Source organism: Rhinatrema bivittatum, chromosome 2 (genome assembly GCF_901001135.1).
Source record: "Rhinatrema bivittatum chromosome 2, aRhiBiv1.1, whole genome shotgun sequence".
In the NCBI taxonomy this organism is placed as follows: Eukaryota; Metazoa; Chordata; class Amphibia; order Gymnophiona; family Rhinatrematidae; genus Rhinatrema; species Rhinatrema bivittatum.
In genome coordinates, this window is record NC_042616.1 from 185,801,121 (window position 1) to 185,873,209 (window position 72,089).

A 72,089-nucleotide genomic window follows, 5' to 3' on the forward strand; every position below is an offset into this window, starting at 1 on the left:
GTCCAAGGGTCCACTACTACGCCAGTAAGAGTTTGGGTAAGAAATGGGGGAGAAGGTGAGTGTGAATAAAACTAGTGATTTGATTGTCCAGGAATCAGTGCTTTTACATTCTCAAATCAATAAGTGACTTTCGAATATTGCACCTGTTGGTCGCAGGCAGCTGCGACCTATGCTGCTCACCTCGTTTCTCTACACAGCTCCAGGTATGGGCAGAATGGTGGCCTCCGCTTCCACATGCTGGCCCTCATTGAGTGCCCGGGTCGGTGTGGGTGCTCCCGGCAGCCATCTTTCATCCGCCATCCTTTTAACTATGTCATGGCAGGAACCTCGGGGTCGTCCCACTCACAATACATAAACCCAGCTGACCATCTGAGCTATGAGTTAGCAAGGAATTGTGTCCTGCTAGTTCCGCTACCTTGGGACTTCCTTACTGACTACTGGGTGACCCAGGTACCCGCTCCTCGGGGGCCTTGCCACACTCAGGGCTATCCGCTCCTAGGAAAGCCATCTCTCTCTCTTCTCATTCCAGTGAGTTCCTGCATAATTCTCATCTACTCCTGCTGATCCTGCTCCAGTAATCCTCAGGGCTTTGCTATCTCTGCCTTGACCTTCTCGGTGTGAGTACTATACCTTTGTGGCACGGATTCTTGGGTTACCTGCTTGTGGACCACTACCGGATCCATCGTGTCTTGTGCATTCTACCAGCAGCTTCCGGCCTACCCTGCACTGCGGACCACTAGCGGGACAGCCAGCACAAGCCAGCCTAGATAAGGTATTCACCGGGACTCTCCATGCTGCGGAGTTCTACGGATTGATCAGCTGATTCCAGCCTCATTTGCTTGTTCTACAAGATTGTTGCTGTACAATAAAGGTATCTCTCTCTGTTGCATTTCTGCTGAAGGCCTTGCCTGTCGGGGTAAGAGCCCACAGGGCTCCTCCCTGTGGGTGGAGTCTTACTCGCCTTGACCCAAGGGTCCACTAGTTAGTTCAAGTCACACCGAACATAACAGATTGCCAATTCCATGGACCCGGCTCAGCTCTCAGCCTTGCAGGCCATTCTTGGCCTGGTCCAAAGGATCACTGAGCAACACTTTGACTACAGCCTTCAACCAGCTGAATTCCATACTGATGGACACTTCTAATTCCAGCATGACTGCATCACCCCCGGTGGTCACTGAGCGTACTACAGTTCCTCAACCAGCCCCCACACATTTCACTGGAGACTCCCTGTTGTGTAGGGGCTTCCTCAATCAATGCTGTATGCATTTTTCTTTGCAACCAGCTTATTTTCCTACAGCTACTACCAAGACTACCTAATTTTATCCCTGGTAGATGGGAAAGCCCTGGCATGGGCATCTCCCCTTAGGGAGCGCAATGACACTATATTAAATAACTTGCCTGGGTTTCTGGCTCTCTTTAAGTCAGTTTTTGATGACCCCACTCGCCAGTCAATTGCCGGTTCAGTGCTCCTGGATCTACTACAGGGAACCAGACAACTCCCGGACTATGTAATTGAATTTAAGACTCTGTCTTCTGAACTCCTATGGGACTCATGTTGCCTAAGAGCTATTTTTCTATGAGGACTTAATTCCCACATTAAGGATGAACTTGCTGCCCGGGAGTTACCAGATACTCTGAGCTCATTGATGGACGTGACGGGGTGAATTGACCACCATATACGCGAACGCTCAACTGAGGTAAAACCTCCGAAGAAACATGTATCCAGTGGCGTCCATTCCCGGAATTTACCGCCCACTCGTCCAGACTATACCTAGCCCAGAAGAAGAAGATGAACCTATGCAATTAGGCAGCAGCTATCTAACCACAAAAGAGAGGCACTTTCGCAAGAAGATGGGCCTGTGCATGTATTGCGGGAAGTCCAGCCATGCAGTTCAAACCTGCCCTATCTGTCCGGGAAACATGCAGACCTAGGATCCGCTGGAGGACTCTTCCTAGGTCTAACTGCTCCATCTCCTCCACTGACACTTCCTGTTTCCATCATCTCTGGGCCTCTCGAATTCGCCACCCAAGCCCTGATTGATTCAGGTGCTGGTGAGAACTTCATTCTCAAGAGGTTAGTTGAACATTTACGACTGCCAACTGAGCCAGTGCCCACTCCACTCCTTCTTAAATCCATTCATGGCGAATCCTTGCCCGGAGAGGTTACGACCACCACTCAGCCTGTCTGCCTCTGCATGGGATCCCTACATACTGAAACCATCACCTTCCTGGTTCTCGAAAAAGCTATCCACCCTTTCTGCTAGGTATACCCTGGTTATAAGAACACTCTCCTCAATTTAATTGGTCTACTATGGAGCTTTCTCAATGGGGTCCCGACTGCCATAACAGATGTTTAAAAAAAATAACACCACTGCCATATATGGCCACTACATCCACTCCTCCTGGCCTACCACCACAGTACGCTTTCTTTCAAGACGTATTTTCTAAGCAGGCTGCTGACGTACTTCCACCACACAGATCCTAAGAATGTGCAATCAATTTAAAGCCTAATTCTGAACCATCTAGTCGAAATGGAGGCTATGTCAGCTTACTTCCAGGAGAACTTGCAAAAGGGATTTATTAGACCCTCCAAAGCTCTGGCAGGAGCCAGATTCTTTTTCGTTGGCAAGAAGGATGGATCCCTTCACCCTTGCATTGACTACAGAGGCCTGAATGAGATCACCATCAAGGACCGGTATCCCTTACCGTTAATTTCAGAATTATTTGATCGGCTTCAGAGTGCGAAGAGTTTCACAAAACTGGATCTAAAAGGCGCCTACAATCTTGTTTGGATCCGCCATGGAGATGAGTGGAAAACGGCCTTTAATACTTGTGATGGCCACTTTGAATGTTTGGTAATGCCTTTTGGCCTCTGTAATGCCTCAGCCGTATTTCAAAATATGATGAACGACATTCTACGGGACCTTCTGTATCAATGTGTGGTCGTTTATCTTGATGACATCCTCATTTTTTCCCATGAAGTGCAAACCCACCATGCAGATGTCGTTACTGTTTTACAGCGACTCCGGGATAACCATTTGTATGCCAAGCCTGAGAAGTGTGCCTTTCACCAAGAGTCTGTTCCATTCCTTGGGTACATTGTGTCAAGTAAAGGATTTCAGATGGACCCCCAGAAAATGAGACGCATACAAGACTGGTATCAAGGCCCTATGCCACTTTCTTGGCTTCACTAATTGCTATTGTTCTTTTATCAAGGACTACTCTACCTTGACAGCTCCTCTCACTGCCATGAAAAGGAGAGGAGCTAACCCCTCTGAATGGTCTCCAGAGGCCATTTCCGCATTCCAACTACTAAAGAAGGCTTTCCTTCAGAAACCATGCTTACGCCACCCTGATCTTCACAAGCTGTTCATTGTTGAGGTAGATGCCTCAGATGTCGGCGTAGGGGCTGTACTTAGTCAGCACAGCGATTTAATCATTCTACACCCCTGCTCCTTCTTCTCAAGTCGCTTCACACCAGTGGAGAGGAACTACTGCATCGGCAATAAGGAACTGCTTGCTATCAAGCTAGCATTTGAAGAGTGGCACCCTTGGTTAGAAAGAGCCCAACACCAGATAACAGTGTTCAATGACCACAAGCATTTGGAATATCTTAGGCATGCTCAAAGGCTCAATCATCGCCAAGCTAGATGGTCTCTGTTTTTCAATAGATTCCACTTCTTGCTCAAATATCGCCCTGCTGAGAAAAATGTTCAGGCAGATGCCCTCTCCCGGTCCTTCACTCCAGATGATGTCCCTGTTGAGCCATGTCACATCATTGACCCTGAGAATCACCATCTTCCCTGTTCCTGCAGGGAAGATGGTGGTTCCCCTGTCTAAGGAGGAAGCTTTTGAATTGGGCTCATAACTCAAAGTTAGCAGGCCACCTTGGACAAGCCTATACCCTTGTTACCCTACGGCGATACTATTGGTGGCCGTCTATGAGGAAAGACGTGCAAACGCACATAGAGTCCTTCACCTCCTACACCAGGCAAAAACCTCATGCTGGTCATCCTTGGGGCCTGCTCCAACCTTTGCTCATTCCTGATGAGCCATGGACACATATTGCAACAGATTTTGTAGTCAACCTGCCCCTATCTAATGGTAACAATACAATATGGGTTCCTGTGGACCAGTTCTTGAAGATGGCGCACTTTTTTGCTCTTCCGGGACTGCCATCTGCCCCAGAGTTAGCCAAGCTCTTCGTTCGACACATATTTCGTTTACATGGGAAGCCAAAACATATAGTATCAGACAGAGGAGTCCAGTTCACCAAGTTCTGGAGGGCACTGTGTCGAAAATTTGATATCTCTCTGGATTTGATGTCTGCATCCCACCCTCAATCCAATGGGCAAACAGAGAGAATGAACAGGACTCTTAAGCAATTCATTCACGCCTATGTCAACTTGAGGCAAAATGATTGGACAGAGTTACTACTCTGGGCTCAATTCGCCTTAAATTCACATCCGGCATCCGCCACAGGATCCTCACCATTTCAGATTGTGTATGGTCGTCAACCACTTCCACCACTCCCATTACCACTGACTGGTACATCTGCAGCTACACAAGCTACGGCTGACAAAATTCATCAACACTGGCTCCATCCCAAGGAGCTTCTTCATAAAGCTGGACAATGAGCAAAGAAATTCTATGATCTCCATCATCAAGCAGCTCCCCAATTTAAGCCAGGAGATAAGGTATGGCTCAGTACCAGATATATTTGACTCAAGCTACCCTCAGTTTATTTCGCTCCATGATACATCGGACCCTTCACCATCCTCCGACGTTTGGGACCTTTGACTTACAGCTTGAGGTTACCACCCTGAATGAAAATACATAATACCTTCCACGTTTCACTTTTGAAACCACTTATCCTATCCAAGTTTTCTCAGAAGACTCCTGATCCACAGCCCCTCAATGCTGAAGATGACATCACCTACAAGGTAGATGATATCCTGAATGTGCATAAAAAAGGAAAACACTGGGAGTACCTCATCTCCTGGGAAGGGTATGGACCAGAGGAGAACAGCTGGGAGCCTGTGCCAACATACTGGACAAAGAGATGCTACATCGCTTCCACCTTGCTCATCCCAGGAAGCCGAAACCCCCTGGGAGGGGCCCTAAGAAGGGGGATACTGTTGCGCCCGTCGATCGCAGGCGGCTGCGACCTATGCTGCTCACCTTCTTTCTCTACACATCTCCAAGTCTGGGCAGAATGGTGGCCTCTGCTTCCACACGCCAACCCTCATGGCATGCCTGGGTCAGCGTGGATGCTCCTGGCAGCCATCTTTCATCTGGGGTTACTTAGGTATGCGTGCACCTGCCATCCTTTTAACTACATCATGGCAGGACCCTCGGGGGCATCCCCACAGCATGACATCATCTGCTCACGATACTTAAACCCAGCTGACCATCTGAGCTATGAGTTAGCAAGGAATCTTGTCCTACTAGTTCCGCTACCTTGGGACTTCCTCAATGACTACTGGGAGACCCAGATACCCGCTACTCGGGGGCCTTGCCACACTCAGGGCTATCCGCTCCTCAGAGAGCCATCTCTCTTTCTTCTCATTTCAGTGAGTTCCTGCATCGTTCTCATCTACTCCTGCTGATCCTGTTCCAGTCATCCTCGGGACTTTGCTACCTCTTCCTCGACCTTCTCATTGTGAGTACTATACCTTTGTGGCACGGATTCTCAGGTTACCCTGCTTGCAGACCACTACCGGATCCATCATGTCTTGTGCATTCTACCAGCGGCTTCCGGCCTACCCCGTGCTGCGGACCACTACTGGGACAGCCAGCACAAGCCAGCCTAGATAAGGTATTCACTGGGACTCTCCACGTTGCAGAGTTCTGCGGGACTGATCAGCTGTTTCCAGCCTTGTTTGCTTGCTCTACAAGGTTGTTGCTGTACAATAAAGTTATCTCTCTCTGTTGCATCTCTGCTGAAGGCCTTGCCTATTGGGGGTAAGAGCCCACAGGGCTCCTCCCTGTGGGTGGAATCTTACTTGCCTCGACCCAAGGGTCCACTATTTAGTTCAAGTCACACCAAACATAACATTGAAAACTCACAATTCTAACATTAGCAAACAAATACTATTAGTTGATCACAGAATAAAGTCTATTTTCCTTGAACACAATTTATTAACTCTAGCAAAGAAATACTATTTTTTACTAGCTCACAGAATGAATCCAGTTGGTTTTCCCTGAACAAACTATTAAAACTAGCAAACATGTACCAACTTTTACCAGCTCTCAGAATTGTTTTCCCTGTACACAATTAACACTAGTAAACAAATTATAGCCTTAGACAATATACACAGCTGTTAATAGTTTAACCCATTAATACATTTTTTTCCCAAGATTTAAGATTCTTCTGCTTATGAGATTACTGCTTGGTAAATGTTGGCATGAGCTCTCAGCATTTTGCTTCAAACCCAAGGCAAACAAGTCACAAGATTTTGCTCTCAAATTTAAACCTAGGAATGAATGTCAGCTTTCAATTTGAGTTTAAGTTAATACTGAAATCAAAGGAATGGGTGGGGGGAGGAGCAAGGTTATGGAAATAGAGCTTGGTTCCATTCACATGTATATCTCTTTTTATTATAGCCAAAAATATATTTAGCATACTATAGCATTATTTTTTCATTGTCTTCTATCTAATCAATTTTTAATATTTTTTTCCAACTATTTCTAGAATACTTGAAATATATTTTCATATAGATAATAAGAAACACAATCATTGCTCACATTCCTATTAAGCCTCATTTTGGGCTTTTTTTTTTTTTCACAGATATGGCCTTCTACAGCTATTGCTGTCACTCATTAAAGCCCAAGTGTATAGCCTACTGTAACACTTGGTAAACAAAGCACTTTGGGTCAGATGTCATGTTACCAGTGAGGAAAACAGACAACGGAAAAAAGCAATGATGTGTGCTAAATAGAACATGTCTTTTTTTTTTTTTTTAATTGAGCATTTTTCTATATGTGAAAGAAAGCAGTTGTAAGATTTCTCTCCTCCCTTGATTTTTTTTTTTCATCTATCTAGGGGAGCAATCAAAAAAGAATATATAGGAAGAGGGTCTTTGCACTTTTATTTTTTTCAAAGAGGTCTTTTGGTTTTAGTTATCCGATAGTACATTCCCCAGAAGAATGCATTCAACAAATCACAGAAAATGTCTGCACTCTGCTATGTATCAAAGTCCCTTAATATGACAAGAAAGTTCTTCAAGGTCAGAATGGCAGTTTTTCAACCTCTTATATCTCTTACAGCAGACAATAAATTTATTCTGGTGTTGGAATCTATGAATATTTGAGATGGTTTATGAGAGAAACACTTTCACTTAGGATATTCCATGTGTCACTGAAATGTAACACAAACCATCGCCACAGCTATACCTGATGTGGACATTGTACAGTCTATTATTTTTCATGGTTTCTTCTTTCTTGATATTCCTCTCTAGGTCATTTCTCTTTAATGTCTTCTTTTGCATATAAGTTACTGATGATTTAGCTTTCCACTATTAACAGATTGATTAAAATGCTCAGTTTTTTTTTTTTTTTATTAAGTTCATAACCTGGGCTTCCTTAGTTTTTAATGACTAATGCTTCATTTTAGAAATGTTTATATTTTTTACATTCTTTGCAATGGCACAAAATAATTTTATTGTGAAACAAGTACCACCTGCATTTTAATAACTTTATAAACCTTTAGAATAAATTGTTGAATCTCTAAATTAATATGATTTAATCATATGCATTTATTTTTAAAAGCGGTGTTTATTATATTTAAATATACTATGTACTTTATTCCCCAAAGAGGTAATTAATAAATAAATAAATAAATAAATATATATATATATATATATATATATATATATATATATATATATATAACTAGCGGTGGCCCGCCACGCGTTGCAGTGGCAGAGTCAGGTCCTTTTCCCCCCTTCCCCTTCCCCTTGCTCATATACCTCAGTCACACATCGTCCTCCCCCTTGGGTACTCCCCCCCCCTTTCCTCCCCTGTCCCCACTCCAACTCTCACCCCTCACACTCACCTCTCCCCTCTGTGTCTCTCCCCTGACACTCACCACCCCCTTCATTCTCCCTCCCCTCACTGTCACCTCTCCCCGCCTACTCCCTACCCTTTCAGCAGTGACAGCACACCCTCTCTGAATCTCCTTCCCTGACTCAGATCCCCTCCCTCTCGCAATGCCCTTCCAGCTGATCCCCGCCCCGTCCCTCTCCCTCTTGTGCGGTTCTGTGCGGCCCGCTCCAGAAGACGCGAGGTCAGCGAGGATCCCTCCCTGTCGTGCACGTGAGCCGTACCAGATCGCCGCCACCGCTCCTCCAGGTGTCGAAGTTCGGCCGGCCGACACCACCACACCCGATATTGCCACCGCTCCGCCGCTGCTGCTCCTCCCAGCACAATGTTGGTCTCACTGTGCGCGACGTGCACCGCTGCTGCCCCTCCCAGCACCATGTTGGTCCCACTGTGCCCGATGTGCCCTCCCGCCCGTGCATGCGCAGTACAGCAGCTTCATTTCCCAAGGTAGATAGCGTGTATTGCATGTCTGTCCAACAGATGTCGCTGTTTTACCCACACACATGTAAAAACATGTTTTTCTCTGTAACCATGTGACATCTATGTAATCTAGATAGAGAAGAACCTTGCCGAAAGTGAAAGCAAGGTTGTGTCCAAATTTGAAAGCAATTGGTGCAGTAGTTTCTGAGATTATTGATTATGTCCAAACTACTTTACATTTTTATTTATATAGATTATATAGTTTTATAACAATAAATCTGTTAATTCATGAACAAAATAATTATTATTGAATGCCATGAGGTCTCAGGTAAAAGTAGAAATGTCAGGAAAAATTGTAGGAACCCTGTATCACTCATTTTGTTTTAAATTGTATTTTATTGTGAAGACTGACACAATACAAATAAACAAGAATAACACAGTAAGAATTCACAGTCTCCAGGTTTTTCCAATTTTTTTACCCCAACTGATTCCCTTATTCCCATCCATCCCTCCACCCCCTCCCCCCCTTGATCCATTAAACCAGATGGATTATGTTAAATGTTAAACGTTAAATGTTAAATGTCACCAATCAGGGCTAACTTGTGAACTGAAAGCAGCATGTGTCCATAGAAGGGAAACCAGATATCCTTAAACAGACGCTTCTTCTTGTTGGTGAACTTGTGATACATAGAGCCATACTCCAATTGAAGCAGTTCCATAAGCAAAGTATCCACATCACCCGGGTTAGTGGGAGAGTCTCAGTCCATTGAGTTAGAATGCATTTCTTGGCTATCAAACACGCTTTAGAAAGAAAGCCCAGGTTATCATGGTTCAGACTTTGTTCCCCTATATCATTATATAAATACAAAACGAACAGGACCACTTAATTTCTGTTATCATAATACTTGATATGTATTTACAAATGTCCTCCCAAAAGTCCTGTATTACCTGACTATCCCACAAACAATGAAGTAGTGAGGCCTGAGGGATATCACATTTAAGGCATGAGCCCAATGTTATGACCTGTATTTCATATGCTTTAGCTGGAGAATGTATACTTCTGTGGAAGACCCTCAGCTGCAATTCCCTTAGATTCACATTATTTGTTATTTTAGGGATGGCAAGATAGCAGTGTTTGAGCTATTGAGTTCTTCCTGACAATCGCTTGACCACTTCGGTACCAATCTAGAATATATAGAATAGGGAGTGACAGATATGTGAAATTTAAACAAGGTCGATAATTATCCCAATTTAGCCTCAAAGCAAGCAAATAACCCTCTAAATTCTGAATTCTCAAGCTTCCCGGTTATCCCCCATAATAAATCCCTACAAGTCGCCTGCAGATATCCATACAATAAAAAATGTTGAGGTTTTAGACCCAATCTTTCTTGACATACCAGGAATGGACATAGCTCACCTGTTAACGGGTCTAATACATCTATCAGCCTCCAGTTTGGTGATACCCAAAAACTATGGTGTTTGGATAAAATTAATAAAGATTCCTCTGAAGGCTCCCTTAAAGGATAGTGTGGCAAGAGATGAGCGGTCAAATGTAACATGTGTCGGGTTAGTCGCCATATACATCTGATCACCCGTGTCAGTGAATAATTCATAGATTTATGATGCAGGTCCTGTGCATTCCATGTAGTACATAACTTGGGTCAAAAGGGTCACACATATTTACTATGAGGTTCCCATCTGTATACTCCTAGGTATTATAGCACCAATCTCCTAAAAACCGGAGATTGGATGCCCAAGAATACATTTGAAAATCTGTTATCCCATATCCCCCTTGAGACTTCGGGGCACATAAAGTTGCATAAGAAATGCGTGCTCTTTTCCCCCTCCAAAGAAAGCCACTAATAACTTTGTTGACCCTTCGGCGGTCTCACGCCCGGAGCAAACAGGGTAGCATAAAAAGAATATAAAGAAGCTTTGGGGCTATCACCATCTTAATGACGGCTATTTGGCCAGATAAGGACAATGAAAGGGCTTTGTAACCTGTTAATTTTTTCTGGATTGTGTCTATTGTTGGAGGTATATTCAAAGAGAACCATTGAGATAGGGATTTGTGGAACCACACTCCCAAATTTTGTTACAAACAGTGTCCCATTTTACCGGAAAATCCATCCAATCAGCATGAAGGCCACCCAGCAAATCCAGAGCCTCTGTTTTATCTAAATTTAACTTAAAACCAGACACCTTCTGATAGGAGGAGAAAACTCCTATAGCTGCTGGCAGTGACTGCCAGGCATTAGTCAGTAGCATTAGAATATCAACCGTGAATATTAGGGTTTTATAATGTTGTTTCCCCACATATATGCCAGTCACCTTAGATGACATCCGCAATTTGTGCACCAAGGGCTCCAGTATCAGAATGAACAGGAGCGGGGATAGGGGACAGTCCTGCCGAGTCCCCCGGGCCAATTCAAATTCGTCAGATAGCATACTGCTAACCAAAATTTGTGCCGTCGGATTAGTATACAGAAGGGTAATATAGTCATAAATCTTACCTTCAAAACACATTCTTTGTAACACCTGTCTGAGAAAAGGCTATACCACCCTGTCAAAGGCTTTTTCTGCGTTGCATGTAACTAAAAGTTGTTGTGGCAAGGATAACATGTAAGTGGTTTCCAAGGCCGTCAACACTTTGTGAATATTAATCGTGGCTCTTCGGCCTTGTACGAAGACTACTTGGTCTGCAGATACTAAGAATGGCATTAAGGGCTGGATTTTAATACCTTTGCGCAGGCGTACATTTGTGCGCGCAACCCGGCGCGCACAAATGTATGCCCGATTTTATAACATGCGCGCGCAGCCACGCGCATGTTATAAAATCCGGGGTCAGTGCGCGCAAGGGGGTGCACAATATTTATTTATTTTATTTAACACTTTTCTATACCGACCTTCATGGTAATAACCATATCAGATCGGTTTACATTGAACAGGGTAAAAAACTGAAACAGAAATAAACATATGAACGGAGGCGGCAAAGTTACATTCAGCAAGGAGGGTGAACTTGGAGGCTTAATCAGCTGGAAAGAGAGGCCTAGGATGGCAGAAAACTAGTAATATAATACAATAGGGTAAGTGGGCTAGTGCTTAATGAAATTAGAGGTACAAGGTTCCATCGCTCATGAAGGGAATTAGGTCATCTAGTGTGCACCTTGCGTGTGCTGAGCCCTTGGGGAGCCCTGCTGGCTTTCCCCGTTCACTCCAAGGCCACTCCGAAATCAGAGCGGCCTTGGAGGGAACTTTCCTACTGCCCCCCCCACACACACCTTCCCCGCCCCCCCCCCCCCCAGCCCCACTTAAACCCCCCTAACCTTTATTTTATAAGTTGCGCCTGTTATTGTTTGTAAGGATTTGGGTGGACCCCTGGACTCTGTGGCTGCTGACCACGCCCATGGGGGGAAGTCCCGTGAGGAGCCACAGGTCAGACTCAGCTTTAGGACACACACACAGTTAGATCTTTTATTAAACAGTAATGAGGAGCCACCAGAGGTGGCAGTAGTGAGCATGAATGTAGCCCGGCTGGGCTTGTAGTCCCTCAGGCTCTGGAACAGCGATCCCACAATGGCTGTGACAGCGGCCTCTCAGTATGGAGCACAGGAGCTGAAGTAAAGGCAGGCCCTCGAGGAGCGAGTACCTGGTTCCAGGGAACAGCTCTGAGAGAAGTAGAAGGTAACTCACTGATGGCATAGGCAGCGGTGTCTTCCAGGCAGAAGAGAAGTCCAGGTAGCGAGTCCAGGAACATGGGCACTCGAGGAGCGAGTACCGGTTACAGACAGCGACCTGAAAGATGCCCCCGAGGAGCAGGTACCCCAAATAGAGTAGTCCAATAGTGGAGGCAGAGTAGCTAGGTACCTAGAGCGAATCCCATCCATTAGGAAACCTTTGCTAACTCGACAGCTAGCAATCACATAGGCTATTTGTATCTGGAATGTGTGACGTCATCACAGGGGGATGCCCCTGAGGTTCGCGTCAAAGAGGGTACTTGAAGCAGGGCCACGCGGCACGTGTGCCCTAAGGCAATTGGACAGCATGGCGGGAGGCAGTGCCCAAGCTGGACCAGAGAAGCTGGCGAGGAAGGCAGGCAGATGCCGCAGCAGCCAAACGTCCATCATCCACAGGAGGAGTCGCCAGAGAGGTAAGGAGAGCAGAGTGGAGACATTGGGCAGTGACAGTCATAACAGCACCTGCCTCTGGGCAGGCGTAGGTTGTGCATGCTGGCTGAGTGCCAGCGCACGATCCCCCGGCCTAGCGGCCGTATGGAGGCCCCTGGCCACACACCCTTCCCACGCCCCAGACTGCCCCCACCCTTCCCCTTTTTTCAAGTACCGGGACATAGGTACTTCCTGTGGCTTTATGCTCATCGCTGGGCCTTTTGAAAATAGGCCCTACGCATGTAGGGCTTTTAAAAGCTGCCCCTAAGTGTTTTAAGCGATTGGCCAAGATTTTGGTATAAAGTTTTATATCTAAGTTCAATAAAGATATAGGACGATAGGAAAAAGATTGTGTGGGGTCTCTTCCCGATTTGGGTAAGACCACTATAGTGGCAGCTCTCATAGTAGGGGGCATGCACCCCTTCCCAGACATAGAACCAAAAAGTGGGCACAATATGGATGCTAAGTCTGACCCAAGTGATTTATAAAATAGGGCAGTAAGGCCATCCAGACCTGGTGCTTTATTATCTATTAGTGACTGGATTGCCTCGACAACTTCCTCTGCCCTGATTTCCTTATTGAAAGACTCTTTCATATCTGAAATGAGATGTGGCAGGGGTATGTCAACTAGAAAAGTCTCCATCTCCTGCTCCTCGATGTGGTCCACGGAGTTTAAGGCTTGGTAATATTCCAAAACTATTTGAGCAATATCTTTAGTGGCTGTCTTAATCTGTTCCTGCTTATTCTTTAAATTTGAAATGAATTTAGAGGATTCCTGAGCCTTTAAAAGGGTAGCTAACAATTTACCTGCCTTATTTCCATACTGGAATAAGTTAAATTGGCGGTGTCTGAGAAAGCGGGAGGCCCTCTCATGTAAGAGGGTATTGAGTGCCACCTGCTCTAATTTGTATTGAGACTTATCAGCTGGCACTCCGTGGAGATTAATTTTCCGTTTTAGGATTGCCATACTTTTTTCCAGCGCAAGAATGTCAGCATCCATAGTTTTTTTCTTATGATATCCCCTCTTAATACTGTTTTCACTGTTTCCCAGAGGAGAAAAGGCTGATCCGCATGTTGTGCATTGAAGGACATAAAGTCTTGCCATTTTTTACGCAGAAATGCAGAAAAATTTGGATCCTTGCTCAAGTAATTAGGTAACCTCCATTGAACCGTCCCTGAGGGCTCCCCGTATCCCAACTTCCCCATCACAGGACAATGATCTGATTTTGCCAATCCTTGAATGGAGGCTGCTTGAAATCTACTGAAGATGATCTCAGAAATCAACAAATAATCAATACGTGAACAAGCGAGGTGTGCTCTCGCCATGTGAATAAACTTTTCCCCTGGATGGATAGTTCGCCATAAATCCAAAAGTTTAAGGTGGGAACATAAAAAAATAGGGCCTTTGTTTTTGCTGGGCTGATGGCCCCCTCTCTGGGGTTGCCTGTCCAACACTGGATCAACTGCAAAATTCAAGTCGCCCCGCAATATGATTGGGTAATTTCCCAGGCAGGAAAGCTGTGCTACCAAATCAACAAAAAATACATGATCATAAAAATTTGGAGCATAGACAGATGCTAAAATAACCAAGGTTCCCATCAAATTCCCCATTACCAGTACATAACATCATTGTGCATCTCTCACAATCTGATGTGATCTGGAAAACTATGGTTTTGTGGAGTAAAATCGCTATCCCATGGCTTTTTGAAGTCCCTTGGGCATGAAATATCTGAGACATCCCTCACTTTTTTAATTTTTGAGCTTCACCCTCCAACATGTGCGTTTCTTGCAAGAAGCATACCTGTGCATGGAGTTTATTCAAACGGGTTAGCACTTTTTTCCCTTTTTACAGGCATCCCCAGGCTAGCTACATTCCAGGTTACAATATCAAGCACCATTTGAGGGGCGTGGTATATTTGTCACCAGGGAAATCTTGAAAACACACATGAGACTATCTTCCCCTACTAAGGCCCACCATCTTTGAGGATAATGAGTATGCAATATCCGGCTTAATATATATATGTAGCTATACTGGGATCCATGGATACTGGAGGTTTGCAATAACAAATACTGTAGGTTTTCCCTCCCTAACCCTTCCACCCCCCCCGGCCCAGTTCCCCCATTTAAATGCTGAATGAACAAAAAACAATGTACACTGTTATGGAGAATACATTCAGGTATAATCCCTCTCCCTCTCTCCCTACCCCATTTCGAATATGGCCCTGATCCCAGGACATGGATCACAGCAGTGGTCAGCTTGTGTGCCTGCTTTCCACCCGCCTCAATGTAGGGAAATGTTAGATCAAGAATCCTCTACTGGAACAAACACAGTGCACATGAATAAACATGGAACTCAAACTTGGTAAGAGAACCCGGAGGTCCAAAGAGCATATGTCTAGCCTTTTCAAGATTGTAGACTCTCAGCCTTGTATTGCAACTGATTTGCCAGCGCTAGTGTACGATTAACAGAGAAAAAGGAAAACTTCATCTCAGCTAAAGTCCCCCTGTGCGTCACTGTCTGCAAATGCCAAAAAATCTCTTGCTGCCACAGCTGAGTCGAAAAGATGCATAGTGCCTCGGTGTTGTACTCTCAGTTTCGCCGGGTACATCAAGGCGAACCTTACTCCCCGTTTAACCAGCTCAGAACATATCGGGGTAAACTCTTTGTGCTGAAACGATACCCACATGGAGAAGTCTTGAAATATCAAAATTTTCTTATTGTCGAATAGAAAATCTTTATTTTTCCGAGAGTGTTGCAGCATGAGCATTTTATGCGCGTAGTTGACAAACCTGGCTATGATCCACTGACCTGTCTGCTTTGAGGCCCATGCGATGCACCTGTTCAAGTAGGCCTCCATTGCACCCCACTAACGTTGGGATGTGCACCACTAACAAGTTTTCCAGTGTGCGTAGATCGTACTCCGCAATGGACTCCGAGAAGCCAATGAAACATACATTATTTCGCCGGTTTCAGTTCTCTAAATCGTCGATCTTATCATCTCTTTCCAGCGCCGCCTTCTCTAGGGCCGCCATCCTCCTCCAAAGTTCCTACGTTGTCTTTGATTAAGGCCACTTGGCCTTCAGCGTGTTCTAGTCTTGAGTCAAGGTCCCCTAAGGCAAACCTTACATCCGCAATTTGTTTGGAGCCTTATATCTAATGCATTGACTATTGACTATGGCTTGCGATATCTTCTTCTCCAAAGATTCTTCAGGAGAGGCCGGCGCAGTATTTAATGCATTCGCCATTTTGGGCTCAGCTCCCCTGGTCTTGTCTTTATCTTTGCGCACGATCTGTGTTGCCATTTGGCCATTAGGCTGGGAAATTGACCCCGAGTAAGCCAGCAGAGTCAAATCACTGTTTCTGCCAAGACTGAGTCGGTTGAGAATCGTGGAGAGGCTTTTTAATGCGAAACAAGGTGGGTGGGCAGCGGAGCTTGAGCAGCGTGCAGCCTATCGAGCCCACCACATCACGTGATCTCTGTATCACTCATTTTATAATGTAATTATGTCACAAATCACATTGCAACTGGTCTTCTATAGCACTACCTCGCAATTTTGTGAGATATCGTTAGTTAGGAAAGCAGTGACAATCACAATGTACCGTTGAATGGCTTTTTTATTTATTTATTTATTTATTTTCTATACCGACTTCCACGACCGGGGTCGCATCAAACCAGTTTACATTTAACAAGTCGTGTGTTGAACAGAGAACTTAAGCAACTAAACAGGTGCAGGAATTGTAGTTACAATAAACAAGGAAGAATACAACTGAGAGAATAGGAAGAAGAAGAAAGTGGGACAATTGATAAAAACACATTTACAAAGGATCTTTACATAATATACAATATAAAGCCAAGTTTGAATGAAGTCGTGGGCTGAGTTAAGTCGAAGATGCATAAGATAATAAAGTGATATCTTAATACTGGAGTTATGGGATGCCGTTAACTAGGGATGACTAAATTAATGGATGATATTAACATGGGTCAGTCTTTAATCTGAAAGGCTTTTTTAAAAAGCCAGGTTTTTAGCCTTTTTCTAAAAGTTAGTAGGCACAGTTCCTGGTGCAGCTCGGATGGAATGGAGTTCCATAAACATGGTCCTGCTGTTGATAGTGCTCTGTCTTCGAGTGATTTGTGTTGGAAGGTTTTTGCATGTGGAACCTGTAATGCTTCTTTGTAACATTCCCTAGTTGGTCTGACAGTGGTGTGTTTTTCGAGGGGAATTTGAAGAATTAATGGTGCGTGATTCTGGATGACTTTGAAAATGGTGGTAATGGATTTGTACATAATTCTGTATTGTATTTTTAGACATCTAACTATAGTAATAGTACCTTAGGACCTTAAATACCATTCAAGATGCACAATACAACATTTGCAGCTCAGCTAACAATTTTTTCAAGATACTTTTGTAATGCCTCTTACTTCCAAGCATTTCCAACATAGCATCCCACTCCATTCTGCATCCAAGGACTGTGTATAGTACTTTTTGCAACCAATTATAGGCTCCTCTTATAGGCCCTGCAGCTAGAACTTCCTGGGGTGCAGGCTGATGACATCACAATCTGTGTCGGTATATAAGGAAGACCTTTGCAACCAGCCAGTGCCTCAGCAATAGGTCTTCATGCATTAGTGGTTGTGCTACATTGCTATTGTCCCAGTCTTGCCTTTCCCTGTTCCTGCTTTGTCCCAGCCATAACTTACCATTATCTTTCCATATTCTACCTTGCTTTTCTGCATCGCCTTGCCTTGCCTTGCCTTGTTATCCTGCCCTGCCTTCCAATCAGCCTTTCCTCAGACTGTTCTTCTATTACTAACCCATACTATCATCTGATCTTGTTTGCTCTCTGTCTGCTTCAATCTTTGCTTGGACACTGACCTTGCTTGTTCTTTGCCTCCCTCAACCTCTACATGGAAATCTGGAAATCAACCTAGCTAATTCTCCACCAGCATTGACCCTTATCTGTTCAACTGTCTAAAACTCCACCAACCCTAACCTCAGCCCACATAGGTCCTGTATGACTCATCGCTCTTTGCATCCCGCCAGAGAAGTCTGGCTGGCTGCACTTAATATGGGTAAATGGGCTTTTGAAAATTGCAACAATAGTATATTACATTTACATTTTCATTTGAAAATTACTCTAAAAATGTATTACCAGTTGAAAAAGTAACCTGGCTCAAAACCCATTCTCACTAGGGAAGCTAAGCTAGTAGACTGGCTACTCAAGAATGTATAAAATAAAACAATAAATATAGTAGTCCAATCTATAAAAATTTACTATGTATGACCATATCCTCAAAACCTGAACCCTTCCCTCAAGCATCCAATCTCATAGATGCTCATACCAAACTATGTGGATGTGACCAGCCTCCTCCTGGGTTTGAACTTTATAGTCAGGCTGGGGTGACATCAATAGAAGAAGGTGGAGTCACTGTCAGAAGTGGCAGGGGTAATGCAGGGGAGACATAAAACTGGGGCCATTTTCAGGTAGAGGAAGGAAGAAATCAATATACCACTCAGCTCCTGCAATGTGATCCTTTTTGCTGACATGCTGCTCTTCCTTGTTTAATACCATATGTCTTCCCTTGCATTACCCAGATTTTCCAGCATATCCTAGTGGTTGACAGGGAAGGCTTCCATCTCCCAGCCAGGCTATTAGTTTAAGGCCACTTCTGACAGTATTTTCATAATACACATACTTTTTGGATTGCAAAAGAAATTTTGGTGATATGTTTGAAAACTTAAAAACATGATGGCAGAAAAAGACCATATGGCCCATCTAATCTGCCCATCTGTCCAATTTATGTAGCCCCTACAATTTCCATCACTTCCCATGCTTTCTTTAATTCAGATACTGTTTTTGTCTCCACTATCTCCAATGGGAGGCTGTTCCATGCACTCCCTTCGCTCTTTCTAAATACATATTTCCTAAGATTACTCCTGAGTCTACCCCCTTTCACCCTCATCTCATAACCCCTTGTTCTTGTAATGCCCCTTACCTCCTCAGCAGCACCCTCTGGTCACAGGCTTCTCCGACATAGCTCCTGGCACTGTGCTGCATCCAGTAACCATAACTAGAAGCATGACTGCAGGTCCTGAGACTTTATATAGGTCCTGCATCTGGGACTTCCTGTGGTGCTGGCTGATGACATCATCACTGCCTGAAGATATAAGGTAGCTAGGTGCACCAAGCCAGCACCTCAGCAACATGTTCTACTGGGATTCCTCTGCCAAGGTTTTATTGTTACTTTTCTCCCTGACTCCTGCTCCTGCTTCTGCTCCAGTCCCTGCCTTCTCCTGACTCCTCACTTGTCCTAATTTCTGTTTGCCCTGCATTTCCTTTATTTTTGGACTGATTTCTTGTTGTTGACCTGGCCTGGCCCTTTACTGTTGCTTCGCCTGCTGTCTGCCTTAACCTCAGCTTGTCTTCTCATCTCTGCCTGAACGCTACCTGCCCTGACCCCTCCTCATCTTCTCATCTCTGCATGAACTCTGCCTCCTGACTCTGCCTATAATCTGCTGTTCTGACCGCAGCCTGTTCCACATCATCCACCACCTGTTGGGGCCTCGTTCATGCTTGCACAAACTAGGCTGCACAATCCAAAAGTGACCCAAGGGTTCACCTCCCTGCAGCATGACAATTATAAAACTTCCTTTATTTTGACAGACGTAAGCCTCCTCTGCATGGAAAACTGAGATATTTAAATGTCTCTATAATATTTCCCCTATCTTGCCTTTCTTCTAGGGTATACAAGTTTAATTTTTTAAGTCTATTCCCATATGCTTTAGAATGAAGACCAAGGATCATATTTGAAACCAACTTCTGGACTGACTCCAACAGAATTGTACAGAGTATTCCAATTTCCCAATGAGGTCTCACCAGGGTCATATACAGGGGCAATATCACCTCCTTTTTCTGCTGACCATTCCTCTCTCTATGCAGTCAAGCATCTTTCTGGCTTTTGCCTTCACTTTATCCACCTGTTTGGCTACCTTAAGATAATCAGATATAATCATTCCAAGATACCACTCTTCTTTTGAGCTTAAAAAAATGTCATCTCTTATCCTGTATCTCTTCCATGGGGTTTTTGTAGCCTACATTTATTACTCTGCATATTTTTAGCATTAAATCTTCGCTGCCAGTCTCTAGACCATGTTCTGAAGGTCCTGGCCAGATATGCTGTCCTCCAATGCACAAAACACAGGATGCACTTCAGCAATTTGTTCCTCTCACTGTGGGTTTTCTTTTGGTTCAATGCAAATAATTATTGGACTTCTGCATTTACAAGGAACTATTAGCAGTTTAGGACTCAACTCACAAAGCACCAGACCTGGTTTCTTTAAAAAGAAACAAAGTAGTAGTTCAGCATTAGAGATGTGTAGGAGAAAAAAGTGTTTTGTTTCAGAATACATTTCCTGGGGATTCCAATTCTTTCTTTAGTTTCAAAGAAATAATACTTTTTTGTTTAATTTGTGTTTTTCTTTACCATTAAAGTCAATGAGGGAAGCATTACAGCCTATATTGGGCCCCATAATTGGGATTTTCTAATCAATATTCTTAGAACTTTTGGGAATAAATCATAGGAAGGTGGAAAGAACTCCTAGGAAGGTACTAGAAAGAATATGACAAGAGGCATCATAAGTTGCCTGAATAGGCTAAGCTTCATAAAGGGGAACAGGGGTATCAACATTAGCAGGGGTTTTCCAAGTCACCAAGAGAGAAACAAAGAAGCGGCAATTGTGGAAATTACAACCCAATACAAAAGAGGACACCAGCAACATTGACAAGAACCCTTGATGGCATCATGAGTGACAAACTGGAACCAGAATCCTATGGCATCATGGGGAGGGAACAAAGTAGATAAGGTAGCAGAAAAAACCCCAAGGCAGGCACTGATAGAAGAGCCAAGCAGTACAAAGAGTGTCTTCAAGACACCAAAACAACAAAGAAGCAATTCAGCCCTCTACTGGCAAGAACAACTCAAGGTGTAAGGTTTGGGGTACGACAGCAAGGCAGAGTGGAAAAGAGAAATTCAAGGGTAAAGTCTGGAATAAGAAGCAAGGCTGAAGGGCACAAAGATCCTAAGGTATAGCACTGAGGGATATAGCAGTAAGGCAGAATAGCATGGGAGATTCCAGTCATTCATTCTGCTGAAGCAGATTATCAGTTGTCAGATTCAGTACAAGATTGTTGCATCGGAGGTGGTCCTTTGGGCCAAGGTAGGGTTGACGCAACCCGTAGGTGAGGACTCCACTGTTGGCAGGTGGAGTGGGCTGATAAGCAGAGGCCACTGGAGATTTACTTATATCAGCCCTCTTTCCATGCGGGTTGAGCCTTTGTGTGCTGGGGCCAGCAGGATTTAGGTGGGCCTCGAGGTTGAATAGCAAGAGAGGTTGGTTCAGTCCAGAGACAGCAGGCAATAGATGGCGTAGTCCTACTCTGGACTGGATAAGGTACTGGAACTCGGGCGCCAATGGAACAGAGGCTGACTGAGGGTCCTCGAGCAAAGGTAGGCCGAAGCCCAATAAGTCCACATCCAGGGAGTAGGCTTGGAGAGGCATCAAATAATAGGCTTGGATCAGAGCTGGCGGCAATGCGGAGGTCATGGCAAGCGATGCTGGGATCTGATCATGGAGAAGTCAATAGTGTTAGTCAATCGAAGCAATGGTCTGATCACGGATAAGTCAATAACATTAGTCAATTGAAGCAATGGTCAGGGTCTGGAGATAGGCTATAGCGTTGTCAGGCGAAGCGAAGTCGAAATCCGTGGAGTCAATCCAAAGCATAGGCATGGCAGGAATGAAGAGAACAGGAACCAGGAATGATGAGGGTCAAGAATGAGGAGTAGAGATAAATCTCTAACAGCAAGAGTAGCGAGGAGACCTGTTGCAAAGGCAACGCTATGGAGCGAGGCCCGAGCTTAAATACAATGAAGAGTTTGATGTCATCATCCGGGGCAGCGGCCAGGTTCCCACCGCGGGCCCTTCATAAGGATCAGCGATGTGCGCGTGCCAAGGGAGGGGCACGGTGCGGGTAGTGGCATCTCTCCGCTGATCACGCAGAGAGGCCAGACGAGCAATGGTATCCTGACCTGAAACGCTGGGGACTATGGTGGAGCCAGAGGCACCGGGGGAGGCCTGAGGTCGGAGCTGGTGGCCCACCACTGCTAGCAAGGAGGAACCAGAATCTGGAATCCGTGTAAGAAGGAGAGCAGGCCGTGCCGCGGGTCTGCCATGGACGGCATGCGTAATAAAGATAATGACTGTGATAAGAATCATTTTTGAAATAAACTTTTATTTACATTTCCTGTTTGAACTTCACCTAGCTGCTGAGTGAAATTTTTATTTTCTTGTGAATTGGGCTTTCTGAAGGAGCCTGTCATCACATGCAGAACATCTAAATGGTTTCTCTAATGTATATGGTATTGTTTTACTGGAAAATGGTGAGGGTTGCTTTATTTATTTATTTAACACTTTTCTATACCAACCTTCATGGTGAGGACCATATCGGATCGGTTTACAGAGATCATGGCAGTATAAATTTAACAAATCATTTAAACAAGGAGCACAGTTACAATCAACAAGGAGGAGTAACTTGGAAGCTTAGGGGGTCATTTATCAAAATGCAATAAGGTGTTTTTGCATGCAAAACATGTGAGAGAGAGAGAGAGAGAGAGAGAGAGAGAGACTGGCCATAATGTCATCCTCATAGGTAGGTATTTGTATCCCTATGGTAGGCTCACCTAGTAACTCGAGGTGGGGTTTAGGTATGAGTGTAGGGGGTTAGGGGCCGCTTTGACATTCTATGTGACACATACGAACAGAACAGTGGTGTCTTGTGAAGTCTTGATGACCTTCGGAGTGAGGAAACTCACTCCAAGATGAGATTTGGGCAATGTTCTCTCCACCTAGCTTGATGTTACCCAGGTAGAGAGTCCATCAAACTAGGTGGAGAGAACACTGCACAAATCTCATCTTGGAGTGAGTTTCCTCACTCCGAAGGTCATCAAGTCTTCACAAGAGACCACTGTTCTGTTCGTATGTGTCACATAGAATGTCAAAGCGGCCCCTAACCCCCTACACTCATACCTAAACCCCACCTCGAGTTACTAGGTGTTCCTACCATAGGGATACAAATACCTACCTATGGGGATGACATTATGGCCAGTCTCTCTCTCTCTCTCTCTCTCTCTCTCTCTCTCTCTCTCTCTCTCTCTCTCTCTCTCACTCACTCACTCACACACACAAATAAGAACATAAGAAAATGCCATACTGGGTCAGACCAAGGGTCCATCAAGCCCAGCATCCTGTTTCCAACAGTGGCCAATCCAGGCCATAAGAACCTGGCAAGTACCCAAAAACTAAGTCTATTCCATGTAACCATTGTTAATGGCAGTGGCTATTCTCTAAGTGAACTTAATAGCAGGTAATGGACTTCTCCTCCAAGAACTTATCCAATCCTTTTTTAAACACAGCTATACTAACTGCACAAACCAAATTCTCTGGCAACAAATTCCAGAGTTTAATTGTGCGTTGAGTAAAAAAGAACTTTCTCCGATTAGTTTTAAATGTGCCCCATGCTAACTTCATGGAGTGTCCCCTAGTCCTTCTACTATCCGAAAGAGTAAATAACCGATTCACATCTACCCGTTCTAGACCTCTCATGATTTTAAACACCTCTATCATATCCCCCCTCAGTCGTCTCTTCTCCAAGCTGAAAAGTCCTAACCTCTTTAGTCTTTCCTCATAGGGGAGTTGTTCCATTCCCCTTATCATTTTGGTAGCCCTTCTCTGTACCTTCTCCATCACAATTATATCTTTTTTGAGATGCGGCGACCAGAATTGTACACAGTATTCAAGGTGCGGTCTCACCATGGAGCGATACAGTGGCATTATGACATTTTCCGTTTTATTCATCATTCCTTTTCTAATAATTCCCAACATTCTGTTTGCTTTTTTGACTGCTGCAGCACACTGAACCGACGATTTCAATGTGTTATCCACTATGACACCTAGATCTCTTTCTTGGGTTGTAGCACCTAATATGGAACCCAACATCGTGTAATTATAGCATGGGTTATTTTTCCCTATATGCATCACCTTGCACTTATCCACATTAAATTTCATCTGCCATTTGGATGCCCAATTTTCCAGTCTCACAAGGTCTTCCTGCAATTTATCACAATCTGCTTGTGATTTAACTACTCTGCACAATTTTGTGTCATCTGCAAATTTGATTATCTCACTCGTCGTATTTCTTTCCAGATCATTTATAAATATATTGAACAGTAAGGGTCCCAATACAGATCCCTGAGGCACTCCACTGTCCACTCCCTTCCACTGAGAAAATTGCCCATTTAATCCTACTCTCTGTTTCCTGTCTTTTAGCCAGTTTGCAATCCACGAAAGGACATCACCACCTATCCCATGACTTTTTACTTTTCCTAGAAGCCTCTCATGAGGAACTTTGTCAAACGCCTTCTGAAAATCCAAGTATACTATATCTACCGGTTCACCTTTATCCACATGTTTATTAACTCCTTCAAAAAAGTGAAGCAGATTTGTGAGGCAAGACTTGCCCTGGGTAAAGCCATGCTGACTTTGTTCCATTAAACCATGTCTTTCTATATGACCACCCAGTGGTCATATGCAGGAAATACAACAGGTCTGACACCTATCACAAATTCAGATAATGTTATTGCAATAAACCACACCCCTTTTGCTATCGCATGCAGTACTTACCGCATTTTGATAAATCCAGGCCTAAGTTAGCCAGAAAGTAAGGTAGGGGGAGGCAGTAAACAAAGAATAATTACAATTAAGATTTAGGAGGTTAGACGTATAAGATACTTGGCAGGTGGTTCGTAGCTGCATACCTAGCGAGGTATGGTTAAGGCCCTTTGTATGTTACGGAGGATTATGGGAAGGCTTGGTGGAAAAGCCAAGTCTTGAGTTTTTTCCTGAATGTTAGATGGCAGGGCTCCAGTCTAAGGTCTGTGGGGATGTTATTCCAGATGGCCGGGCCTGCTATTGAGAATGCCAGTCTTTCGTCGTAGTAAGGCATGTGGCTTTGGTTGGAGGGGCTTGCAAAGTTCCTTTGTATGCTTCTCTGATGGGTCTGGTAGAGGTGTGGAGTCTGAATGGGAATTTGAGGTCAAGCTGTAGTTGTTTGTGGACGGTTTTGTGTATTAAGGTGAGGGATTTGTGTAGGATTCTGTAGTTTACTGGCAGCCAGTGTAATTTCCGGAGGATGGGTGAGATGTGTTCTTCCCTGTTGGTGTTGGTCAAAATTCTAGCTGCGGTGTTCTGTAATATCTGTAGAGTTTTTGTGGTGGAAATGGGGAGTCCAAGGAGGAGAGCATTGCAATAGTCTATTTTGGCAAAGAGCATGGTTTGAAGTACAGTCCTGAAGTCGTGGAAATATAGGAGGGGTTTGAGCCTTTTTAGAACTTGAAGTTTATAGAAACAATCTTTAGTCGTGTTATTAATATCTTTCTTTAGATTTAAGCAGTTGTCGAGGATTACTCCGAGGTCTCTTACATGTGTGACTTGGGTGTTGGTGTGAGTCTGTGGGGGGGATTATCGTGGTTGGAGGAGATAAGGAGGAGTTCAGTCTTGGTGGCATTAAGGACCAGGTTCAAACTGGTGAGAAGGTAGGTGATGGATTGGAGGCAGTTGTTCCAGAAAGTGAGTTTTTGGGATGGATTCTGTTATAGGATTCAGAATCTGCACGTCATCTGCGTAGAGGTAGTGAATTAGGTTTAGATCTGTTAGCAGCTGGCAGAAGGGGAGGAGGTAAATATTGAAAAGGGTAGGAGATAAGGATGATCCTTGAGGTACGCCTAGCGAAGATTTTATGATGGGAGATTCTTTATTATTAATTTTATTATTAATTATAAATTTTATTAATTAACTATCGACTAATTATTTATTAATTATTAATTATTGATTGATTATTGATTTGATTATTAATTTAGAAACCTTTTCCATATTTTTAACCAATCTCAGCTATTTGATAGCTATTTGATAGCTTTCACTACTCATTATCACATTAATAACATGAAAATGGTTATTCTTGAGCAACGTTTCAGTGGTGCCTATATTTCTTCCTTATGATAAGGGCTTTTTTTGGACAAACCACCACAGTATAATCAACCATCAAACATGATGGAAAAACCAGAATGAAACTGTGGAGGAGTTGGAGAAAAGGAAAAACTATAGAACAGGTGCCATGTTTTGTTAGTGAAACGTGTCTTTTTCTTAATTTTTTTTTTTTCAAATTTTTGTTCTGGGGACAAAACACCCCAGTAAAAACATCCAAGAAGAAAGCAAGTGTGAGAGAACCAGGCTGGGATCATGGTAAAGTTGTTAGAACAAAACAAAGAACCATAAAATAGGTGGAAGAGAGGAGTTTTATTTTTTGTTTTTTTTACATTTTTTACTATTTTTCTGGGGAAAAGCAAACATTCGAAGCTGTATCAAGGTCTGGTAGGAAACCTTTGGATATTTCTGATATCTTGGAGACTACTATTGTTGATGCCTCACATAGATCCAACTTTATAATGACTTTTTCTTCAAGCTTTGATCGTGACTTACTTCTTCGATTGTATTTTCAAGCTATGCATATTACTTTCATGGGGTGCAAACTTCATATTTTTCCTGATATTGGTAGGGCTATGCAAGGCACAAAGGAAAAAATTCTAGGTATGCAACAAGAGGTTGTAAATTTGGGGGCTCATTTTTTCTTGCAAAGTTTTTGTAAATGTATTGTTACATTTTCCTCTGAGAAATTTGTCTTTTTAGAACCTATTCAGCTCAGATCATTCATTAATGATTGAGTCCCTGATAATGTAATGTTGAGCTATATCTATTAAGAACAAGAGGGATACGTTTTTATGTTCTAGCTGTATAATTTTGTTTACATTGATATGTATAATGTTTTAATTTGATATATGATTGTGTATTATATGACTTGATTTATTTGCTATATGTGATTTTTATGTATGTCTGATATGTAAATCACTAATACGTTTAGACTATATGGGTATAAGTCGAATAAATAAATAAATAAATAAATAAATAAATAAATAAAATACTAGCTTTTCCATTAACTGTGACACCAATCTTAGCAATGAGGGCTCACAATGTCTTCTGCATTGAAAAGACATGTTCACTCGGAACATTGGTTGGTGGGCAGGAAAGATAGCACTGTGCTACTGTGGCCTCTGGACCTTCAAGCTCTGTCTTGCTTATTATTTTGGCCTCTGAGCCTTCCAGCTCTGTCTTACCTAGTCCTGTGGCCTCTGGGCCTTTTAGCTCTGTCTTGCCTAGCCTGTGGCCTCCAGGCCTCCTAGTATCTCCCTGTCAGGCCTTCGGGCCTTATGTTTAGTGGCCTACAGGCCTACAGGCCTACTGAACCACTGCCTTTAGGCCACTGTGTTCCTTTTTCTGCTCTGTCTTGTCCCTGTACTGTCCTGTCCTTGTCTGTCTTGTCTGGTCGTGTCCCTGTATGACCTAGTCCTGTCCCTGGTATCAGTTCCCTGTACTACCAGTACCTTGTCTTGTCCCAGTCTGCCCAACCTAGTTACAGATAATTCTGTGCTGTAATTTGTGGTTCCTTAAAAGTACTCTTATAAACATCATGACTGAGCAATTTCAGAAAATATCTTACTAATGATATCACCAACGAGCTGAAATTGTTCTCTTTTTACTTGCTCTTATAGTATATTATAAATTACTCGAATAGAAGATATTTCTGCATATGTGATCCATAGCTGAATATACTGGAAAACAAATGTCTTTGTTTTTTTTCTCTTCTCCTTAGCTAAAACAACAAATCTATGGTCCTGTTTCTCATTAGGGAGATGTTGTTTGTCTATTCACTGAGAAGGTACAGTATGTGGCATTTGCACAGTGACAAAGCTACAAGACATTAATATTAGGCTGTTCAGTGAGCTGTAGAGCTATAGCCATACTCCATCAGTCAGCTAATTAATGTAAGAATACAGGGAAGTGTAAGGCACTTCTTTAAGAGCTTGCAGGCAAAAACTCCACAATGTGCAGGATGCAATTAGGAGTTTTATGATAGCATTTGAAAATGAATTCCATTTTTGTCACAGGTCTCTGAATAAGAAAACTAAGAAAAATATATTATAGTGTTAGTGTATTGCATGAGAGTTAGTTTGAAATTAATTGCTTCTTCTAAACATGTAGATACCTGATCAGTGCTGATTATGTTTCTTTTAGATATACATAACAGTAAAGAAGAGTTCTGATTAATGGTGTTGATACTCAGTGGTAAATTGTTTAGTATAAACGTTGCAGCTTATACAATGCCCAGTTCTCCTCCCTTTTACTGAAATTGTATGAAAATATTCAATGTCATGCAATCAGATTCAGTTTCTTGACTGTTCTTTTTCTCCCAACACTGTTTTATAGATTGGGCAAAAATATATTTCGAATAGCAGTCAATAAATAGTAATACAATATAAACTGAACTTGCATTATTACCTTTTGATAACATACATCATGTTGTCTCTTCTTTAGTAATGACAAAATATCTACAGTGGTACTATTATGTTAAGATTCATGTAATTGAGTTGTTGGTGGTGGGGGGCACTGCCCTCTCGCAAGCGCCGTTGAGGAGAGCCTGCCGAAAAGAAGCTCCAATCATCCCGCCTCGCGCCCGGCGACCGCCGGAGCTTCACTTCTGCAGCTCTCCGGAGAAAGCTTTTTCTTCACTTCTGATTTTACCGAAAGACTTTTTTTTTTTTTTGTCTCCTCAGGATTTAGTTTTGCAATTAGCAACTTCTGCAAGACTTTGAAACCGATCGGCTAAGGGGAATATTTCTTTTTTTTAAGTTGGGATCGAAAATATTTACATTTTGCATTACTCTCCAGCAGACCCCTGTCGTGCGCTGTGGATAATTTTGGATGAAGCCTGAAGAGTCCTTTCATATATGATCTGTGTCGGTCGCCTAAATAAATGGCAGTGTTGTTTGCTTTCACCTGAAACCTGTCCGGTACGAAGCTGACTGAACACCACACTAACGTCAGGGAAAGAGTAGGCGGTAAATATTCAGGTTAAAGATGCGGTAAATGAGCTGGTTAACAGGGCGATAATTTGGATGCATGTTACTGTATCGGAGGGAATAGCTAATCCGATCATTAACATGTCATATACATGCGGCGTGCGGAAAGGGATTACGCGTCCTTTTCGGCAAGCAGTAAAGACGCGTAAAAGCCGATACTGAATCGCGAGTACGCTTACGCGTCCAAAACGTGCATCCAAAGCGGGTTAAAAACCGGGTAACCACGGTCGCGCTTTACTGTATTGGCCCGATTATCAGGGAATACAAGTAAATCAAAAATATTCTAATGAGAGGGTAAAGAGGATGAAGGGATTTGATGGGTGAGCAAAAGGAGATAGTCAATAAATTTGTATGGCTCATAATGCTATAAGAAATCTAGGTGTTTTCTGACACCTTCTTGTCAGATCCAAAGTGACTGATCAATTTAACTTCAAAAGTCTTGTGTTCCTGGATGGTGTTACACTTTCCTTTAGCTATCCTGATCATAAGGTAATTCATGAAGTGTTCTGATTCTGAAAAGTGCTCTCCCACAGAGGTGGCACCTTTGCCTTTGTGTCTATGTGAACTAACTCTTGCCTTTTATGCCTACTCTCTTTGACCTGGTTTTATTTGTTAAAATTTATTTCTGTGTATTGGCTCCTGGCATATGGTCAGGTTGGAAGCCCCAGCTGTACAGGCTACACTGGGACTGGGCATCTCAATATTGGTTATTAGATGAGGCAAAACCATAAACATTCCCTGACTTATGATGCACAGCAGATACCGATAAAACAAATAACTTCAATCAAGGTTGAATAAACTTGCAGCCGCGTGCATGTTATAAAATTCAGGGTCGGCGCGGGCAAGGGGGTGCACAATTGTGCAACTTGTGTGCGCCGAGCTGCGCAGCCTGCCTCTGTTCCCTCCGAGGCCGCTCCGAAATCGGAGCGACCTCGGAGGGAACTTTCCTTCCGCACCCCCCGTACCTTCCCCTCCCTTCTCCTACCTAACCCGCCCCCCCAGCCCTACCTAGAACCCCCCTTACTTTTGTTGAAGAAGTTACGTGCGCCGGCCAACAGCCGGCCCACGATCCTGGGCACAGCGGCAAATGGCCGCTGTGCCTGGAGGCTCAGGCCATGCCTCGCCCCGCCCCACCCCTGGACTGCCCCAGACCACCCATGCCCCGCTCCTTTTTGCAAGCCCCGGGATATACACGTGTCCTGGGGCTTGCGCGCCGCCAAGCCTATGCAAAATAGGCTTGGCGCGCGCACTTCAAGACTTTCACTTCATATAACATCAGTATGCACAGGTGGCAGAACTCGCAGATCTTCCTCTGGGATCCCACACCATTACTTAGCCTCCTAGCCATCTAAATGCTGGGATCATTCTCCAGGAATCCTAGAATATCTTTTAAATCCTTTGAGGACAAGTTTGGATCCTTATCTATACATAATAAACTGGCCCTGAACCAAGTAGATAGTGGTTCAAGACAAACTGTAACGCTTTTTGCTCTGACAATCTCTCTAGTTAGCCCACAGCACATTATCTGGGTATTCAGAATTATCATGGAGTTAGACATCTTTAGACTTAGCCTGCCCCTTAACAAAAATCTGAAGATGACTGGGCTTAAAGAAAAGACAGCAGTTCCCATGAAATTTCATGGAAGTTCAAGAAAAAACAAACTCCCAAATTTACCACTTCTAATCACAATTCCATAAACCTTCTCCGTTTGTTGCCCTCTCTTGCCCTAGACAGTAGACACATCAAGAAAAACACAAGCTTTCTGGCCCAGAAAAAAATCACTGTTATAAGAAAAGAAAAGTCTTGCAGTTTTGTCCCGGTAAGGTAATAAGGTAAAAAGTACCTAAAATACTCCTACAATCCTTCTTCTGTTTGTGACAGTTCGAACAAAGGACAGCAACCCTTCTAAAGATAGATCTTTTTGGAGCCTTCTAATATCCAGCAGTTGGCAGAGAGAAGACACTACAAACAGGAGGGAAGGCCTCCTTTGGAATTTTCAAGCTTTCGATATATTTAAAGATGCATTTTTCCCATAAACACTAAAAGATGATGAGAAAAGATAAGAACACTTGGCTCTATAGTGGAGGTTCAGAGAAAGAGAAGAATTTCCAAACTAACTTATCTGAGTCAATCACAGTTTACCAGCTTAAAATGGTTTGGATGAAAATTGCCCTCCTTTGGCTAAAAGTACGGTACAGATGGGCATCTAAGGTGTTCTTGTTTTTAGCTGGATCAAAAAGAGGAACTCCTGGAGCCATTTTTAAGTTGGGGAACTTTTTACTAAATGTGATGGCTTCACACAGAAGCAGCCTAATGAAGATGTCACATTTAACAAAAAGTTCTGACAGGCTGTCTTTGTCTTAGAAGTGTGCTTGTTGCCAGTAGAGAAAATGCTGATTTCCCATTCATGTATTGGCCTTGATGCAGCATATGGTGAAACTTGGTTATATTGCCGACTGTGTTGCAGCAAAGCATTTATGAACATTCTGCCTTGACGCAGGAAAGTTGGACTACAATTGAAAAATACTTTTGAGTGCTGTTTTTTTTTTTTTTTTAATTGTGATTTAAGCAGTGGAATTTTCAGTTTTAGACAATTTTTAATTAAATTTGACTTTATAAGTATTTTGATTTATAAGTATTTTTGATACAAAACTGTGCAAATTTTTTTTTTAAATCTATGATGGCATTTTTTTTTCTTTTTTTGAATTGGTCCAATAATTCTTAATAAAGTTTTTGTTGGCAAGCTGTCTGCTGTTTTCCCTTTTATGTAACAAAAATATGTGTCACAGTGATGATTTTCACTTTGTTGTGATTTAATTATTCACTAGTGGAATTTGGGTGTGTCTTCTTTCTTTTATCTTCCTTAAAATAAACCTTCCTCTGCTTGGTTTCCCTGAATTTCCATACAAGTGGCAACATGGCTGAATACACAGCTTCAATGAACCAGGGCATACAGTTTTTGTCCTTAGCACCTTTCTGTGAGTTGCTGGTTGCCTCTCTTGCTGCTGCTCCTGCTGCTCAGAACAGTTTTATGCCCTAATTCTTTCCTGGTTCATCTCCTTGCTATGCTGTTGAACCATTGTTGCTAACCTGCCTGCTCCCCCCACCCAGCTTCTCTCTTGGTTATAGTGTAATGCTTTGACCCCCAAAACAAAAAACATAAAAAGAAAAAAGAAAAGTAAGGAAAAGACTTCTTTTCCAGTGCTGCTTTCAAGATGCCTGGGGTTCCTGGAGCTTTGCTTCTGCCGCTGCCTGACTTCCCCTGCTGGCCTGCTGTTCTCTTCTGGTTCAGTGCCTTGCTGTTTTGTTGTACTACTCTTGTGGCCATGCTATTTCTTCTACTCTGCCTCTCTCCTGCTTCAGCGATTTGCTGCCATTCTTTCAGCCCACCCTGGTGCTTTCAAGCCAGGCCCTCTCTTGGTTATACTGAGGTGCTTTGGCCCCAAAACAAACAAACAAAAAAAAAAATTAAAGAAACTGCATTTCCTCTCATGCCAACTCTCTCCCAGGGCTGGTTCAAGGATATTAGGCATCCTAGATGAACCTTACAGCCTGTTTCTCTTCCTCCCCTCCCCAAGACCTCCCCACACAGAATTAAAAATTAGGCATTTATAATAACTGATTTTTATAAGAAAAGGACATTTTGAGGTAAAAACTATCACTTACCCATATATATTATATTTACATGTATTGCTATAGTATCAACCAGAAAACACTGCAAAAAGACTCTTGGCACCCATATGGTACTAGTTCTGTTGTAACAAGGCTTTCTGAGAGCCAAGCCAACACTGAACATGAGAAAAGTGAACTACAATAACAGTACAGTAAACAAACCAAACCAGAACAGCACTCATCGCCAGCACTCAAACACTAAAAGCCATACCTATGAAAAGGCAATACTGCAAATATTACACTAGGACCTAACACACCAATACACCTCATAAGAACATAAGAAGGGTCCATCAAGCCCAGTATTCTGTTTCCAACAGTGGCCAATCCAGGTCACAAGTACCTGGCAGGATCTAAAGAGGTAGGTAGATTCCAAGCTGCTTAGCCCAACAATAAGCAGTGGATATCTGCAACTCCACCTTAATAATGGATGATGGACTTTTCCAAACTTAATAAATGCAAAAAGAGCCTCAGGTCCCAGATACTAAATCGATTATATTCAAAAAGGGACACTGTGTCAAAAGCTCTGTTAATCAAATACAAGTCCTGTACATGTAACATAATATCTATGTCATAGAATTTATTTCCACATCAGCAAGCCTGACAGAGAGCCCTGCATTGCACGGGCCAACCAGACAGCTCAATCATATGTGGAGCAATGGCACAAAGGTGCTCCAAAATTTTTTTTGTGATATTTTTTGATTGCAACTTAAAAACAAAGGAACAAGTTGACAAGGTACAACAGTCCTGCCAAATTTGTTAAACTGACCCATCTCAACAGCGGCCAACGTTTCACAATAAAGCTTCTTCAGGAGTTGTCTATGACAAAGCGTGAATCCTCACTTCAACAAGCGGACTATTGTCTATACAACAATATAAATATCATTCATTAATTTCAATTTCTTATTAAGATAATTATAAATACTTCAAGCAAACTTTGGCATCTTTAAAATTAGTGCTTCTTCCTGCTGCTCTCTGTTCATGAAACTGCTGTGAGATGTTTTTGTCCTGATTGACAGTACAAGTCTGCTGGAAGATAAGTATGTATAATTATCTTAATCGAAAATTGAAATGCTGCCTCCCAAATGCTCTCTCACATAAACAGACATATATTTTCTCATTTTCACACACTCACTTGAGCTCTCTTTTATATACATACATGCACTCTCAAACATATGCATTCTTTCCCATACATACATACAGATATACACCTTCCCTTTCTCACAGACTTGCACTCTCTCTCTCTCTCACACACACACCTACAAAAAAAATACTCAGTTTCATTTTTTCTGTCTCCTATGGAATGCAAGAATCACCTTCCTCCTTCTTAGGCTCCTCCAGTATTGGGATATCTCCTCTCTCTTCCTTTTGTGGGGGATGCTGTTCCCATCAACCATGGCCACTATTCCTTCCCCTCTGTAAGGCTGCGCTGGCCTGGCCATTTTTCCTGTTCTTCTCTTCCACCACACAGGCTTGGCTACTGTTTCTTCTCCTCTGTGAGGCTCTGTGGGCCCAGCCGCTATTTCTTCTCCTCCACAAGACCACGCAAACCCAGGTGCAGTTCCTGCTCCTCTCTAAGGCCATGTGGGCCTGCCATGCGCCGACACTGCTCCTGTGCCACTGATCTTTGTGGGGCAAGCTCATAGTGCTTTGCTGTCTGCAGGCCCACTGCCTCCTGCTCTTTTCAGTGGCATGATTGACTTCCTTCTTTCTGCCTATGCGGGCCTTTGGACCCTTTCTCTTCCGGCCCATATAGGTGGGAAGAAGGATGTCACTGTAGTTTGGCCACCAGGGAAAGTTGGAGTGCTGCATCTACATATGAGTAGGGCTGGTGAAATCATAAGGCTGCCTTCCGCAAACCTGTGGCACTCTAGGCAGCTGCCTAGTTCACCTAGTGTTTCCACTGGCCCTGCTCTCTCCTTGTCCAATGCCTTCCTTTGTTGTTCTGCCACTATTATTGCCCAGCCTGCTCCTGTCCATCTTACAGTGCCTTGGGGTACCTTCTGACAATTCTGGTACCATTTTACCCCTCACAGTGCCTTGTTGATGGTTCCCTTTTTCCCTCTCATGATGCCTTGGAGTGTTCATATCATTGGGGTCTTTTACCCTCTTCCAATTTTTTAGTGCTTGGGGTGTTTTTGCCACTGTTGCTGTGCCTTTTGGCCCTCTTTAGGTACCTTGGGTTTTCATGCCAGTTTTTTTCTGCATTGCTCTGCACTTAAGGTTTGGAATTTTAACCCCAGTTTCCCCTGCGGCTTTGAACCTCTCTTGGTACCCTTGGGAGTGTGACAGAGTGTATAATAGAAATGTCCATAATGTCTTAAAGGAACAGCTCCAGTATTTGGCCCAATCCACCTTAAGCCACACAGAATGGGAGTTCTGGTCCTAGTGCATTTCTGTTAGCAGGAGGAATAAGAAGATAGGACCAGAGGAAACAAGGGGTCCCCAGGATGAGGAGAAAACAGCTCCTACTGCAACCTATTGCTATAGCTGTTACTGCTATATGGTTTGGTTCAAGCATTGCTGAGGTAAGCCAGTCATTTGGGTTCATGTTACGTTTTAAATAATAAAAGTGTCTTCAAATAAAGCCAGAGTCCAGACTGCTCTGTTCTTCAGCAAGCCAAGGACCACTCATGGTATTACATGTGGAGGTAGCAGTAGGAGTTCTGTTTTAAAGTGCCTGCATAGGCAAAGATCCACACCAGATAAGAAAATAAAAGGTATAAAAAGAGGAAAATTTTTGTTTTGGGGCTGGGCTGCAGGAGTTGCCATTGAATACAATGGGCTAAGGAGGTTAGCTCTGCCTGGCAGTTAGGGGTAGATTTTTTTAAAATGTGCACACACGCATGTCCATGTGTGCCCGCTACCCGGTACACACACATGGACGCACAATATTATAACTTGCGCGTTCCGGTGCGCACATGTTATAAAATCGGTGGCGGCGCACACAAAGGGGAATCAATTTTGTCTACATTTGCGTGGCAATGCTTCTGGGCCTTCCCCAGTTCCCTCCCAGTCCGCTCCAATTTAGGAGCGGACTGGGAGGGAACTTTCCTACCCCCTACCCTAACCTCTCTTCCATTTCCCCTCTCCTCCCCACCCTCTAAAACCCATTTTTAAATTTTGGTACCTGTTATTTTGCAAGTTACTTCAGGGCCTGACCTGAAGTAACTTGCGTGCGCTGGCAGCTGGCTGGCATGCGAGGCTCTGGGGCAGCGAGGAATGGTGCTGTCCTGGGCTGCCCCACTCTGCCCACCCAATACTGCCCCTTTTTGAGGCCCCGACACTTGGACACGTCCCGGGGTTTACGCGCATGGCTGGGCCAGTTTGAAAATTGGCCCTGTGCACGTAAGGCCCGGGATTTACATGTGCTGGGGTTTTAAAATCCGGCCTTTAGGGACCTGTAGTAAGTAAGAGCCAGTCAACGGCAGGGGAGTAACCTCCTTAGCCCATTGTATTCAATGGCAACTCCTGCAGCCCAGCCCCAAAGTAAGAGCCAGTCAACGGCAGGGGAGAAGAAAAAAGGATTCACACTCACAAAGCGGGGAGTAGCTGGCTTGTTACGGCGGTTACTACCCCAAACCAAATGTGCCTGATACTTCACTTTCGATGCATATCCAGCATAGCTCTCTGCTTCAACGGCAGGGGAGAAGATAAACAACCAATAAGGGCTGTATAACATAGTCTGGGAAAAAACAAATAAGCATGGGTGTAGCTTGCTTATTGCGGCGGTTACTACCCCTACTACCCCTAACTAATCAAGCTAGATATTTCACTTGGATGCAGCTCCATCACCGCTCTCTACATTAATGGCGGGGGTGGAAGGGAAATAGAAACAAAGAGCTAAGAGAAACAGATAAGTATGAGAGAAAAAATGTGTGAAGCTTGCTGGGCAGACTGGATGGGCCATTTGGTCTTCTTCTGCCGTCATTTCTATGTTTCTATGTTTCTATGTTTCTATGTTTTGTTTTTCTTTTCCCCTAACAAAGAAAAGTTGGAGAATCGTGTCTAAAGCTGGGCACAGACCAGAGACCCACAACATAGAGAGCTTAGGAGCCGGCTGCAGTAGCATTCTGAGAAAGCAAATTCCATAGATAGTGAAAGGAATTCTGGACAGTCCAGGAAGCTAAGAGGCAAAAACCAAATGAGATGAGTACAAATGACCAAAGGAAGTGACCTTTCCAGTCCAGATGAGAGTGCAGAGAGAGAGAGGTGTGGAGAATTGACTGGAGCAACCCAGATGGAGTGAGCCATGCAAAGTTTGAAAGTTCAATTTTGTCTACACTCTGGTAAGCATAGCTGGGGGTAGGTGGATTAATAAGGGTGGGGTACAGCACTGGAATGCAATAATATGTCTTAGTAGTATGATAAGAGTACCTAAGCTGGTGGCTTATATAAAAAGGGTATAATGAATGTTGCAGATATTTGCAGTCAATCCACACTTGGATTCTGTTTTCACTTCTTCCTAGACTGGAAACAGAAGAATGCTGGGAATAAAGTGTGGTGGACTGTGAATCAACTTGCTAGAAGGTCATCTGTTGGAGCAAAATCCTGGAGTTGGTCTACTTTATACTATGTAGCCTATACTAAGATGCCGAGGAGAGAAGATTCAAGATCCCAGATAGATCCAGTGGAAATGGACACAAGTATTTTTCTGAAAGGGGACTATTTTGGCCAACTTAAGTTGAGGGGATGAACCATCTGTTAAGAAACTATTTGGGTTGTTCCAGACACTTGAGAAATCTGGGTTAAAAAATGTGATATGAAATTTTTGTGATGACAGAAGGTATAGGATATATGCCCATTGTCATAAAACTGAAAATGGTGGAAAAAGGAGTGGTAGATCCAAGGTATGCCAGAGTGGCAACAATTGTTCTATAGGAGGTGCCAGAGTGGAAAAGGGAAAATGAATGTTTTGTATGAGCACAGAAAGAGGAATAGGAGCTTGACAGCATATTGGTGTGGGAAGTGAGGAGAATGAGAGAGACAGTAGTGAGGGTAAGAGGGGAGTATTACAGGTGCTGGAGCTATTTCATGCATGAAACATAAGAGCATTAGTTTGCTTTGAAAATTTGGGGTAAAGTCTACATACAAAAAGGAATCTTGCAGGCTTCACCTGAATGTATATTTATTTATTTATTTATTAAAGGATTTATTAATCAGTCTACATGATACTCAGAGAAAGATACAGGGTTATTGGATGGCTTACACAGATATGATAAGAGTTATGTTTAATAAAATATGTTACAGTTACTTACAAAACTAGTTATGAATATATATAAGATAGAACAGCATATGGTATTATAGGTACTCAAAAGAAAAAAACAACCTGATTTAACCCAGATAACTGGGAAAATTATGTCACAAAAGAAACACAGTATTCATGATCGAAGTTTAATAAAATATTTTGTCTATAAATGTAGGAATATGTAGGAACACTAACTAAATCAGTAGCAATATATGGATTTCTCACTGAAGAGAAAAGCTAAAAAAAAAAAAAAGGTAAAAATCAGCTTTAAAATGTGAATGGAGATCGCTATGAAGAAAAATAGTGAGCATGAGACCCGCCCCCCTTGTGATGTCATCCAGCCCAGCGTCGAGCTGGTAAATGGCGCCATTCCACCTGGCACCGAGGCAGAGGGGGCTGCCCACCAGCACCGGGCACTTTTGAGATGCTTCACTGAAGAGAAAAGCTAAAAAAAAAAAGAAAAAAATCAGCTTTAAAATGTGAATGGAGATTACTATGAAGAAACACAGTGAGCATGAGACCCGCCCCCTTGTGATTTCATCCAGCCCAGTGTCAAGCCGGTAAACAGCGCCATTCCATCTGGCGTCGCGTGCCGAAGGGGAACGACAAAGGGGCACTCCCCTTTGTGCACACCTTCGTGCAACCCTTGGTGCTACCTTTTTTTGTTTTTTTTCTTTTTAACTTCTATGTTTCTTCCACTTTTGTTTACCTTTCTCTTTTTTCATAGTTGTTATCCCTTGTTAACAATTTTCATTGTTATTAATGTTAAATGTATTTGACAAAGGTAACTTTTTTTCCTGCATCTCCTGTTTTAATGTAAACCGGTATGATTTGTATATTATACAAGAATGTCGGTATATAAAAATTAAAAACAAATAAATAAATACATAAATAAATAAATAGATAGATAGATAGATAATTGGTTTTAAACTGCTACCAGGAATACTGCATTTCTTTTCTGATATATAATATAGGAACAGTGAATGGTGCAATGTGGAGTCAAATTAAAGATACCATTCTGTAGGGTTAGGGAGAATAGATTTGGTGAAAAAGCCTGTGATGGAAAGTTATTATATCAGATGTGCATCTCATCTCAAGTGGGAAACAGTTCCAGAATCTGAGGAAGAACAAAGAGAAGGTGCAATTATAAAATTATACTCTTTATGTGTTGCACTGGAGGTGGACCCTTGGCCTGGTACAGGATTGGTATGGCCCTCTGGTCAGACCCAGAGAGCGCCTGCCACTAGGAGGCAGACCACACAAGGAGACAGAAGCTAGCTGGAGCTTCAACAATAGCAATCCGGGGTTTCCGTAGGTTGAGCCCTTGGGAACCCGGACCACCTGGACTTAGGTGGGCCTCCAAGAGTCTCCCAGAGAGGTAGCAAAGGGGTGTGCCCACCACAAGCACAGGTGTGTGGCTGTAGAAGACAGGGTCACTGGAGACCTCTGGAATGAGATAGGACGAGAAGGTCTTCCGGGCGAGATAAGCAGCTCCTACTGGTTGAGTCAGAAGTAGGCCATGAGTAGTCTCAGAGTAGGCCGGTCTGTTGGTCACAGGAGCGAACAGCATGTCAGAGTGTAGCGCAAGGGTCAAAGATAGGGTATCCATCTGAGGGTGGTCAGCCAAAGCAAGGGTCAGTCCAAGATCAGTCCATACATGGTCAAGACATACAAGGGTAAGTTCCAGGCGGTGGTCAAGCGTGATCAGTAGGCAGGCAGTGGTGAGTTCCAGGCAGCGGTCAGACGTAGTCACAGGCAGGCAGTAGTCGGTTCCAGGCAGCAATCAAACGTAGTCAAGCAGGCGGAGGTAAGTACCGTGAATCAGTCCGAGGAGGTACGATAAGAGAAGGAATGGAGGGGTGCTGGAACACAGAGAGGATCACAGGAACACAGGAGCACTGGAACACGACAGGAACACTGCAATGCAGGAACACTGGAACAAGACTGGAACAAGACTAGATCAAGGAAGCAGGAGAACACAGGAATGAAGGAACAGCAAACTAGTTACACCAAATTGTCGACCCGATTGCCAAGGCAAGGTCCTGTTGGGCATTTTTAGGCTAGGGAAGGGCCCTGAGATGTGAGAGGACAAGAAGGAAGGAGGGAGAGAGAGAGAGAAAATGAACCACTGGGGAGGGCAGAATAGTATGCAGCTATTTATGCTACTATAGGAGGCCCACATAATAATTTGAGGTGAAGTTTAGGTAGTAGTGTAGGGGTTAGGGGCCACTTTGACATGCAGAGGGAGATGTGCGAACAGAACAGTACACTCTTGTGAAGATTTTATGTCCTTCGGAGTGAGGAGACTCACACAAAGATGGGATTTGTACAATGTTCTCTCAACCTAGCTTGATGTTACCCAGGTAGAGAGTCCATCAAGCTAGGTTGAGAGAACATTGTACAAATCCCATCTTTGTGTGTGTTTTCTCACTCCAAAGGACATCAAATCCTGTACTGTTCTGTTCGTACATCTCACTCTGCATGTCAAAGTGGTCCCTAACCCCTACACTATTACCTAAACCTCACCTCGAGTTAGTAGGTAGGCCTCCTATAGAGATATAAATAGCCAACTACTAGATGGGCCTTATAAATAGTCTCTCTCTCTCTCCCTCTTCCCTAGTGGTTGCCGGTAGGGAATGCAATAATTGTGGTATTACTGCAAAGTGTGAAAAAGTTAATATACTTTGGGCCAGATTTTAAAACTTACATGCAGGCATAGATTTGTGCACACAAATCTAAACCTGATTTTATAACATGCGCGCGCAGGCGCACGCATCATATAAAATCCGGGGTCAGCGCACGCAAGGGGGTGCACACTTGTGCATCTTGCGCACGCCGAGCCCTAGGGGAGCCTCGGAGGGAACTTTCCTTTGGACCCCCCACCTTCCCCTCCCTTCCCCTCCCTAACCCGCCCCCCAGCCATATCTAAAAACCTCCTCTCCTTTGTTTGCGAAGGTGCGCCTGCCTCCGGGCAGGCGTAGGTTGTGCACGCCGGCGCTGGCCAGCCCGTGATCACAGGCACAGCGGAAAATGGCGGCTGTTCTTGGAGGCTCTGGCCCCGCCCCCGGACTGCCCTGTCCATGCCCCTCCCCCTTTTTCAAGCCCCGGGACATGCGCGTGTTGCCGAGCCTATGCAAAATAGGCTCGGCACGCACAGGAGTGGGTTTTCGGGGTAACCCTTTGAAAATCCACCCCTTTGTGTTAATACCTATGTGAAGCACTAAAATAGCCTATTCATTACAACTTGCACTATTATGATATAACACACCCCTCTTGCAATCACATGCAATACTTTGATGAATCTAGCCCTAAATAAGGTTATTTTGAATTGGGTTTTGTGACGGTGATATGGGATTTGTCCTTGGGTCAATAGCTTTTTCGAGGGGAGCTGAAGTGTTTTAATGCTTTACAACAGGAATTTTATATTCTTACTCATCAATACTTTAGATAGATACAGTTAAGGCATTGCGTCTTATCAAGAGGTATATTATTATCCAGTTTTCAGACAAGCTAAAATTGGGTTAAATTTGTGAACAGATTTGGGCTTCTGTCAAATAAGAGTGGATTTTTATAAAATGATGATCAATTCTTCTAAGAGATGTTTTGGGCATGGAGAAAGTATGGGAAAAGGAAGATTCATTAACAGTGGATGAGAATCAATGTGTACTTTTGGGGTAAGTTCTTGAAGGTTTCTATTTATACCTCAGTCACCTGATGTATTTTATAGCACATAATGCTGTTTAACCCCTGTCAAGGGTGGGTAAATTTACTAAGTATGCTCAATGTTGGTCTTGTTGGTCTTGTAAACTGGATAAAAGAACCTTTTCTCGGGGAATCCAAGATGGTGAATCTAGTTCTGCGCGAGTGAGCTGATTGTTTTCTTTGCTCTTACCTTTCTCCTAATATGCCTCATTCCAGCCAAAAAGGACAGGTCAAGGAGAGGGATGTCTCAGCTGCCCCTCCAGAGAGTCCAGTGATTGGCCTGATGGATGCTCATGTGCAATTGGGGGCTAATATCCCGGGAGTTGGATCACTTGAAGCCATACAAGAGGAAGTGGAACTCTGCTCCTTCCTTGATCCTTCAGCATATTTGTCCCTGGTCCTGAGAGCACCCCCTGTGAATCCCGCTGAGGTGAGAATGCTTACCCCATGATGAGGCATGGTGGTTGTAGATGATGTCAGAGGAGCTGAATCTCATCCTGAGACCACAGAGTTTGTAGAAATCGACTCAGAGCCTAATGGTGTTACAGGGAAAACCTCTGGAGATGAAGTTCATCGGCAGCTTGAAGGTGTTACCCTTCAATTAGAAGCTGCTATGGACTTATTGCCAATTCAGCTATCTGTTATGGTAAGACAAAGTATTTTTACATTAGAATCCATTTGGGATGCTATTCAAAATTTAAATACAACATCTCTCTTCAATTAAATCTGGTGGTGAACTGAACACTTCAGATACTTGGATAAAAGTACTAGAATCTGAAAATAAAGGCTCTGGGAAATCTGAGGCATTTAAACTGGCTTTAGATAGTTCTTCAGCTTTGCAACAAGCTTTAATAAAGGACAATCAACTACTTATAAATTGTTTGGAAGAAATGGAAAACCAAATTGGGAGGATAAATCTTCATTTTAGTAATTTCCCCAAATATCCACTTGTCCTTCCCTAAAGATATGTGGAAAAAGTATTTAGTGGAAATATAAAAATATATCTGGGCAAGCTGTACTACTTATATCAAGGGCTTATTACTTATACTTACCACCTTTTAAAAAAGATATTGCAATAAACAGAATATGCAGTCTCATTCACTGATTGAACCTTTTGAAACAGTTAATCTTACCGCAATTCTTGAGCCTTCTGAGAGTGAGCAGGTTTCTCCAGCAACTCTTATTGTTACTTTTTTACTATATCTAAAAGTCAAGGTTTATCTGGACTTGGCAAGGCAGACAGAAAAATGCAAGCAATTTCTTTTAATGAGGTCTAAGGTTCTAGACCTGGATGCTTTTTTTCTACTTAAATTTCCATGTAATTGTCTTATCAATTAACAGAATGTCTTATATGTTTTTTTCCAGTCTTTTCAACTTTCATCTTTTCTTAGTGATAAGTTTACAACTATTGAAGGCTCTTCACTTTCAACAGCCAGTAGAGTTCCCAAGGTCCAGATATGATATCCGCATATTATTTGTTTGGTAGTTCCCCTTTTGGCTAGACATTGCGTTTTTTTATATTAGATACATATTTTTTCCTAGGGATGTGTAAAGATTCCCCTTTTTAGAGGACTCAGATTGTGGTGCATGCTATGGGCCTCATTTTCCAAGCAGTTTACCGCGTGCGATAAATTTGCAAATCACGCTAACAGCCGTTAACGCGATTTGCGAATGCAAATTAGTAATTTCACTAGAATTTTGGGATCATATATGTATTATTTTTAATTTTAATATGGTACTAACATTTAAAGTGTTTTGAAATCATTGGTTTTTAAATGGAAATGTATGCTTTTTGAATTTATGTTCTCCATTTAATTTTATTTGGTTCTTATGGATTGGAAGGATTATTGTATGTCAATTTATGGTAGAATATACTATATTTCTCTCACAAATATGAAATAGTGATTGTTGAATATTTTGGGCCCTATGCACAGATTTGTTTTTCAATCTCATTGAAGATTATATTAAGTTATTGTGCTGCTGTCACTCTGTTATTGTTTGATGTTATACTCTCAGTAAAAGGTTTGTACTAATCAGTCATTTGAACATTTAGGTTTACTATATTTGATATATACACGATGTTCTCTTTCTTAAAATTGAATGAATTGATTTTGCTTCTTTTAATTAAAGGGAAAAATATTCATATGTATCCATACTTTAAATTGCTACCTACCTGCCTTAGGATGACTCTATGTAGCTTGAAACATGTTGGTTATTTTATAAATAAAGGAATTTTTTCAAACAATATAATGCACACTAACTGGTGTTTCTTATCCTTCATTTTGCTTTTTTATGATATAACTCTGGAATAAAGTTTTGGAACAATGAATTTGTTGGATAAATGTAATGTTTCTCATAATATTGACTTGAGAGACTTCATTGTTGTACCTTGGCTCTATTTAATAGATTTGACAGCACTTCTATACTATAATTTGATTTTTATTTTTTTTTTGCTGACAAAACCATTTTTCCTAAAAATTGGCACACACATTTTCTTTCAAATACTGCTTCTCTGCTAAATTTGATAAAAGAGGGTTTAGAGGTTTTAAGAAATTCTAACATAAAATGTACTTTTGTTTTTCACTTGTCTAGCTCAAAAACTTTGTTCTTTTTAAGCAGACATTTTGGACAAGCATAAAAGTTAGAATTATTTAAAAATCTTTATGCTGTAGATATTTTTAGAAGTTTTTTAAAACATGGATTTAAATTCACCACCTATACCTAAAGAGTAAGAATAATTCCTAAAAACTGGTCATAAATGCAGTAAACCTAAATTTTCATAAATGCCATGTTTATGCTTTTCAAGATATGGGATGCTGAAAAGAATGATGTAAAAGGGGTCCATGTGTGTCTTATCATCCATCCACCTTCCATCTGTCTTCCTGTCTGGAGACAAAATAACACTCCAAAGAAGGGACAGAAAGTCACAAAATTTGGCTCATTGCAGAAAATGGTAAGATTGCTTAAGTTTTTGTACCCCAGAAACCGATCTGTATTTTCAGAGAATGAACCCTTCTAAAAACAAATAAATCTCATTGCCCTACTATGGGAAGCAATTAGAGGCTTTAGAATGTTGGCAGAGGAGGTAGTGCTGGAGGGGAAGGGGGGGCGGGACGTAGGGGGATGGGTTTGAGGGGGCTAAATTACCCTAGCTGGTAAAGGATGGTACCTTTCAAACTCCCTCCTCCCATCCTTCTTCTCAACACACACGTCTCCATACCCCTTCCACCTCCCCACACCCATGAACACCATCCCTCCACCCCCCACATCCCCAAACACATCAATCATATACCCGCGCGTATCTTTTAAAATCCAGGGTCGGCACGCGCAAGGCTGCGCAAAATCGGCAGCCTGCACACGCCGAGCAGCGCAGCCTGCCTCGGAGGTAACTTTCTTTCCGGCGCCCCCCACCTTCCCTTTCCTTCCCCTAACTAACCCGCCCCCTGGCCCTAACTAATTCCCCCCCTTCCTATATTGCAAAAGTTACGCCTGCCCAAGGCAGGCGTAATTTGCATGTGCCAGGCCAGCTGCCGGTGTGCCATGTTCTGGTCCGGGGACTAGTCCAGAGGCCGCAGCCACACCCCAGGAACGCCCCTGGGCCAGAACCACGGCTGCAGCCCCACCCCAGGAATGCCCCCAATGATGCACCAGCCATGACATGCCCCCCAACACGCCCCCGGCACACCCCCCAGGAAAGCCCTGGGACATATGCGCGTCCCGGGGCTTTGCGCGCGCCGGCATGCGCACAGGGGGAGGTTTTCGGGGGGTAGGCACGTATCTTACGCGTGTACCCCTTTGAAAATCTGCCCCTTTATTTTTAACTGCTATGGTTTTCTGTCTGAGTGTGCTACCTTTGTATTAAGACTAATCTATTCCTTTCAGAATTGCTGTACACATTTGTGTATACAACTGTTCTGAATGGAGAAATTGAGTGAAGAATAATCTCAGAGAGAATCCCCAGCTTTTTGTCTCATTCAGCTAAGAAGGCCAGAAAAGTATCATTTTAAAAAGCTAGTACCATCTGTATACCTTGGAGTAAATGAAGGAGCTCTAATTTGTGATTATTTGAGGGGGTTACATTTAAATTATACAAGTGAGCTGTATACATGTCTTATATTGTAATTTTTTTTTTTTCAAATGATTAGGTGCATAAAGATATGGCAGTGAGTTAAGACACTCTATACAGTAATTTGTTATGCTTCCCTGTGTAAAGAAGAATTAAAACTTGCAACTTAATGAGTCTCTACTTATGTTATGAAGCTCTTGGGACCCTCCCGCAAGCAGCCTCACTTAGCCCTGATGCCAAAGGACCTTGCATGCAGCCAGAGCAACGCTGCCAAGGCCACGCCATGTGGCTTGCATGACAGCACGGCACCCAAGCCCCGCCATTGTCCTTGTCCTTCTGACTCTCTTTAGAAGCACGTGTCTACTTTTAAAGGTGCTGTGGTGGGAATATGGACTCGGGCACCCAGCGATGACACCTGCCACTGCTGGTATTTAAGGCCACTTCAGATGCCCCACAGATGTCTCGGCAATGGGTCTCCTGCCATAGCAAAGTGCGTTGCTTTCGTTCCTTGGACAAGAAAGGCTGGACGAGGCAATACTGGATTAGGCAAGGCAGGAGAGACAGGAACTAGTCTTGCCTTGCCCAGCCTTGCCTCATCCAGCCTTGACTTGTCCTGCTGTCTCATCCAGTGTCTTCTGGTATCTTCATCTCCCCTTGGCCTGACTCTCCTGATCTTGACATCTTGCCAGAACCTGACATATTACCTGGACCTGATCTTGATAGCTTGTCGCTTTGACCTTACCTCTTGCCTGGACCTGACCATGATAGCCTGCCATCTGAACATGACCTCTTGCTTGGACCTGACCACCCTGGTTAGCCATCTGCCCCAAACTTGGTCTGTCTCCGACCCTATTAGTCTGTCTCTGACCCTATTAGTCTGTCTCTGACCCTATTAGTCTGCTGCTTGTCCTGACCCTGGTGTGCCATTGAACTCATGTTGCTTCACTGCCCTAGGGGCCCGCCTGCCTGCCCCCAGAATCCAAGGGCTCAACCTGCAGGGGAGGCGGCTGGTATAGGTGATGCACCAGACTGTCCTGCTACAGGGAGCATTCGCCAGCTACCAGTGTAGGCCTCATAGGTTTGCCTAAGAGGCTGCATCAACTACATTGCAGCACTAAGGGCTCACACCCACACCACCTATCACAGTTTGCTGAGACCATGAGCTTGGCAGACTCACCTCAGACCTCTGCTATCTCTGGGCTAGCACACCAGCTTTAGCAGCAGTAGGATCAACTGAATACAATGGTCGGGTACCTCCAAGGTATAGCTGCCTGGTCAGCCCTGGCTTCCACTCCGGTATCTGTGATCCGGCCTCCTACTCCTACCCTTTACCTGTCTCTGCCACCAAGGTATGATGTAGATCCTGTGAAATGTAGGGACTTCCTAAGTCAGTGTCAGATGCAGTTTGAACTACAAGTGCCATTGTACACCACTGATTAAGTCGAGATAACTTACATTTTATCCTTACTGAGTGGCTCTGCCCTGTCCTGGGCCTCACCCCTCTGGAAAAGAGATGACCTGCTCCTGGGAGACATGAACAGTTTCTTGCAAGAATTCCAGGAGATCTTCAATGAGCCTGGTTGAATGGCTTATACGGCATCTGAACTCCTGTAGATCAGACAAGGTTCTCTGTCTGTGGGGAAGTACACAGTGCACTTCCACACGCTGGCCTCTGAACTTCAGTGGGGCAATGATAACCTGATTGTGATCTTCAGGCATGGCCTTGCAGAGCATATAAAGGATGAACTGGGTACCAGGGATACACCTGTTCTGCTCAGACTTGTGAACCCTTGGGCCGACGGGAGGATGGTATACCTTAGGAGGAAGATCCGTAGGTTCTCCCGTTGGGTGGCGAGGCTGAACAGAAGATGTAACCAGCTGACCCTCGGCACTGAGATGACCATGAAAGCAGACAAAGAGTCGTGACGTCAAGGAGAGGAACTGTGTCTTCGCCACTGGAAGCCCGCGGTCCCCCCAGGAAGAGCCCGTAGGGACACGGACCGCTGGGACTTAGGTGGACCTTTGAGAGGTCAAGGAGTCGAGAGTTCGGTGCAAGGGCTAACTGGAGCTTCACCCCTGGAAGCCCGCAGTCCCCCCGGGAGGAGCCCGTAGGGACCCAGACCGCTGGGATTTAGGTGGGCCCTTGGAGAGGATGGTCCAGAAGAAGTCCAAGGTCAAATGCCAGAGGGTCATCGCTTACCAGTCCAAGGTCACACACCAAGGGATCGCCGCTTGCCAGTCCAAAGTCACATACCAAGGGATCACTGCTTGCCAATCTGAAGTCATGCACCAGGAATCACTGCTTGCCAATCCGAAGTCAGGAACCAGGAACACCAAGACGAGACAGGAACCAGGAACAAGGATCCAAAACACTAGAAGACTCACTGAAGCAAGCAAACTTAGACAGTGCTATAAGATGTTGCCAAGTCGAGGAATGGGAAGAGGAAGCCTCCCTTTATACTTCCTCTATTCTGGCCCATTGGAAACAGCTGAGAGTAGTTAAGGAGCCTGGCCCCTTTAAATCTAGTGAGGAGGCGCGGCCTTGCACTTAAATATGGTGGTGGCCATCTTGGATTTCCTCCATGGAGGAAAAGACTGCCGCGAGGGAGGAGCAGGGACGGCTCCCCACCCGGCGGCCATCTCGAGGGCCCACACCGGAGCGATGGGCACATGGTCAGGGATTTCTCCTGAAGCTGCCGCCGGGGGTTGCCGCCGCGGGCAAGGTAGGGGGCTGCAGTCGTGGCCATCCACGGCCACGAAACACAACAGTACCCCCCTCTTTAGGGCGCCTCCCCGGAGGCCTGGGCTTAGACGGATGGTCTCTGTGGAATTGGTCAAGCAATTGGCCAATGGCTCCCAGGTTTTTTCTTCAGGGCCAAACCCCTCCCAAGCTAACAGGTACTCCCATTTCCCATTTCCCATTTCCTTCTATGTTTTCTCACGTCCAAGACCTCTCGGACTTGGTAGTACTAGGTAAGGTTATCTTCGGAGGCAATAGGTTAGGGAGTCAGAGGCATACTGGAAGGCCAAGATAACACCAGAGGCTTCAAGAGGAAGACATGGAATGTGTTGTGTATCTTGAGTGAAGACGGAAGATGAAGCTGATACGATACGGTATCAACCTGTCGAATGATGGGAAACGGCCCAATAAATCGTGGGGCCAATCGCGCTGATGTCAGCTTCAGGCGGTTGAACTGTGTGCTCAGCCATACCTTTTTCCCTGGCCTGAGAAGCAGGTATGGTCTTCTTCACTGATCGGCATACCTTTTGCCGCCTGACTGGCTTTGATCAGTGCGCGTCATGTGGAAATCCACAGACGGTATAGTTCATCTGCAGAGTTGGGCTACCGAGGATGTGACTGAAATGGGAACTGGCAGCGGTGGGCGTGGCTGCTTCCCATTCACTATCTGGAATGGCGAGGATCCAGTAACCATGGAAAGATGGGAATTAAGTGCAAATTCTGCCCATGGTAGCAGACTTGCCCAGTCGTCCTGTTTCTCATTGACGTAGATACGGAGGAACTGCTTTAAAGTCTGGTTCGTTCTCTCCACAAGACCATTGGTCTGTGGGTGGTAGGCAGAAGTATAGTCTAGGGTAACGTCGAACTTCTGGCAGAGGGCCCTCCAGAATCTGGCAGTAAATTGAGGATACTTCCTGGTAGGCCATTTAATGTGAAAATGTGCTGGACGAACAGCTGGGCTAGTTGTGGTGCAGACGGCAACCCTGGGAGTGGCACGAAGTGCGCTATTTTACTAAACCGGTCGATGACCACCCATATGACCATGTTGCCACTGGATAATGGCAGATCGACCACGAAGTCGGTCGCCAGATTGGTCCATGGTTCTGAGGGAGCTGGTAAAGGCTGAAGTAAGCCTGGGGTCAAACCGGAGATCCTCTTATGGCGAGCACATGACTGACAGGACTCTACATAAGCCCGGACATCTTTGTTGACCTTCAGCCACCAGTAGTATCGGCGCAGGGTCTGTAAGGTCCGGGATTGTCCTGGATGGCCTGAGCAGCGGGAATTGTGAGCCCACGCCAGGACTTGTTTCCGCAAGTGTGACGGAACCAGAGTTTTCCTGGGAGGGATGGTCGTGGTGGCGGACAGGAGGATGCGTGACGGTTCGATGATGAACTGTGGGTCATCAGAAGTCCTTGTTCTCCAAACTCTTTGACTGCCTTCAGGGCACACAGATATTTACCAAGCTAGATCTTTCGGGTGGGGCGGGGGGGGGGCATACAACCTAATCAGAATACGAAAAAGTGATGAATGGAAGACTGCCTTTAATACCAGTGATGGATACTATGAATACCTAGTGATGTCCTTCAGTTTTTGCAACACCCCCACAGTTTTCCAATTTATGGTCAACAAGATCTTCTGGGACCTTCTCTACTCCCATGTTGTAGGTTATATGAATTATATCCTAATCTTCTCTCTGATGGACCATTGGATTCATGGGAAACAGACTCCATGAGCAACACCTCTACACCAAGTTAAAAAAGTGTACCTTCAAACAGGAAGAACTTTCCTTCTTAGGATTTACTATTTCTCACCAAGGTGGTATATATGGACCTAGATAAATTAAAAGCCATATTGGAGTTGCCCTGGCTCATGGGTCTCAAGGTGCTGCAGCACTTCCTAGGATTTTCCAGTTACTATAGGCAATGTATTCATGATTACTCCTCCTTGGTGGCCCCACTCACAATCCTAACTAAAAAGGGCACAGACACCAAAAACTGGCCCATGGATGCTATCCAAACTTTTGAGCATCTCAAAGATTAGTTCACCTGTGTCTACGCCACCCAGACCTATCCAAGCTGTTCATCCTGGAGGTAGATGCATCTACCCATGGGGTTGGTGTTGTCCTACAGCATAATCATAATGATACACTCGCGCCCTGCTTCTACTTTTCAAGAAAATTCTCTCCAGCAGAGAAGAATTATTCCATTGGTGATCATGAGTTGCTAGCAGTCAAGCTAGCCCTAGAAGAATGGTGATACCTCTTCGAAGGAGCCAAGCACCCAGTAACTATCTATATGGATCACAAAAACCTGGAACAACTAGTGCAAGCGCAGAGACTGAATCCCTGGCAAGCCCAGTGGTTGTTTTTATTTTTTTTAAGTGGTTTGACTTCGAGCTGCAGTACCATCCCACTGAGAGGAATTGAGAAGCTGATACCATCTCATGTTCATTTGATACTGAAGGCACCCTGGAGTCTCCACAGCATACCATCAACCCTGTGAAGATTATGGTTGCTGCCATATTCACAGTTCCTCCTGGAAAAACTGTGGTTCTCTGGTGCCTATGTCAGAAGTTTCTTCAGTGAGCTCATGATTCCCACTTGGCAGGTCACCCAGGTTTCACCTGAACCTTGGAATTAATTGTCCAACACTACTGGTGGCTCCAGATGAAGAGCAATATAAAGTATTTTGTAGAGTCCTGCCCACATGTGTTATTAAAAAAAGAGTATGCAAGCATGAGCTTAAGGATAGCTACAGCTGCTGCCAGCACCCAAGGAATCCTAGACTGACTTCATCACTGACCTTCACCTCTCTGGTGGCAACACCACCATATAAGTGGTAGTAGATAGATGTTCTAAGATGTCTCATTTCACACCTCTTCTGGGCCTACCATCTGCACCTGAACTGGCTACATTCTTTGTCCAACAGATCTTTCATCTGCACGGGCTCCCCATTCACATCCTTTCAGAAAGGTGAGTTTAACTTACAACCCGCTACTGTAAAGTCTTGTGTGGGAAATCAGGAATTATATTGGATTTCACTTCAGCTTTTCATCCCCAGAGCAATGGACAAACCAAGCGGGTAAATCAGAGTCTCAAGGCCTTTCTACAAGCCTATGTGAACCAATAGCAGGATAACTAGGCCTTCCTCCTTCCATGGGTTGAATTCTGGCCATAATAACTATGTGACCACTTCCACAGGGTCATCATTCTTCTACGTAGCGTTTGGGTACAATCCCCATACAAGACCTGTTCCAATCTCTGTCTTTTGTCCTGCAGCTAACCTGATGGGGACTCCAGGAAGTGTGACAAAAGACAAAACATCTTCTGGAGCAAATGGTGGAGTATTTTAAAAAACATGCAGATAAGAAATGTCACCCAGCACCTTAATTTTGCCTGGGAAGCTTGGTTTGGCTCAGCACTAAAAACCTGTGCTTGAAGATGCCATCTTTAAAGTTTGCATCGCGATTCCTGAGTCCATTTCCCATTAAACGATTACTGGGTCCCATGGCTTAGAAGCTCAAATTGCCAGCATCTTTATGGATCAATGAAGTTTTCCACATCTCTCTGTTGGAACCTGCAATTAATTTTGGGCAGGCAGACAGCCCTTCCAGACCAACAAAGCTGCTATGGAAAAAGATATTGGATTTTGAGGTCCAGGAGATTCTGAAACCAGTTGCAGTATCTTAACCTATTTTCTGGAAAAACTATGGACCAGAGGAAAATTCTTTGGAGTTTGCCTCCAATCTGAAATTCCCCCCAACTAAAGCTGAGTTCCATAGGAATTTTCCCAAGAGACCCATGCCCAGAAAACTGAGTGAGTGCTTTGGAAAGGGTACTGTTATGAAGCAATGCTCAAGGGTCTCTCCCGTGAGCTGCCTCACTTACCCCCAATACCGATGGACCACACATACTGCATAAACACTGCTTCCCATTGCCAAGGCTGCGCCACTTGGTATGCACGCCAGTGCAGCACCCAGGCCCTGTAATTGTCCTGCTCTTTCTGACTCTTTCTATGTATGTGTACCTACTCTTAAAGGAGCCAGGTCCGGGCACCCATCAATGATGTTAGCCACTGCTGGTACTTAAGGCTACTTCAGATGCCCACTAGTGCCTCAGTAATTGGTCTCCTACCATAGCAGAGTGTGTTGCTTGCGTTCTTGGTTTTTGTCTCTCCTGCCTTGCCTTGTCCAAACTTGCCTCATCCAGCCTTGCCTTGTCCTGCTATCTCATCCAGTCTCTTCTGTGCAACCTTGTCTGCCCTTGACCTTACTCTCAGGTTCTTGACCTCTTGCTTGGACCTGACCATCCTTGTTAAACTCTTGTCCTGACCTTGGCCTGTCTGATACCCTATTAGTCTGCTGCCTGCCCTGACTCTGACCTGCCATCGGACTCGTTTGCTTCACTGCCTTATGGACATGCTTGAGTCTTGCTGCCACTAGAACCCAAGGGCTCAACCTGCAGGGAAGGCGGCTGTTATAGGTCTAGCTCCAGAATGTCCTGCTACAAAGAACATTCAACAGCTGCCCTCGTAGGCCTCGTAGGTTCACCTTCAAGGCTGCATCAAATACGCTGCAGCACTAAGGGCTCAGCCCCACTCCACTTATCACAACTTATCCATACTAGACATGGGAAAGTTAGTAAGTCAGAAGACACAGTTTAAATTTATATTGCATACTGATAGATATATGGTTGCATTAGACTGTTAAGAGTTATTTTATAACACCATAGTACTAATGTAAGTCAATAAGTTGATCTAACTGTACAATTATGCTAGATACAGAGAGGTGAGCATGATAAAAAAACAAACTGATCAATAGTAGAGATGTGAATCATTTTCCATATCATCTTAACGATAGAAATCGTGTGGCAGGAGAAGAAAATCGTGTTTGGCACGATTATTTAGTTGAAAAATCGTTAAAAATCGTTTTTTCCGATTAGTGCGCACTAACTCCCCGTTAGTGCGCACTAACTCGAGTTAGTGCACACTAACTCAAAATGATACAAATAGACACTTTCCAGGTCACTGAAGGTCAGTTAGGAATGAATATGTGTTCCTATTGGCTGGCAGCCCTCTTATCTATTGATGTTACCAAGGTTACCACTGAGGTGATGGTTGGGGGGATGGGAAATGGAACTGGAAACTCATGAACACCAGCAGAAAATGAAACAAAGTGTTCACACTTCCCAGGTCAGTAAAGGTCACTTAGGAATGAATATGTATTCCTATTGGCTGGCTGTGCTCTTATCTATTGATGTTACCAAGGTTACCACTGAGGTAATGGTTGGGGGGATGTGAAATGGAAACAGTTGGAAGCTTGACATGTGATGATCAGCACTCACGTGACTAGAACTTCTTTGTTTATTATTTTTGTTAGCAGACACGTGCATGTTGAATTTGCCAATCACTGTGCATTTTAGAAAGGTGGTCCTGGCTGGAACTGTACACAGTTCAAATATATGTAATTGATTGTTGGTAAGTGTATTTTTTAAGTAGCCACACTGGCACAAGTATGTTTACTTTTCCTCCTACTTAACTCACTAGCTCAGCTTTGTAAGAAGGGCTTCTCTGCTTGAGTGAGGGTCAGGCAGCTCCCCCCTGTCTGTGAAGCCAGCCTCTCACTAGTAATGCAGGGAGGGAGCTGTCTCAGACTTCACCATCCTCCCCCCCCCCTCACCCACACACCATTCACTAGCTGGGACATGGGGGAAGTCAGGAGTGAGGGTCAGCCAGCTCCCCCCTGTCTGTGAAGCCAGCCTCTCACTAGTAATGCAGGGAGGGAGCTGTCTCAGACTTCACCATCCTCCCCCCCCCCCTCACCCACACACCATTCACTAGCTGGGACATGGGGGAAGTCAGGAGTGAGGGTCAGGCAGCTCCCCCCTGTCTGTGAAGCCAGCCTCTCACTAGTAATGCAGGGAGGGAGCTGTCTCAGACTTCACCATCCTCCCCCCCCCCCCCTTCACCCACACACCATTCACTAGCTGGGACATGGGGGAAGTCAGGAGTGAGGGTCAGCCAGCTCCCCCCTGTCTGTGAAGCCAGCCTCTCACTAGTAATGCAGGGAGGGAGCTGTCTCAGACTTCACCATCCTCCCCCCCCCTCACCCACACACCATTCACTAGCTGGGACATGGGGGAAGTCAGGAGTGAGGGTCAGGCAGCTCCCCCCTGTCTGTGAAGCCAGCCTCTCACTAGTAATGCAGGGAGGGAGCTGTCTCAGACTTCACCATCCTCCCCCCCCCCTCACCCACACACCATTCACTAGCTGGGACATGGGGGAAGTCAGGAGTGAGGGTCAGGCAGCTCCCCCCTGTCTGTGAAGCCAGCCTCTCACTAGTAATGCAGGGAGGGAGCTGTCTCAGACTGGTATCAGGGTTAGGGCACTGTGTGCAGGAAGATCACAACACTCCTGGTATTAATAGGGATAGGGCACTGTAAGAGATGACTGTAGTAGATTGAATAAAGATCTGATGTTTCTGCTCTCCTCACACCAAACAAAAACAACACACAAGCAGAGAAGCCCTTCTTACAAAGCTGAGCTAGTGAGTTAAGTAGGAGGAAAAGTAAACATACTTGTGCCAGTGTGGCTACTTAAAAAATACACTTACCAACAATCAATTACATATATTTGAACTGTGTACAGTTCCAGCCAGGACCACCTTTCTAAAATGCACAGTGATTGGCAAATTCAACATGCACTAGCATTTCAGGTGCCTGCTAACAAAAATAATAAACAAACAAGTTCTAGTCACGTGAGTGCTGATCATTACATTACTTTTTTTGTCAAGCTTCCAACTGTTTCCATTTCACATCCCCCCAACCATTACCTCAGTGTTAGCCTTGGTAACATCAATAGATAAGAGCACAGCCAGCCAATAGGAATACATACATACATATTCATTCCTAAGTGACCTTTACTGACCTGGGAAGTGTGAACACTTTGTTTCATTTTCTGTTGGTGTTCGTTAGTTTCCAGTTCCATTTCCCATCCCCCCAACCATCACCTCAGTGGTAACCTTGGTAACATCAATAGATAAGACTGCTGCCAGCCAATAGGAACACATATTCATTCCTAACTGACCTTCAGTGACCTGGAAAGTGTTTATTTGTATCATTTTCAGTTAGTGCGCACTAAATCGAGTTAGTGCGCACTAACGGGGAGTTAGTGCGCACTAACTCCCGTTAGTGCGCACTAACACGATTTAACGATTTTTAACGATAAATCGTTAGAATTTCTATTGTATCGTGTTCTATAACGATTTAAGACGATATTAACATTATCGGACGATAATTTTAATCGTTGAAAAACGATTCACATCCCTAATCAATAGTAAAAATATAATAACACTTTTCAGGACCAGATATAGAAACCTGTTTGTTTATTTCAGCTGCTCAGTCATTTTATTAGTTACTAGTATTTCAGAAATTAAGGTCAAAATCTAAAACTCATTTGTGCCAAAATGGTTTATTTTTGAGTAATGTTAAATCTTTTTGTGAAGCAAAATGATCATTTTACTACTATGAAAGGAAACAAAGACTTAATATTTACTGTAAGTCATGATAATTGTTTTCATACTTAGCTGATCTACTGTTTCGTGCTGTATATTCCGTGGGCTCTATATGAAAAGTGAACATGCCCCTATATTGTCCATTTATAAACTTAGGGCTCAATTCACCTCAAGATGTTTACTGCTTAAGGACAACGCAATATCAAATAAAGCATGCCCAGTATGAGGCAAACTTTAAAAATTTTAAATATAAAAAAATTAACATATATATATGTAAGTAGCCTCTACTTGTGTATTCCGTACATTATAAAAGTCTAAAATACGCATGTATTTTCATTTTTGCGTGTACATATATACACGTAAAACTGGAGCAGTAAAGGGGCATTCCGTGGGTGGGGACAAGTAAGTTGTTATTTTAAAACACACTTATGCAAGTAGATTTGCCGACTTACATGCATAATTTTACACCTGCTAATTAACTGGCATAAATTATATTAAACATGCTTATTGTGTCTTACTGACTGGGTGATAAGTCTGGATGAATGGGAATGGGGGGGGGGAGTTCAGGCTAAAAAACCATGAGGGTCTGTATGACCTGGAAAAGGACTGGGTGAACTTGCTTTAATGCTTACAATCCCCCCATTATGACATGAAAGCGGTGAAGAAGCAGTCAAACACATGCGTACACATCTCCCCCATATGAGCGCACTTCCCCCCACTTTATAAAATCAGGTGCACACGGGCATGTACTACATGCACACCCATCTCCCTATTTTGGTGCATGCATCTCTTTTAAAATTAATCTCTAAGCAAACAAATAATAATAATAATAAGATACAAAGATTTGCAAGGCTAAGCGCCCCTCATACAGATCAAGTTGAAATATATCTATATCTATCTATCTATCTCTCTCTGTCTATATGCCTCTTACCTAGAGCAGTCTGACCCCCTTGTTTTCAGCACTGAGTCTCTGTCAGGTTCTCTCTCTCTCTCTCTCCCCAGTGGTTGTAGGTAGGAATTACAACAATTGTAGCACTTACCGCAAAGAGCGAAAAAGTTATCACACTCTGCAGTAATACCTATATGAAGTGCAAAGATAGCACACTTTGCGATAAATAAGCTATTAGCATAAAACACACCCCTCTTCCTACTGCATGAGCTAGTTTGATGAATCTAGCCCTATGTTTATGGAGCAAATAAGAAATGTGGGCTTCTGAATTGATATGTCATTGAAATCTGTTCCTCAACTGAAATCAGTCCTTGCCAAGGGCCTCTTTGAGGATGCTTTGTCATTTAAGACAGTTTCTGGACTTTTCAAATTTTAGAACTATAGTCCAAGCCTTTGTTATAATATCAATAGACTACTGTAATTCTTTATATATTGGTCTGACATAGAAGCAGACCAATTGTTACAAAAATTTGGCAGCTAACCTAATAGGTAAAATATCACTATTTGAAGATATTATGCTCCAGTTGCAACAATTATATTGGTTGTATATATCACAGCAGGTAAAATTTCAGGTTTTGATAATGGTATTCAAATCTTTTGAGCCTGATAGTCTGCCATTTTTTAAAAACTGTTTACATTTTATAAACCATCCTGAAATCTTCGTTCATTTGGATAGTGTTTCTTAGACTTGCCAGCAGTGGGTGCAGCTCGGCTAGAGGAGACAAGGAATTGTGACTTATCGATTGTGGGAATAAAAATGTGGAATGAAGGTGAGGCAAATGCAGGATATAAAAATGTTTAGGAAGAAATAGAGAGAGAGAGAGAGAGAGAGGGAGTAAGGGAGAGAGAGAGAACCTGACAGAGACTCAGTGCTGAGAACAAGGGGGTCAGCTGCTCTAGGTAAGAGATACATAGACAAAATGTCAGAAGAAACACCAGAGCAGTGAGAAAGGGTATAAAATCATCTTTTCCTGTAGGGACTATCATACCCAGGGAATTATGGAACTCTTAGGGTGGGGTATCTGTTGAACAGGAGGCGGTCCTTTGAACCAAGGTGGGGTTGATGCTACCCGTGGGGGAGGCCCTACGGGTCCCCACCGTCGGCAGGCAGAGTGGGCTGACTGACGGAAGCTGGCTGGAGCTTCATCAATACCAGTCCTCATTCCCCGTGGGTTGAGCCTTTGGGTACCGGGGCCAACTGGAGTTAGGTAGGCCTCCGTGCGAAGTCATCGATTAGAAGATGGAGAGGTCAGCCCAGAGACAGCAACAACAGAACTGAAGAGTCTGTACTGGACGAGGCAGAGACCCGGAGACTCGGATGCCAACAGGAACAAGAGTCAGACAGGGGGCACCCGAGCAAGAGCAGGCAGGAGCCTGAAAGGCCAAGTCCAGGACTAAGACTGTACAGGTGTCATAGAACAGGCTGAAGTCAGGGCAGGCTGCAATCAAGGAGTGTTGGCAAGGCAAGGCTGAAATCAAGTCCAGGAGAGAAGCAATGGTGTTGTCAGACAAAGCAGAGGTCTGGACTAGGAGATGATCGGTAGCATGGTCATGCGAAGCAGAGGTCTGGACTAGGAGATGATCAGTAGCATGGTCAGGCAAAGCAGAGGTCTGGACTAGGAGATGATCAGTAGAGTGGTCAGGCGAAGCAGAGGTCTGGACTAGGAGATAGTCAGTAGAAGGGTTGGACGAAGCAGTGGGCAAGACTAGCAGAAGATCAATGGTATAGTCAGGCAAAGCAGTGATCTGGTCCAGGAGAAGATCAATAGCGTAGTCAGGCAAAGCAGTGGTTGGTTCCAGGAGATCAGTCCGTAGGGATAAGTTGAGTAGCACGAAGCACAGGAAAGGAGGAGACAAAAGCAGGAACAGAAACTCGAAGGGAACAGGAAACAGGAACATGAGGGAATCACCAGGAGGCAACAAATTACACGTCCAACATGGAGACCTGTTGCAAAGGTGACTAACAGGAGCTGAGCTCGGCCTTATATACTGGAGCTTCAATGATGTCATCCTCCAGGGCTGCGGCTAGGTTCCCGCCGCGGGCCCTTCATAAGGAACTGAGATGCGCGCGTGTGCACCTAGGCAGGGGCGCAGCAGGGGATGGTGGCATCTCTCTGTGGACCATGCTGAGAGGCCTGCTGCGGAGCACAGGAGTCCATCGTGGAAACAGGAGCACCGTAAGAGGGCCTGACCGCGAACCTGCCACGGCCGTCACATGCAACAGTATCTGAGAGAAGGGTGGGTTAAGACTCTGTCTTCACTTGACATAAGAGTGAGAACACCATTTGGACAGAAGGGTAAGGATAATGGTAAGGATAGGTGGTAGGGTTGCAGTTGAGGTTGCTCTCCAAGCAGGAGTAAAAGAGCTGCAGCCTTGAATGGCAAAAGGTGAAATGGAAGTAGAATTGTCTGTGCAACCAGAGCTGGAAAGCACTGACACCATCTAAGACAGTACCTTTTGAACTGTGCACTGTTTGAATTATTTCTCTGATCATTTGCTTTGGCAATTATAGAGCACTGATTTACTAAAATATATTTTGAACTGCATCTTGTTTAATTGTTGCATTAACATTTGTTATGGCAGTTATAGAGTACGCTACCTACTGCAGTATATTTAGAACTGTGTCTTTTTGAATTGCTATTTGAGCATTTATCAAGAGAGAGAGAGAGATATCATACTATAATACATTTTTGAGACTGTGTATTTTTTTTTAACTATTCTATTTGGTCCTTCACTATTGGCATTTTGTATGCTGGAGGATTATCATATTGAGGACTTTGATACTGTGAGATTTTAGTATCCTGCAACGGAGAACAATAAGACCACTACAGATACTACAAAACACAGCGGCAAGAATTTTAACTGGGAAAAGTAAAAGAGACCATATCACCGAAACCTTAATAGAATTACACTGGTTACCCATTGAACAAAGAATACAATACAAGATTTTATGCACCATACATAAATTAATACACGAAGAAAAAGGAGAGGGCTGAACACAGCCCTCCGCGTACATACCCCTCACAGAAATCTGAGATCAGCAAACAAAGCACTACTAACTATTCCCTCAGTCAAGACGGCCAGACTAACCCAAGTAAGGGATAGGGCCCTATCCCTAGCAGGACCCCAATATGGAACAATATGCCTTTAGAAATCAGACTGCAAAGAAACATCAAAACTTTCAGAAAAAGTTTAAAAACATGGCTATTTAAGCAAGCATACCACAAAGAGAATTGAGAGGAGAACCCAGGGAAATGTTGGTAGCGGTCAGTCAAACTCCCACACACACACCTTTTTTCTTAAAGCGTGTGTTTCTCATTTTTTATATTCTAAATTCTTCCTTTTTATTTTTAAACAACAAAGAACTAGAGTTAAGTAGTACTATATCTTATAGCAGAGTAAGAAAAAACTGGACATGACTTATAACACCCACCAAATAATTGGGCGGATTTTAAAAGCCCTGCTCGCGTAAATCCAGGCGGATTTACGCGAGCAGGGCCTTGCGCGCCGGCGCACCTATTTTCCATAGGCCGCCGGCGAGCGCAGAGCCCCAGGACGCGCGTAGGTCCCGGGGTTTTTGGAAGGGGGCGTGTCGGGGGGGGGCAGGACCCGATGATGCGGCGTTTCGGGGCGTGGCGTTTCGGGGGCGGGACCGGGGGCGTGGTTTCAGCCCGGGGCATTTCGGGGGCATGGCCGCGCCCTCCGGAACCTCCCCTGGGTCGAGTCTCGGCACGCCAGCAGCCCGCTGGCGTGCGTGGATTTACGTCTCCCTCCGGGAGGCGTAAATCCATGGATAAAGGTAGGGGGGGGGTGTTTAGATAGGGCCAGGGGGGTGGGTTAGGTAGGGGAAGTGAGGGGAAGGTGAGGGAACGGTGACAAGCTGCGCGGCTCCGCGTGTGCAGGCTGCCCAAAATCGGCAGCCTTGCGCGCGGCAATCCAGGATTTTAGAAGATTTGCGCGGCTACGCGCGTATTTTATAAAATCCAGCGTAATTTTGTTTGCGCCTGGTGCGCAAACAAAAGTACGCGAACGAGCTTTTTTAAAAAATCTACCCCAATATTTATTGTGAAATTATGTTACAGTATATTGATGACACCTGTTTAAGAGTTAGAATTCCAGACACTTTATACAACATATAGTTGTGTGCCCTATTGTGAACTGTTGTGATGGCACCCACTTAACGACGGTATAGAAAAGATTTTAAATAAATAAAATAAATAAATGTTGGAAGAACAGGCTGTATTCACAATGCTTTGATTCCTTCTGGGGACTACGTGTAATAATGATTAGCAATGGAATCAATAAAACCACATGCAACAAGGCATGATTAGGATCAGACAGTCTTCTGACAATACTACACCTCATGGGGTGATAAGGTAAAAGTACATAAGCCTTGAGGTGAAGGATACCAAAAGTATATTTGGCAGTGTGTGCCGTTTCTGTTGTCATAGATATGCTAGACATTATTAAAGGGATCTTTAATAAGTGGATAAGCCCTGGGGAAGGGGGAAGGAACTGAAGACCAATCCCAGGGACAAATCCTACCTACTGGTGCAGTCCACACTTGGGCATGTTTGTGTTTGTTCTCTTGTAGAATTCAAGATGGCTGTGGAGGCGGAGGAGAGTTCTATAGCAAATCCTCATTTTGATCCAGAGAAGGAGTTATTATACTGAATGGAGGGCTTGCATAAGGATAATCCCTGAAGGCACCATGTCCCGTATCTTCACACATGCTCATTCACCTTCAGGGCATATTCAGACTTCAGCATAATATCCTCAGACAGACAGACTTTTAGAATGTTTTAAGCAGATCATTAAGGTCATGTTAAAAAAAGTCTCTAGGTTAAGAAACTCAAAACTAGTACCAGCTTGCCCCTTTTCTTGTCCATTTTTTATTGTTTGCTATTGAAGAAGTACAGGTTTCTCCCCTTTTGAGCTCTTATTTGGTCGATAACCTCAAAGCTTATTAGATCCTCTTAAGGAGTGGTGGGAGGGGGAAGCAAGATACCATATGATGTTTTGTCTTATTTGGTAAGTCTTACAATATGTATGAAAGAGGCAGCAAAAGTGGCCACTGAGAACTTGAGAGAGGCTCATAGTAAATAGTAGGCATATTATAACCAGCAAGCTCAAGAAAGGCAGTTTGAAGTGGGGGATAAGGTGTTAATTTTAGTTCTGTCCTCTTCCAATAAACTATGGGCTCGTGTCAGAAGCAGCTAGATCTTTTAGATTATGAAATTAGTATGAGGAAGGGACATACCAGTTATATCAGGTTAATCTTTTGAAACCTTGGTTTGAAAGACATTATCTATCCACGTTTACCAATTACTAAAGGATGAGGAGCTGAGAACCCAAAACATGGAGATGGAGGCAGGAGCAGAAGTTAAGATATCATTGGAATTAAAGTCAACAAATTAAAAACAGGTACATGCTATGTTATTCTTTTTGCAGATATTTTCTCACCATATATTGGTCACACTAGTTCAGGGTCTCCAGATTACCACTACCATAAGAAAAGTAGTCCATCAACATTCCCTTAGAATCCTGGAGGCTAAATGTCAAGAAGTATATAGACAAATGGTAGAAAAATTTCAACTGGTAGTGATTCAAAAATCAGATAGCTCATTGGCTAGCCTGGTGCTCTTGGTTCCTATTAGAGATGTACGAAGCCCGAAGCTAATGGTTTGAGCTTCAGATTCAAGCCCACCACGGGAAATTTTGTTTTCCTGTGCTTCAGGCTTTTTTTTTTTCAGGGAACTTGAAAAACAAATTTTTCCAAAATTTCCTAATTCATCCAAAACAAACACACATCCCTAGTTCCTATGGCAGATGGAACTTTATGCTTTTGCATCAAATTTAGACAGGTCATTGCTATCTCCCAGTTTGATATTTATCCTATGCTATATGTAGAAAAGTTAGTAGAAAGACAGCACAGTACTTAGCTACATTGGAACTTATGAAAGAATGCTGGCGGATTCTGTTTGAATCATCACTGAAAGAAAAGACAACCTTTATGACCTTTTAAGGTTTGAATCAATTTATTGATATAGATTTTTATATTCTGCTTTTTACACTTCAAAGCAGAATACACTCAGGTATTTCTTTACCCCCAGAGGGCTTACAATCTAAGTTTATACCTGAGGCAATAGAGGGTAAAGTGACTTGCCCAAGGTCACAAGGAGCAACAATGGGACTTGAACACTGGGCTACTGGCTCACAGCCTGCTGCTCTAACCACTAGGCTACTCCTCCTTCCCTAGAATGCCCTTCAGCCTCCATGAAGAACAATAGATCTCCAAGAGGAACAGGTCAGAGGTCCACTAAAAGACAGAGGTCTTCAAAACCAGGACTTGCCTCTCATACAGATCAGGGTCTTTCAGTTATTTAAATATTGCCAGCAGCTGCCATGATTTAGCTAGCTGCATTAATTGAAGTTATATACTGGTAGCGCTCAAGTTCAATATGGGAATACAGCTATTTTAAAAAGTTTGGTGTAGGGATTGTTTGGCTACTATACTAGTTTATAGGGATGCGCCTAATTCGTCCTGTTTTGGGGAACCCAAAAAATGAACGTAATTTTTCTGAAATTTCGGAAAAATTTGTTTTTTGGGTTAGCATACACTAACTCCCCGTTAGTGCATGCTAACATTTAAACTTTAGTGCGCTAACCCGAAATTTCAGGTTCCCCGAAAAAAAAAAAGCCCAAACCACGGGAAAACCAAATTTCCCACAGAGGACCGAAACTGAAGCCAGAACCAATAGGTTTGGGCTTTGCACATCTCTACTAGTTTAAAATGTTAGTATTTTGATATGCAACTGGTAGGATATAAAGTCATTCAAAACTTTACAGCTGGCATCATTATCTTGCTGGCCACAATATTGAAGGTAATATTCCATTCAAATTTAGGCATAATGTGGAGGGCCTTTTATATTTATCTCAATGTGTTAAATAATATTAATGTGGCACCCCTATAGGTAGGATACCAGTTGTCCCTAGGTCTCTGTATAGAACTCTAATATCAATGAATCTGCCATCCCCCGTCAGTTGCTTCCACCTTGAGGACTGTGATTAGATGCCTCAACCCTGTTTAGCCTAGTGTGTGATCAGTTTTAGAGAAGCTCTGAACAATGAGGATGTTTTGGTTTTGCTCTCTGGTGAGGCCTCCGAGCATCATTCTGCATTTTCTGTTTGAAGTGATACCTCATTGTACACTCCCTGCCAGAGGGTCCTTCTCATATTAACTAAAGATAGCTAGATTTTTTTGATGGATTCCCTTTTGGGGCAAAAGGGCTCTCATCCAGAGGACTGAAGACCTGTGAGCCCATTCTAAACCTTAGGTGAGGCATGCCCCAGTGACAGATCCTGCTGAGAGAGATAGTCATGACTGAAGATGTATCCAGTTTATCTTTAGAAGTATTTTTTGCATATTTTCTATATGGGGAAGTTTTTCTGATCCACCTTGCCCCACTGGGATGCAGAGCTGACATAACCTGATCCCTTCTGATTTTTCCCCAAGAGAAGTCCTCAGTAACAACAAGTAAGAATGAAGGAGGAAGATCAGGAGATCCCAAATGGATCTCCATTCATAGGATCAGGACAGGCTGGATGTCCAAGAATGATATAGAGTCAGGAAGGATTGTTTTGCTGTGAAGTTGGGGACCCCTTTAATAGGATTCCCAGTTAGCTACTGATTGAGCTTTGCAAAATTAAAACTACCATGGGAGCTCTACCCAGATGCTTGAATCAAAGGACATGTACCTACAGAGAAATACATTTATACCAGCAATCAGATGTAAACACAACTTTATGGACAAATGGACTTTTAATGAATGATTACCAATCAGTAAACTTTATTTTAACATTCAGAACCTGGTCCTTTCTGATTTATCCCAGCATCTCTCCCCATGGGATGTAGCTATATTCACAAACACACTGAAAGCAAGACTCCACTGTTCAGGCAGTAAGCGAGAGCTTCCCCGCATAAAAAGTATCCACAGTGGGATAGAGAGTCAAGCATGGGATGTAAATTGCTAGATGAAGCAGCCCCAAAGAAAATAAATATTGTGCCCTTGGGACTAAACCAGCTAATAAGATACATTAAGATATTGGTTGATATAAGATTTGGATTCATATTGATTTTCTCATGTATTCTTTATTTTCTTTAGACCACACTGAAAGATCAAGCCAATGAAGATATAGTAGTTTGGCCATTTCAAGCAGCAGTTAACTGATAAGTCTGATGTTTATTTATTGCTATAATCGCCCTGAGGAATCCTCGTGAGAGGCAAAACAAATGCCATTTGTTGGGGATTTTAGGTTTGATAAAATCTAAGTATTCAGCACTTCAAATATGAAGATATAAAAATTTGATAGCTAGCATACACAAAAGTTGTTAGCTTTTCCATTGGCCTTTAATGCATTTAAACTGTGGTATATAAGATACTTTAGATAGATGTTTTTTGCAAATGATTATTACAAATATTGTCTACTTATGTAGTACTGCTACAATATGCATTACTGCCATGATTGTCAAAATGGCAGTGTTATGAAATGGCTTTTTGAGTGTATCATAATATGGTATTTTTATTGTTAAATCTTTTTAGATTATTATTTATCTAATATTAATTTTTGATATAATTTGTTTGAGTGTTTTCTGCACATTGGTTGGTGTTCATTCATTGGAGAGAACACTATTTTCAGTATTTACTACACATTTTTTTTTACACACACACACACAATAGGCAGACCAAAAGACTACATGGAATCGTGACTCAATAAAAAATATGGCATTTACATTTTTAAAGGGAAGAAAAAAAGCCAATTCATAACTCACTGAAATGAGCAGAAAGCAAAAAAATGTTGCCTTATTAGTGCCTTGTGGCAAACATAACATAGCTTTTTAAATCATTTGCAAAAAAAAATCTCATTGCATTTGACATCATAAACATCCAAACAAAATTATAATGTACTGAAAAGATACAATACAGATATATATATGAAAAACTACTAAGTGTATCATGTGGTTAACCAGTGACCTTCAAGGAACCACCACTGAATATTGAGAAAGTGGAATGAAAAATACTGAACAGATGTTCAGCTACTTTAATCAGAAACTGTTATGAATGGCAGAGTAAGTGTAAATTTGGGGAGCGCTTTAACTTTGAACCATCATGAATGTTATAAGCCAATGTCATATTCTAAATAGCTTTTGAATATTGACCTCTTAAATGTTAAACTTTATAGGGCCTGATTTTAAAAAGTATTTATTTATATGCTTAAAATTGAGTTTTACACATGTTTATGCACTTTACCTGTGTAAGTGGGATTTTGGAAATTGCTACAATATATTCTACTAGCAACTCTACCCATTCTACATCCGGGTGGTGAGCCTTTTTATTGGCACATCTGTTCTTGTTTTGAGCAGAATTTCCCTAGAAATTCACTGTAAGAATGCCCCTTCCATATACACACACCCTCATACAGGCTCCCTCACTCTCTGGCACACACACACATCCCCTCTTATAAGCTCCCTCTCTGAAACCCACACTCAAGCATCCCGCGCACTCCCCCTCTTACAAACCAAGCTGTCTCTCGCACTCCCCCACACCCCCCTCTCCTCTCTCACACACACATTCTCTCTCACCGGCATCTCCCTCCCCTCATATAGACTCCCTCTCTCTGAAACCCACACTCAAGCATCCACCCACCCACCCTCTCTTACCTCCCATGCTCTTTCTCACACCCTCCCCACTCCCCTCTCACCAACCATGTTTTCTGTCACCCCCCTCCTCTCACACACACATTCTCTCTTCCCGGCATCCCCCCCATGCTCTCTCTCACACCCTCCTGCTCTCTCTTACCCTCCCCTCCCCGACACACATTCTCTCGCACCGGCATGCTGCGGTACCTGCACCATTCGCGGCAAAGATGAAGGCCTGGCGCGCCGTTTTCGGCAAAGATGAAGGCCCGGCGTGCCGTTCACAGCACACGGGGGCCTTCCATTTTCGCCTTGAGTAGAAAATAGCAGCGGAGACCCCAGCATGTCGTGAACGGAGTGCGTCCCACGGAACACACTCCATTCGTGGCGAAGATGAAGGCCCGGGCGCCAATTGCAGCACACAAGGGCCTTCCCTTTTCACTGCAAATGGTGCGCCGGGCCTTCATCCTTGCCACGAATGGAATGTGTGCTGTGAGACGTGCTCCGTTCGTGGCATGCCAGGGTCTCCTCTGCTATATTCTGCCTGTCCCGCGATGGCCGCTGTCCTTTGTACTTGTTATAGCTGGTGTTGTCACATGGCCACTGTATGATGTGTTTGAGCCTTCAAGGCAGCCAGGGAGTCAGCTGCGCCATCTATCAGCAGGCTGGGGAACATGTGTGTGCACTGATGGACACACTACCAAGCCCGATATATTATGGATTGAATTGTCCATTGGATTTACCCATGTAAGTACACTCAATGTTGGTAAATAGCTTTTGAAAATTGCTACAATAGTAGTTGCACTTACATGGGTAAATCCTTTTGAAAATTACCCCATACTGTATATAAAACATAATTAGTGGTAAATATTGAAAAAAGTATTTCCCTTAATGAACACCAACCAATGTACAGCGGACACTCAAACAAATTCTATGAAAAAATAATATCTGATAAATAATAGGGGTGTGCATTCGTTTTCAACGCATATGTAAAACGCAACTTATATTTTTTTTTTAACTTAAAAAAGTGATGAGGCGAAAACGATCGCAATTCCTCTATTCAGGAATGGCTTCCTGACTCTCCGCTGGACCACCAGGGAGTTTTGGTAAGTCTTGGGGGGGGATTAAGGAGGGTGAGGGGTTTAAATTTTTATTTAGGTAACCGGTGCACGTATGGACATAGACTCAACTTATGGAATTTAGGGATGTGAATCGTTTTAGGACGATTAAAATTATCGTCCGATAATTTTAATATCGTCTTAAACCGTTATGGAACACAATACAATAGAGATTCTAACGATTTATCGTTATAAATCGTTAGAATCGTGAGCCGGCACACTAAAACCCCCTAAAACCCACCCCCGAACCTTTAAATTAAATCCCCCACCCTCCCGAACCCCCCCCCAAATGAGTTAAATAACCTGCGGGTCCAGCGGCGGTCCGGAACGGCAGCGGTCCGGAATGGGCTCCTGCTCCTGAATCTTGTTGTCTTCAGCTGGCGCCATTTTCCAAAATGGCGCCGAAAAATGGCGGCGGCCATAGACGAACACGATTGGACGGCAGGAGGTCCTTCCGGACCCCCGCTGGACTTTTGGCAAGTCTCATGGGGGTCAGGAGGCCCCCCACAAGCTGGCCAAAAGTTCCTGGAGGTCCAGCGGGGGTCAGGGAGCGATTTCCCGCCGCGAATTGTTTTCGTACGGAAAATGGCGCCGGCAGGAGATCGACTGCAGGAGGTCGTACAGCGAGGCGCCGGAACCCTCGCTGAACGACCTCCTGCAGTCGATCTCCTGCCGGCGCCATTTTCCGTACGAAAACGATTCGCGGTGGGAAATCGCTCCCTGACCCCCTCTGGACCTCCAGGAACTTTTGGCCAGCTTGTGGGGGGCCTCCTGACCCCCACGAGACTTGCCAAAAGTCCAGCGGGGGTCCGGAAGGACCTCCTGCCGTCCAATCGTGTTCGTCTATGGCCTCCGCCATTTTTCGGCGCCATTTTGGAAAATGGCGCCGGCTGAAGACAACAAGATTCAGGAGCAGGAGCCCGTTCCGGACCGCTGCCGTTCCGGACCGCCGCTGGACCCGCAGGTTATTTAACTCATTTGGGGGGGGTTCGGGAGGGTGGGGGATTTAATTTAAAGGGTCGGGGGTGGGTTTTAGGGGGTTTTAATGTGCCAGTTTTGCGATTTTTAGATTTTTAGATTTTTCACGATTTTTCACGATTTTTCACGATATTTTACCCCCCCAAACGGCAACAATACGATTCCCTCCCCCTCCCAGCCGAAATCGATCGTTAAGACGATCGAGGACACGATTCACATCCCTAATGGAATTCTCCATATGTCCATATTGACCGAAATTGACCCCCCCTTTCGACTTATGGACTTATGAACATAAACTTTTGGTCTGCACATCCCTAATAAATATTAATCTATATTCAGTAATAAAAACACCATATTAGGAAACACTCATCAATCTGGATGACAAAGCCAATTCACAATACTGCCATTTTCACAGTCAAGCAAGTATTGACATTGTAGCGCTGCTATATAAGTAGATTTAAAATTTATAATCATCACTTACAATAAAATCCATCTAAATTATCTTGTATGCACATACATACAGTATATGTATATTCTTCTAAATATTAGATTTTAGTTTGAATGTATATGTGCACATATATATACATACTCCTGACCCCCCCAAGCTGGCCAAAAGTTCCGGTTGGGTCCAACAGGGGTCCGGGAGCGGAGGCGCAGAGGAGCACGTGACATCCGCATCACTCCGACGTGACGCCGACGTCACGTGCTCCTCGCAAAGGAATACAGGGATGGCTTCCTGACTCCCCACTGGACCACCAGGGAGTTTTGGTAAGTCTTGGGGGGGTCAGGAGGGTGGGGGGTTTAAGTGTTTATTTAGGTTCAACGTATTCAACATAGCTATGTTGAATAAGTTGAAAATCGCGATGCGTTGCGCATCATCACTTTTTTAAGTTTAAAAAAAAAATAAGTTGCGTTTTACATATGCGTTCAAAACGAATGCACACCCTAGTAAATGATAGGGGTGTGCATTCGTTTTTGACGTATTGGCAATCTGCAACATATACGTCCCTATTTGTTGTATTCGGTGGGTCAAGAAACATATGGCGAACCCCCACGAATACAAAATATCTAACGAATAAACCCCACACTATGTCACAGGGGCTACTGATGCCATTGGTCAGCCCCTGTCACATGGTAGGAGCACAAGATGGCACCGGCCGTCCATTGCACCAATAGTTCCTGTGACATAGTGAGGGCAAAGGCTATTGGCGCCGTTTTGAATACCGGCAGCCGACGGCCCGAGTGCAGGAGATCGCGCCAGGACCCCCGCTGGACCACTAGGGATTTTTGGTAAGTCTTGGGGAGGTCAGGAGGGTGGGGGGTTGTAGTTAATTAAATGTAAAGGGTTGGGATGGGGTTTTTTTTGGGAAACGAATACACACATAACTAATGAACGAATCGGGGTCCCCCGAGAACGGATACAAAAGATTTGGCTCCCCATGAATACAAATACTGAATGGGACAAATCCATCCCTGCTGCATATCCCTAGTAAATGATGGTAGGGGTGGTAGTCCAAAATAATGTTGTGCAGTTTTTCCTTTCCTTTTAGAGGTGGGCCATTTCAGGTGTACCCCTAGATCTTTTTTTTGTGTTTGTTTCATTAAAATAAATAAATAAATAAATAAAATAAACCAGAACACACCCCAACCCTTCCCATTTATTTACATTTTCAGCCGACTCTACCAGCTGACCACGCTTACCCACCCTAGCCCACTCTCCTGAAATGAAGATGGAGATAATTGAATCTATGTCTCTAATTCACTGTCCAGTGGCATTTCACCAGCCACTTCCGCAAGAAATTGGAAAACTTGTGAACCTAGGGTTGATTGGACAGTCTACCCTAGGTCGAACCTCCCCCTCTCCACAACTAGTGATGCCTGTCTGCTTCACCATCGGGAAAACCATGGTCCACACAAAGGCATTTTTGGATTCCTGGGTAGGTGGTAATGTATTGAGGAGTTGCTGGTTTACCAGTATAACTGCCCATGACCACCTTGGCTAATGTCCTCACCATCTCATCCATCTATGGTGAGCTTCTTCTTTGCTGGTTGACTGTGGTCAATACATCCCTCACCATGCAGACATGTCTCCTTCACATGGAAAATATTGCCTTTTATGTCCTACCTAGGGCAGTCAACCCTGTCATCCTCAGACTGCCCTGGCCTAGACTTCACAACCATCCATAGATTCTGAAATGTTGCAAATTACCTGCTGGGGTCCATATTGCTTGGGAAAGTACCTGTCTTGGATTTTATCACTTATCACCCTGACTTGGGTTGACTGCTCCCAACCTACCAGGTTTGCTACCCCAGTATGCTGATTTCTCGGATGTTTTTAACAAGCAGCAGTCCAAGATCTTACCACTGCATTATTCATATAACTGCCCAATTGACCTTCTACCCTAGAAATTGCCTCCCAGAGGCCGTGTCTATCCCCTTGTCAGTGCCAGAGATGGAGGCCATGTCAAAGTACATCCATAAAAACCTGGAGAGAGAGTGCATTTGGTCCTCTTCATCCCCTGCAAGAGCAGGCTTTTTCATTGTAAGAAAAACAAATGGTTCACTAAGACCCTCAATAGATTACTAGAGTCTCAACGTAATCACTCAGAAGAATCTCTACTCACTGCCTCTCATTACCAATCTGTTTGATCACCTTGAAGGAGCACAAATCTTCACAAAACTTGACCTCTGTGGAGCATATAATCTCGCACATATACAAAATGATGATGAATGGAAACTTTAAAATCTCCAATAGATATTTTTTAAACAGTTCCCTTGGGCTAATCAAGGAAGTATGTGGAAAATTCAAAATTCTCATATTAAAAGATCTCATTTTATATTCCACCACTTCCAACTTACATAAAAGTTTTAAATTATGGGGGAGGGGGAGAGGGAGGGGAAGAAATACTGCTATGTTTATTGCTATTGTTATATTCTTTTTACTATGTTCATCAAGACCTGTAATTGATGTGGCATGACTATGAGTTGTTGCAAGACTTCTTGATGTAAACTTATAATGAAAATGTTCAATAAAAAGAGTAAAAAAAAGTTTTAAATTATCTTTCTGTAAACATTGACTTTCAGATTAAATCGAAGACAGCCTTCTTTCACAATCATGAACCTTCTCAAAAAAGGATGTCACTTTTTGCTCTACTCTCTCAATGTTAGTTTTATTATCTCCCATTAGAGATTGTATGCCATTGAGCTGTTTAGAAATAGTAGCATTCATAGAACTACTGTCCAGATAGATTCTAGAGAGATCTCACCTCTCACCCCGCACTCGCTCTTCTTCACTCCTGGAAGCAAAAATGGCTGGGCAGCCGGAGGCATCCCCACCGTTCCAGTCACTCAAAGAATCCCAGGAGCCCCAGAAACGCCAGTTGACATCACCAGCCACTCCTCTTGCCCAGCTTTTTCCAAGGAGGAAATAGCTGTTGGATCCAACCTGCCCAATTACTGACCGGCTATTTCCGCCCCTAGTGGTGCTTTGTGTTCCAGGCTCACTGCGTTGACATAGGATACAGTGACAGGGGAAACCGACAGCTCTGGGCACAAGGGAATCAATATCTGCTCTGGGCAGAGGGACACCTTGGCCTCAGACTGGGGAGAGGGTTCTCTCTCTACCCAGCAAC